Below are 65,459 nucleotides of genomic sequence, written 5' to 3'. Positions count from 1 at the left end.
TCAGCCATCGACACACGAGCAAACACGCTCACGAGAGCCCGTCGCTCTGATGATCACACGAGACTCCAGCCATCGTGATCACAAGTTTTTATGTTCGTGAGATTTAGCCCCCGGAAAGAGCAAAAATTGAATATAATTTTACATAATTACAAAAGGTCAAACAGCCTGAGAGGGAATGCAGGAAGTGGAGAGGAAGTAATCAGAGCAACAGTCTGGCATTAGGAAGACTGACAGAATATGTGCCAGCCAGTAACGAGACAGCAAACTGCAGAGCTCCTTGTGTTGCTGTGTGATGTCTCCAAGGCCTCGGGGTGCACTGACAACATTACCATACTTTTCACCTCCTATATACAATACTCGTGTCATTATCGCCTTGGTGTGGCGTCGCCCATTTGAGACTTGACACTGTTGCTGTTTTACAGTGTCACTTAAGGTTTCAGGCACGGGCTTATTAGTTCAATCAGACTCAGTGCGGCTGCTTAGTGTGTGCCAACTTAAAATCAAAAACCTGAGACTGTTTCACTTGAATGCCAACTTCTCCCCGCGCGGCTCCCCGATGGTTAAGCGCAAAATTAGATTTCTTCGGGTAGAAGGCACGGCAGTCACGGTGACGGATTCGAGGGGAGGCTTTTAATTTAATGTTGTTCGGAGGAAAGCTTTGCATTTTGAGGTACATTTTTACATCGCTGCAAGCAGGAGCTTTGGGGTAGTAGTTGTGTTACTGAGGCAAAAGTGTCTGTTGTCACGCAGTCTCTGTGTCCATTTTTATTTGTGTCTGCTTAGCGTGATTCCCCAGGGATTTCCTTTTTACGGTCACAATATTTCCCTTCATCCGCCCCATTTCTCACTTTCCACTTTTCTGCACTGTTGAGTCAGTCGCCACCACAATCACCACCTGGCGTTTGGTTCTCATGTGAATACCACGGAGCCCAACAACTGAGGTGAAAATAGATTTGTTTTGTGGCTGAGGCAATGAGCTCCAAACTGCAGGCACGGGATGCAATTTTGCTCGTACAAACTGAAAAGGGCTTTTTATTTTCTCTCAGGGATTCCCTGTGTTAAGTTTTTCTCTTTATTCTAACAGAATACCTGCGATGAGATTTGTATCATGCACCATCTACTTTAAGCATTTCAGTGTATTTAGTAAGTGGAACATAAACCACATCGTATCCCGATTACAGTAAATGGCTTTGCTTTAAAGCCATTTGCTGTAATCTACTGTAATTTTCGTTTTCATAGAAACCCTTTTTTTTTACAGACTTTATATAATTTCAAAACCAACCTCATTTTTCAGGACGCTAGAGGACTTTCTGTCCTTCTTGAAGAGCAGCCTGACATCTCACGAGGTCAAAATTGATGTGGCCGTGATAGAAGGAAGATTGAATACGCTTTCAGAGCAAAGTGCGGCCATGTACGTGTTCTAAAATACTCCCTGTAAAAGGGATTCGTTTTCCTTTAATCCTCAGGTTATTTCCTCAATCAAAAATAGCCCAGATGTAAGAAGAAGAATTTGTAATTAAGTTTGTTACGTTACATAGTGTTTGTTAATTAAGTTCAAGACGTGCTGAAAAACACACTCTAAACTTAAATGTAAAACTGTTGGTTGCAATGAGGTTTTTAAGTGAGTTATTCATAAATCCCGAAACGTATTTCTTCAGATGGCTGTTTGGATGATGGCTGCTCTTCATTTCCATTAACCACTCTTAAATATGCCAGCTAAGGTTTTAAACCTGGGCTGTTGATGCATGATGACACAGACGCGGTTGCTTCCATTATCCGGACTCCATTTTGAATTCACATTATTGGCAATGTCAGAAAAAGAGGCGCAAGCCAACAAGCCGATCAGCATTTGTCAACGGCAGAGCAGAAAGATCTTCTGCAGCCAACTTTAAATGTGTCTATTTCACTCTATCCGAGAAGTGAATATTTAAACAATCCATTATGCAGACAATTAAACCAAAAATGAACTTATTTTCATTCAAATTCCAGCACATTTAACATGCTAAATGATATTGCTGATTTAATGGATCACACTTTATGCTCCGATGGATCCTCTAGCTGTCAGAACAGAAAACTGTAAATATCTCTGCTTGTACGAGTAGAATGTGTTGGCATCAATCAAGCGACATATTCACATCCGTGACAACATGTTAAAGCATCTGGCATGTTGCTGATCAAGAAAACCAAAGTATCTGAATATACACACCCAAAAGAGTGAATACTGAAACAGGCATGTTGCTTTAAATGTCTGTATTGTATCGATTTTATTGGAGATTTTAGTTTTTTGTTTGCAGTACGGTGTCAGAGTTTATATTTATGTCAAAAAAGAGCAGCAACAGCTTCAGATTGGCCCTCACAAAAGCTTGTTGTTCTACCGATCACACAACATCCCCATGAACAGAGAATAACGCTGGAATCACCCTCCGAGGTGCTTTCCCCTTCGCCGACCTCTGATTCTCTCTCTCGCCCCCCCACCCTGCTGTGTGTGTGTATGTGTATGTGTGTGTGTGTGTGTGTGTGTGGTATCCATCTGTCAGTTGTCAGTGCCAGGGAGTGATACAGAGAGCTGTCACTTCTTGTCAGCCAGCATTGGTGAGGCCTTTTGCAGCTGCCCTGCCTGGTCCGGGGCCAGAGGAAGTGCGTGTGGAGAAGGGGGAGAGAGAGGGGAGGGAAGGTGAGCCAGGCAGAGATTGGAGCCAGTGCAGGACACACAACAGGACGTAAATATTAGATTATCTTATTACGCTGCGCACTGTATCACTATGTGCTCTACAGGACATTAAGACATCCATTATCTTTATCAACCTCTGTTGGTAACCAACGGGAACTACCACATTGTTCTGAAACCCTGAAATAAGACCAGAAGAACACTTCAGGGATATTTATAGTTCACAAACATAACATTTCTTAAGTGTAAAATGATTGAGTTTAATTTAAAATACACTGTTAGCTTATTGTTTCCTGGCATCCTTGTGATATAACAAGGGAGTCGTGTATGGACCAAAATAAATAAATAGATGGTAAACTGGATAAATGTTACACATGCACTGACTGAAATAATACAGAATTCCATTCAAATCTGATCCAAATAGTAACAGTAAGAGCTATTTTACCTGTTTTTTAGTAAATGCAAATTCATAGCTTTAAGAACGCGTATTATTGGACATTGCAAAATGAGCAAAAAGAACAGTAAATTTAGTGCAAATCATGATGTTCAAGTCTGTTGCATGACGAAGAGATAATGCAAGTGAGCCCTGAAACGAGCAAAAAAACAACTACAAAATATGAAACAAGACAAAGAATATTCATCATCCTGTTTTCTATATTTACCATTGCAACTGAAATTTGAGAAATGCATTCAAAGCCTGACATCTTTGCACTCACTATAAACTTTTTTTAGGGGAGAAAGCCCATTAAATAACATACACTAAAACATCTATATCTATCCTAAACCAGTGTATATACATGCAGGCAATATTGGTTGGGGAATGGCACGATTCCTGATGCTTTGAATAAGGAGCCATCCATGATTCTATCAGCAGCCCTCTGACTGTTCAGCACCAATTGTTGTTAACACCACTCTCTCTTAGAAACAGCCACATGATTCAGATGACATTTATACTCATGCTGAAGATCTTTATAAGTGGAAAATTAACAAAGTTGTTCTTTGTTCAACTTTTTTCAAACTTATTTTGCGCAAACATGGATCCAAATGGGACAATACTGACAACAAGTTTATTAGGTTTCGCATTCATCACTTTCTTTATTTAGAGTACTTCACAGTCTGCCATCTGTTGGGGGGGGGAAACAAAGCTGTTTTAATGTGCAACATGGGACCCAAGCTGTAAAATGACAAAGTAATATGAATATCTTTATTATGAGGATAGATGGTGGGAAACTGCCAATAAAAACCGTTTTGATGAAACTGTTCCTTTTATTACTTAACATGCCTGACACTAGATGAGTAAAATACTAGAAACTACTACTTGGCATTCAGTCTCACCTGATTAGATCTAATTGTATTTATACTGTTATGTTTCTCTGCTTGTAATAAGCAACAACGCATTCACCCTGGTTTTTGAACAAGCGTAGTCTGCTTAGGGTTTCGTTCCTTGCTTTATTGTAATAATATCTGGCACCCGGTCGCCATGTTTTATAAGAGGTTGCTGCCCAGAAACTTCACAAAAAATGCGAGAAGACCAGAAAAGAGGAAACATAGGCGCAGCGCTCTATGCACGGCCTGATGATCGAGAGGGATTCTTCTAGTAAGAGTTTATTGGTTTTATAGGAAAATCCTGCTTTGTGTCCCTTTTTCAAACTGTTTCCTAGCAGCCGTCTACTTGATTTGGCTGTAGGCTCACTGTTCTTTTCATTCACACCGTTCTCTCAGTAATTTCTTTTGCAAGGAAATCAAAATGGATTTGTCCCTTTTTTTTAAAGGAGCACAATATGGGAATGGCTTTATTTTACATACAAAGTGATTTATTTTTACGCTTTACCATCACTGAAGGTTTCTTTTCCCCCCCGCCGGCCTTTCAGTGGAAGCGACCTCCAGGGTCGTAAAAAAACGGCGAGCATGACGTGTGTGGTGTTGAGGGATCCGAGAGCGCAGCCTTTCTTTCACTTTATCTTTCATCTCTCAGTTGAGTCATTTCAAATAACTCAATAGACAAACAAAGATAAGCTGCAGCGGCTACAGCTTCAGTATTGATATGATAGTTTATAAACCCGTTGTATTGATCTGCACTGCGCAGTTCAGTGAGACAGAGAACTGTGCAGGGTTTCTGTGTGCAGACTAAATTTATGAAGCACTCTTTTCTGTTTAAAGACAGACCTTTGTTGTTGTTCTCTGTACTTCCTCCTCTTTTGTCAAATTAGGATGACTAATTTGGCAGCAAAATTGCCACCTTCAACGCTGTACACACACATTTCAGGAGAAGTGCAGACTCTGCAGAGTTTACGGCTCCTTTGGTTACGCTACAGGAACACACTGCAATTGGAGCGCCTACGTTTTACAGCCAAAACTCAGTGATGAATAACACATCTAAAGTGGATCTTTCATAGTGCAAGACCTGCAGCGGCTATTTTCAGTAGGGAGCGCGTACAGTTTGTCACTTTTGAGAAGTTGAGAACATTTTTTATTTTGTGGTTGTGTAACATGTGACACTGATATTTTCAGTGTAAATCATTGATTTAATTGATACGTTTCCTATGCTGCTTTCCAACCACGATGTCGTATCATGTGATCGTGGCTTTACTTGACTGTCAAGCGTTTTAGCAAGTAGTAGTCAGGGCAGAGCTGTGAAATTCTATTGCTAAAAGCTTCTGATTGGTGGGGCGATTTATACATACGTGTTTTTTTGAGCAATTGACAAAATCTATTCTTAAGTCACAGGATGATTCTGACCGAAAGCAATTTAACTCGCGTCTCCTTGGAAATTTCATTTTTTATCTGATTCATGGTTATTCCATAAGATCAGTCACAGCTCACTCAAAGGCGACTGCGTTGTCCCATCAACATCCACCAAAGTGCCCTTTTTTTTCCAAAGCCAAAAATACATGGAACTCCCTTCCTTCTGTATCAAAACTTCCCCAGATTCATTTTATTTTTCATTGATGTTACAACGGTGGTTAAAGGAGAATAAAGAATGCAACCTTTTTTGAATTATGACCCATTATTCAAAGAACGTTCTTCTATAAACTCCACATGCATCCCATCATGTACGTAATGAATTCTTTTTTTAAAACTTTTTGTATTTACTTCTATGATGTTTGATTGAAGTGTGTGCATATTGTGTGCTGCGGATTTGTGACGTTAGCAGGATAAATAAAAATCAAATAACATTGCACAGCTTTTAAGAAAACTCTTCAAAGCCAGACGTTTCTTCCTGAGGCATCAGTGAAATCAAAAACAACCAACATCGCACTAATGCTCCTGTTTAGTACCTCAAATATTGTTTTTTCCTCTTTAAAAGAAGCTGTGCTCAGACGCTATCAAAAGTTTCAAAGCACAGACGTCGTACCCCCCCCCCCCTTAAGTATGTGCCAGTTTTTGTCTTTCTATGCTCAAGGCAGCCGCATGCAGAGTTTTGTTTTTACTGACGTATGAATTTGTAACAAGAGGTTTTCAAATTGGGACAAATTCCTCTATCCTGAATTTACTTTGACATTTCAACTCAAAGAAATGAAAAAGTTTAGGGCAGTTTTGGCATCACCGTAGAATAGACGACATTAAAAATGCATATGGAATGAAGTTTCTCACGCAAAACAATATGGAGTTTGTTCTCGTGCTGAGGGAAATTGTTGTAACTGTGTTTTTTTGTTTTTTTCACATACTCATGGTGGTTGTTTGTCGATAGCGGAGGTTTTCAGAGCCAGTTTCAGGCGATGCCAACACACCACCCAGGAGAGAGAGACACACACACACACACACACACACAGGAAGAGACGCGAGGAGCTCTTGCCCTATATAGAAGTCCCCCAGGGAAGGCTTGAGAATCTTTGATTCTCTTTGAGTAGGCATTTTGTCATGTTTTATATCGTTCAACTAATAAAACACAAGTCCTTGACTAAAGACTGGGACTCCCTCTGGACGTCTGCTCTACATTGGCAGCAATTGTTTGCCTTGAACGCATTCCTCCATCCCTTCCTGGCAGCCTTCCTACTGAACGTGTTCATCTACCATTCGTTAGGAATGCTTGATACTGTGAATGAGCGAGGCCTCCATGTCCCTTTAGTTTTCTCATACAAGAAATGAGTCTAGTAATGCAATAGTAGTAATGTCAAGAAAAGAAAATAAGACATGTACATGGCCAGGTGTACTAGAACCAGCTTATCAGCTTCCTAAGGTCATATTACACCCCGTCCTGCAGTACTGTGAGCTACATGCTAATACAGGCATGCTAACAAGCTTTTAACACCTTTTTATCCAACTTTTGGAAAAACATTGATTTTTATAAGAGAAGCACACATAAATGTGTTTGAAGGACATTTCCAGGATGTCAAATTGTTTCAGTGGCAAAAGTGGCGTAGACAAATTAGGATATTGGCCGATGCCTACAGATCACAGCGAGAATGTCAACCACCACATGACTACAAGCGATGCAATAAATGCAACGCAATTCTCCTTTTTACTAATTTATGATGCATTTTAGGGGCAACAAATGCAAACGTGTTATCTCCAAGGCCAGTGAATCCGCAATCCCACCGCCAACAGATTTGCCCACAGCTGTCCTGCTATCTCTCAGACATTTTAAAAGGTGAGCGGCGGGGGGAGTTTTATTGTTAAGTGGGCTTGGACACAGTAAAGAGCCAAGAGCTGGTGTTTAACAGCACTATTAACAGCAAGATGGAAGATCGATACGGCGAGGTAGAGAGGAGGCGCATCTCTGTCACTGTGATGTGTTATTAGTGCTCGACAGAGGAGGGATCTGGCTTCTTTCCAGCCCCCGGGCCTTGTCGTGTACTTTGCTCCGCAGCAATTAAACCAAAACTCCTCTTTCCACTCTGTGCCGCAAAATCCAAAGCCTGTAAATGACCGTTTCATAAATTACAAAAGCATTAACAAGTGTTGGCCAGCGATGAGATCTTTGCCATAGCAAATAATACCTTTGGCCGGGTGATTTATTTTGGCACATTGAGGTAATATCCTCTGTCTTCACAACAACAACAACAACAACAACGACGTTATATGACTGGGATGCCTTGAAGGTCTTGGATAACACCGATTTTTATTTTGTCTCAAGCTGCTTTTTCTCCGCTTTTTATTAATGGAAAAAATGAAGTACAGCCTTTGCATTTCTGTGTTGTCAACTGAACATTGAGGGACTTTCAAATGTTTGTTAATATTGTCCAAAACACAGATGTTTTTTCAGGAAGCTGTATATTGAATGCAGATGTACACTTGTTTTTCTAGCAAAATAACAAATTCCTGTGTTTGCTCCACTCCTTAATGAAACTTTAAAACATGACAATCACTGAAGGATTTCTGTGTTGTTCAAATCTGTTTGAGAATTAATGTCAGAACGTCATCATTTTTTAGAATAGAGCTTCCAACGTAACAAAGGCACATATTTGCTTTGGCTGTTTTCTTAACAAAGATGCAGACGTAAGCCGTTTTTAAATACTGCCCCATCGGCCTTTCTGTGAATTTGTGTCCAAATTGAAATGTTTTTTTGGTAAAGATATTGTCCAACTCATTAAACCTTGTCTTCATTTATAGCTCTGGCATATGCGTTCTGAACTGTAGCCGCAAAAAAAAGTATTCTGCTTTGCTCAATGTCACGCTTGTTCAATTTTCTATTGTCTCTGACTTTAACAACTGGTATTGTCTTTCCTTTGCAAGAACTGCTGAAGAGAGCACAAATGTAATGTAAAGGAAGATGGTGAATTACACAACATCACAGTTCAAGTGCGAGATTAAATGAATTTCCACATGCGTTTATGCTGACCTCAGGTCGCTGAGACTCGCACGTCTTACCAGTCACATAAGCTAATTAATTCACTGTAGTTTCAGTGACCTCACATGCACATCCTCCAACAAAATATCTACTTGAGTCCCAAAATATAATCTACATGTAAACCTGAAAATAGTCCCCAATTAAGAATCCACTCACTCCTTTTTAGGCAACACTGAAAACTACAGTTCCCAGCTGCGTTTAGAAATGATTTAGCCTCTTTGAAACTATTCTGACAGATGTAGGTTCTTACTGGGAGGTTTGAGGCTGAGAGCCACAGACAGGGTAGGACAATTTGAAAGATTTCAAGCAGAGATTAATGCGATGAAATATTATGACTTTAAGCACTGCTAAGCTAAGCTAGCTGTTAAGCAGTGACGGCGGCACGGTGGGCACTGTCTACCTTAAATATATTTTATAAACTTGTAATTGTATTTTTACTTATATATGCAATGATATTCCAATTGTTTAGATGTTACGATGACGAATGTTAGTTAGGCATAATCAAATAGAAAAGAAACGGTAGAGCGCATTTACAGTCCGTTCATTGCAGACAAGCGAAAAAGGCCGCGTTGCGCATGTGCACTTCCATCCTGTATTCTTTAACACGTACGGCAAAAAGCACAACTCTGGTGCCTTTACACGTAAATATGTCATGCCAGTAATATGTGTGAAACATGGACCAATTAAAATCTAGATGTTACCGGACATTTGCGCAGCCGACGTCACTACACCACCTACGTCGTGAACTTAAAAATCCCTGCGAAATTCAAAGGTGTCTGCCGATATCACAGATCTGAGGCGAGTTCCACAACGCTGTGATTGGCGTCTTCACAAAGAAAGAGCAGATGGATTTCATGTATAAATGCTCTACCGATTGGTGAGTCAGAAACTATTTTGGGCTTAATATCTAATTGATAAGTGCGGTTGAATCCATGCCGACTAGAAGCTATTTGCCTTCATATTCAATTGAGCATGTGTGTTTTCATTGTCGCTGACTGACTTTCGCCGCTGTGCAATAACTAAGCAATAAGGTCCGACAGGCCGGACTTTGCCTTCAATCACGACACAATTGAAACCTTATCATAAGTCCTGCCTCAAGTATTATAATTAAGGATAAAGATGGTTTCGTTCTGATGCTGGACATTGACTGTGTGTGTGTGTGTGTGTGTGTGTGTGTGTGTGGTACACAATATGTCTTCCTGATTGGAAATTTCTAAATTTTTATCAACTGTGCGTGTGCGCCGCGCTTGTGCGTAACTTTTATTGTTTTGACATGCGGGCCTAAACAGATCAGGTAATCTGTCTTTCATAACTCAGTGCCTACCGTCATACTGACCTCGCCGCACGTCACTGCTGCCAGGCTACGTCCATCTCAACATCTACCCTGCATGGCACCCGGTCTGCAGAGGACTGCTATTGTCCCTGAACTGCTGCGGTCTGAAAACGTCCTGGCTGAATGTGGGGAGTTGGCACTTCAGACTGAGCCGTCAAATGATGGAGAGTTGAGAGCAAAGTGCACGAGCCGCTGGTTCAACACGTTTCACCCGGTGGAATTCTGCCTCAAAGGTGATCGCATGTGTGAACTTTTGTGCATAAAATACAATTAAATGACAATGACTAAAGATCACTCATTACTTGTAAGATTTAGTCTTTGGACTATCTATGACAGCCCTAGTGATTATCAATGTGACTTTCAAAGTAGCTGCAGAGATTCAACTTCATTTTATGCAACGTTGCCACCAAATTCCATGATATTGACTTTTGCCAACCGACTGTTTTCAACACGTGATGGATGTCTAGCATGAGCGTCTGGCCCTGACATCTTTTTGCGTGAGCCTCTTAGGACTATTTTTATGGATTGTGTGACTGTACGTGTTGTTGTGCCAACAATCTAGTTGATAAATCCATTTTACAACCTTACATTTTAACACCCATTAGCAATATGCAACAAATCACTGGATTTTGTCTTTCTGTTTTTTGTGTTTTACCTTTCTTAAAGCCACGTCCATTGATTCTTTTTTCCCTCCTCTCTGGAAGTGTGTTGTACCTGGCAGTGCAGTTACTGATGGAGTTTGTCCTCCAGATGTCTCTGTGAACTCCAGATGCTCTCGAACGCTGTCTCGTACAATCATCCTTCATTCCCACTAACAATTAGGTAATGAAATATTGATTTTTAGTTAGATTCATATTGATGCTATTAGCTTTGCATTGATAAATCACTGATCCTGAGCCAGACCAGGAGGACATTACTGCGTGTTAATCTGATGGATATCCCTCCTCCTTCCTGCACGTCTCTCTCTACCTGGAGTGTCACACTTCATCTTTACTGTGTTCAGTAATGATGCCCTCATGAATTTCCTTTGCTATTATATTTTACTTCATGGCTGTTAATTTTAGTATATAACTCTTGATGGAGATAACTATAAAAGCTATTTAAATGTCAATTGCAGTTGTTTGAAAAAGCGTAAACAAAGTTAATTGGAAGGAAATATTGGCATCGAGAAAACCACCACTTTTAAAGCTTGAGTTACCAATAACGTGGCATTTTCAAATACTCCTTACAGCAAATGAATAGTCCAATATTGCATTTAGTGGCCGCTTGTATTCAAAGCACCAAAAAGGAGTATAAATTACACAGGTACATGTTGGAATCACATCTTTTGACTCGGGTCATTTTAATGCCGTGGTCTAACAATTGAGCTTCACAGAATAACATTTCCAGTCACCTACTGAGAATGCTGAGAAATCTCCTTATCACCAGTGTCCACCTGTCTGGGGGCGTAACTCGGTATTTCAGCCTGCTGTCTGGTCATTACTGGCACAGCGGGACCTCAGTATCAAAAACCGAGCCCGAAATCCATGTTACGGATCGGAACAATTTAAATTAACTTATGTGTCGGTACAACATGCACAACAATGCTGGTATATGGTGGAATAAAAGTAATTGTAAATGCAATATGTCTGCCATTTGATGCATTATATAGATCATAATCTTGCCCGAATGGATCCAAACATATTCAGTGTTGTAAAGCCCTTTTTGAGGCGCATTTGATCTGATTGTGTGCTACTCAAACAAAATATTTTGGATTTTAACAGATTCCTGTTTTTTTCTTTAGTTTCTACACCGGGAATCATTTTGCAACCCAGCTCTCATTTTACATTGACTGCATTAGTTTTTCTCTTTAATCTGATCCATCGCCCCAAAGTACTTGCTTTTACTGTTAAATAATGTTTATTAACCTAAAACCAAAACCAATAATTAGAATTGTACTCTTCAAGCACTAAACCAAATTCTACATCTGTTTTCAATCTGCTGAACCTGATTCTGACCTTTTAACTTCCCTTGGATAGAAGATTCAGTCACTTTACAACACTGCATTCACATTCGAGGCTCAGATCTCAGGCTCGACATCATACTGAGGACGGCTGTCACTCCGATCGGCCAACCAGTCCGTCTCGCCTCTCTGCACGACAACAGCCAGGCGCTTCCCTGTCAGACAACATATGCCACTTCACTTCTCCTGCTCGCAGCCGCCCGACAGCATCTAGTCCCGGACCCCGCGGCCACCTCCATCTCTGCTGCTGGTGGCACTGCAAACATGATCTCTGATGTCTCTCGGGCAGCTAACTGATGCTGTCACTGCACCAAGATGTAACGCGGCCCACTGACTGACACGTTGTGACAAGGACACACACACACACACTCAGTGGAACAACATCCTTGTTGATGTGCTGGACAACAGTTGCTTCAAGTACCGCTCTGAATTTATTTTCTCCAACAGCGACACGTATGTTTACAGTCACACAATGTATGCAGTTAAAACATGTTTCTTTAATGTGTTTAAAGTTGCCTGTGGATTGTTTGGCCAGTTGGACTTTTCCCACCATTAGGAAGTTTAAATCTCGCTTGCGGGTAAAAGAGCCTCATTAAGTTGTAGTTCTTACAGTGATCAGCTGTATACAGTTCCAGCATATAGAGGTTTTGGTGCAGAAAGCTTGATTTGGTTTTACTGTCATAAAGACGTACAGTATACTGTGACAACAATTCCTCACAAATACAACGACACACAAAAGGGAAATTTGTAACAAAGCAGGATTTTATATCCTCTATTGTTGACATTTCCTACCATCTACTGGTAGAAGCTGTAAACTGCAGCGAGCATGAGACCTCATTGTTTAATCCCGGGTCAAAAGATCACCTGAACTGCAGCATGGATATGAAACAAAAACGATCCCCAACAGACCTACAATTAAAAGTTCATCAAGTATCAAAGTATCAAGGCCATTTAATACATTTACATTGTGTAAATTAATTGAAAATTGTCCTCAAAAGATCAGTATTTACGTCAGTTCTAAGGGCTGAATGTAGCTGTGATTTCTTTTAGTTTTGAACTGGTTTCAATAAAGCATCGGCACACAAGTTACTGTTGACATTTGGTCTGCACGGCTAACCTGCTCTGGTCAGACTAAATAATCCTGATTTATTAATAATAATGATTTTTATACTTATATGTTGTCAATGGGGCGGCGCGGTGGTTAGCACTGTTGCCTCACAGCAAGAAGGTCCTGGGTTCGATTCCGCCCAGTGGCCTTTCTGTGTGGAGTCTGCATGTTCTCCCCGTGTCTGCGTGGGTTCTCTCTGGGTTCTCCGGCTTCCTCCCACAGTCCAAAGACATGCTCTGGGGATCAGGTTAATTGGGGACTTTAAATTGCCTGTAGTTGTGTGAATGTGAGTGTGAATGGTTGTGTGTCTCTGTGTAGCCCTGCGATTGGCTGGCGACCAATCCAGGATGTACCCTGTCTATCGCCTGAAGTTGGCTGGGATGGACTCCAGCCCCCCCGCGACCCTTTGTGCAGGATAAGCGGTTTGACGATGGATGGATGGAACTGGATTCAGTACCGTTATTATTATAACATTGTGGTCATAATCAATCATTCAGGTCATTGTTAAGTTTGAATACTGCTATTGATATAGATAGAAGTTTGATGAATATACTATGACACAGATCATTATTACAAATACGTTTTAAAACGGCAAAGGTCCACTTAACTGGACCGATGGCTCACATATAATCTATTCATTCCGTATCAGGAACCTCACCCCAAAAGGTGGGATTTGTCGTCTCCAGAATATCCTGAATTGGAGAAAAAAAAAGTCCTGTTGCATTTTGTAGCCGCATTTAAGTGTCCCAGCCTTAAATGTGCATTAATTGTGCATGCTAGATTTGACCAGGCTGTATTTTATCCTTTTCGGCAAAGAAAGCAAACCTGGTTCATCAGTGATTTATTATCCCATCATTTTAGTGTCAGGGAATCTGTGATTGACCTCATGATTTGCAGCAGAAGGCTCTGAAAGTGCATATATTTGGATTACTGACACCTGTCTTTTACCTTGTGGCACCTCGTCGTCGTCCTCGATCAAAATTAGCGCATATAATCCTCTTTTGTTCTCTTTATAAAAGCTTTCAAATGTCTGGTTTCTACTCCAATCAGCAATGTGTGCAATGCCTCAAATGTTGATTCGACTCAAGTCTGCACTTTGAGAAGCAGTGTGTGAGAGACGAGGACAATCATAATATCAATCTACGTTGACCAACTTTATTTGTACATGTTAACAGTCAGACAATATGTGGAACTGGTGAAAATAGAAATTCTTTTACCAACATAATTTAACTATGTTTACATGGTCTCAAACATTAACCCAGTGAGAGCTCACGTTTAAGCTTTTGCATAAATGTTCAGGTTTGCATTAAAATCAAGCATTTTCCTGTCAACCTTCTCCTCACAGACAGCAGTTCGATCACTAACACCTGCTGACTGCACAAGTCACTGACTCTCCGGCCTCCTCCTGGTTTTTCTTCCCCCTGTTGTTACTACAAATACAAAGTACCTTGGAGTGAAAATCACACTCTTAGTAAACAAAAGAAATACCTTAAATAAAATGAACAGATACAATATTTATCAAAAAACTGTCTTCCACACAGAACAAAGTCAGTACTCCAACAATAAATTGCGTATCCTCAAGATCACCCGAGAATCCATGAGTTGATGGCTTTTTGTCAAGTGCATAGACCGTTTCTCTACGGGAGCTGGATACACTGAATTTGGACTTACTAACGAATCTGCAAACTTACAACAAACACATTTTAGAATGAGGTGAACTTCAAAAATTCAAACAAATATTTCTCTTTAGTTGCTTAGGCGGCAAGTCAGGAGCCACATCAGCAGAAATCATCATTGCTACATTTCTACTTCTAAAAATCACAGCATTAAATTGCTACATCAACCGCAACGTCATCTTTCTGAAAGAAAACAACAGGATCACTTCACATTTCAAACGTAGAATGATAAAGCAGGACGCCACTTTTCACTGTATTTGTACTTTTTCGCACACTAACGAGTGACAGACTGGCTACGGACGATGTCCACCCCTTTAGGTATTTTCACACATTGAATGATTCTGGATCTAAGAGATTGGCAGTAGCTATGAATTTGTCACGGGTTTATCTTGAGTTAATATGTCCGCAGTCCCGCTTCCTCTTTTTGACATGGATTCAAAACTGGTCAAAAAAAAACTAAATGCTAGAATAGTTGTAGAGTTACAGAAATCTGCTCCCGTAAACTGGAAGTGAGCAGTCTGTTGACTTTCCACAACATTGGTTCTACCAAAATGATGGCACGGTTTAGCAGTAGTTGGCCAAAAACCACATAAAAGGTCTTATGTGTTGCAGCTATAATGTTCGGGAGAATTATTTTCATCAAAATCAAAAGTTCACTGACAAGCTGAATGATGAGACAATCAAATATAGTAATAACCCTAAAACAAAAAAAATACCATTCTACACCCATAAAGCGCTGTGTAAAACATAAATAAACAGTGTATAGGGAGGTAATTGTCAAGTTTTTTTTAAGATTGAGGTTTGTTTTATTGTTTTTGCATTTACTACTTAACACCAGCTGATATATGCGCTCCTTTAGTTAATGAAGCATCACATTTCATTCAAACACCCCCGACAAAATTCCAAACAGTTCTACCTTATTTCCAGAAAAGCTAGTTGTGTTTTGGTAACTAACAAAAAAAACAAAGAAACATATAAAACACAAATTAAACAACCATATTACAAAATAAGGGTCCACCTCATTGCATTGCATACATGCTGCATTATCCGGTGCCTCAATCTGTTTAGGAGTTATGGCTGGTTCCTTCTCAGAGAACAGTGGGCCTTGTTCTCTCTCATGCAGGCTGGGAGCGAACAGCAACACGGTGTAACTTCACGTTCCTTTATGAAGAGACCCTGAGGAGGAAGTGGAGCGGCTGTTGACCTGGAGGAGACAAATATGAGGCACACGAGTTAGATTGGATCTGACAACACAGAGGGGATAGTGTATGGGCACACTGTTGTTGATAAATTACAAAAAGGTGCATAACCATGTACTTAAATGTGTACCAAAGGGCAACAATGCTCCAATGCATAAACTATAATATGTATAAACTCTTAAATGACTTTCAACCGGTGCAATCAATTTGTTACCTATCGTGTGATCATATGATCGGTTTTGTGATTTTACAGTGTGTTAATACATATGATGGAATGATGTCTACAGCAGACCTCGTGTATTAGTCTGCATACAAGGCATCTTTAATTGAGCCTAAAGCTGCACGCAAGACTGCTTCATGCTACGCATATCATTAACAGTGAAGTTTTTTATCTTAGACACGTAAGAAGAAATGCAATGTAACTGTCTATGCTATGATGGCACACATTATTTTGTAATACCACCACTGGGTTTTCCATTTTCCATTTATCTCATTGGTAATTCCTCACTCGTACGGATACCGCAATTGTCCATCTTTAGTGTATTAAAAAGTTGCCCACGTATTACTCTGGGGGGGGGGGGGGGAAGAGGCAAGAACAGTTGTAGGTAGCATCAGGGTAGGCCTGACTGACAGGCTGATGACGCATCGTATGGAGATGCTGGTAGAGTCCATCCCTGAGGGGGAAAACCATGTTTTTGCCTCATCCCTGTCTATCAAAAAGACCGCACGAGTTCTCAACCGCACACGCAAACAAAAACAGCGTGCATGCCCACACACACATACACACACAGTTGAATAAGCTTTACTGCACATACCTGTGAAGAATAAAGGGACCTTAATGTCGCTCTAAATTTAGGAAAATTAATTGAATCTTTAGTTTTAGGCAAAATCTCAGTTTTTTTTCCACCACCAACTAACTGGTAATTTCTTCCCAAAATGAACTTTTACTACATCACACAATTGAATAAATAAAGGAGTAAACATATATATTATATAACTTCTATATTTTCAATTCAAAGCAAAAATGGCATGATTGGGCCTTGAACTAAAGTCCGTTCCTTCACTTTTCCGTAGGCTGAAGACTACAGATAATTTCTACCAAAACTACAATATGCTGCAAAGAAAACATACTTGTTTGGAAGCTTCAGTGGTGGAGTGGACCTCTTTGCCAAAATGTCCATTTAACTGCAACATTGCTGTAACAGGAGTATAGAAAGAGCATGTAAACGAATATCATGGTGACGTCTCATTCTGATTTCCACAAGTTTTAGAATGAAGGCCTACTGCTGACCATCCGTGTAAAACATCATAACGTCAACCAGTCTGTTTGCGGTAAATAAAAGACAAAAGCAAAGCTCTTCCTCACCTTGTGGATCAATCCTGGGGTCAACAAACCCCCAGTGCTGGTAAACGGCGGCCAGATCATGTGGACTGTAGTTTTTCAGGAGACTCAAAATATCAATGTCCATTGGCACATCTCCTGTTGACTCGCTCTTTACCTGAGCAAAACGGACTGGCTCCATATACGCTTTGTGACCCCACATGTTCATGGCAGCCCACAGATCGGGACCCTTAGGGCCTGAGGACGAGTCACGCGACTGCCTTTGGGAATGGGGTCTTTCCGCAGAGACGTCCGATGAAGCGCCGCCGTGATTTCTGGCCAACATGAAACCCAAACCCTCCTGTGGGAAGTTTGCCTCCACCGGCGGCGCTCTGTGGCTTCTGTGTTTGGGGCCGTCCGCCGGCTGGAGACCGGAGGAGCTCTTGCTGTGCACAATGCTGCTTGATGAAGTGGCTCGAGCGCCGGAGCCTTTACTGCCCCCCTTCTGTGCTCTGTTGTGTTCGACGGACTTCTTTTGAGCCGGGGGTCCCGTCCTCCCGCTGGACTGTGTCCCATCTGAGGAGCGCGAGTCCTTAGGCTGAGGCTTGGACTTGGGGGCTCCTGGTTGGGTCTTGGGAGCTGAGTGCTTACTGCTGGTGCTGCTGGAGGTTGCCGACCCTGGAGGCTGTGTGCGCTGAGTTCTTGGAGCGGGTAAGGCAGGGCAGTCCTTGCCTTCGAGGAATGGTGGCGGCCCCGTGCGTCTCCACTGGGCACCGGCAGCCTTCAGACTCTTGTTGCTGTTAATGCAGGGGGCCCACTTTGGTGCCGCGGAGCTGCTGCCGTCCACCCTGTGCGCAACTCGCTGGTGGATCCACAGCACTTCTGGGTAGTTGGTAGTGTGGGAGCAGTATGGGCACTGATGTCTTACCAGACCCGCCGTCTTTTTTAGATGAGTGACGGAGGCCTCTCCTTCACTTACGGGTAGTGAAGACAGATTAAGAAGACTTCCGGCGTCAGTGGTGTGGCCTTTCACCTCTGTGCCATTTGTCTTCTCTGCCTTAACATGTGATGCTGCTGACCCCGGGCCAGGTGTGCATGTGTAAGGATTCCAATATGGCTGACTGAGCAACAAACTCCTGTTCCTGAGGTAGTCCATGTATCGTGAGGCTTTGGAGCCACTCTGGCTGCTGTTGTCCACAGTCATGCTGTGCTTGCTGTGGGGACCCAGGAAGTCTTGGTGCTGCTTTTGAAGGTGAGACTTGAGTAGCGAGGCGTCGACCGTGTGGAAATCACAGTGCTCGCAGAAGTGTGTTTTTTTATCTGTAGGTAAAAGCAGAAGTTATGAAACCCGATATATTAAAGTGTTTGTGTACAACTTGTCCAATAGCAGCGATTACATGAGCAAACCTGGAGTCTCATAATGCAACAAACATCTGCTATGAGTACATCACTGTATCATCATGTGGCAGGTTTTGACAGACCTGAATGAACCTTCGACAGACGTCTTACTCTTACAATGAATGTTTCAGTTACTTTAAAGATTCTCAAAAGTTAACTAAAGTGTGATTGTTAATTTAATCGTTTAGACAAATTGGTGAATGGTGGAGAACCGGACACTCTTCCTTCCAGGCGGACGCCGGTCTAATCCTAGTTGAACGAGGCAAGATTTCAGCCTTTTATTTAGCAGTAGAGTAGGTTTAAAATGAGTTACCTTCCACAAAAGCATACGATTGTTATTCATAACCGGCTACAAAGTTTTCTTCATTAGATACTGATTTCTAATCGCCAAAATAAAAAAATATATTCTTTTAAATAATTCTCTGCTCTCTAATAACGGCTCTTCCAATTGTTAAAACCACTCGCACTTTGTCCAGCGTACCAGGTAATTCATATTGATGCGTATCGTTGAGTAATAGCCAACAAAAGGTATCTTTTAGCTCGTAAAAATGTTTTCCAATAAATCGGTAATACGTCAAAAAACTCTTCTGAACCCTCGGGTAGAGAAAGCCTTCATTGGTTTGCATTTTCAAAATATTATAGTATTATCAAGTGCATTTCCAGCTGTAATTCAGTTATAAATTCACTAGATGTCTCCCCTTTCCACGGTATAATGATGCTGAACTTTCACACGGATGACTTCCCTTACAGCAGTGTCCGATATCTGATCTTCATCGGCCTATATTGAGGTCAGTATTTCACCAGAAGAAGACTGCGTTTCAACAAACATTACCATTAGATAGATCAATTCAAACAAGCGTGCATGCTTACCCTCCTGGTCTTGACTCCGGTTGCTGTTGCTGCGTCTGGGTGTGAGGGCGACATCTTTGACTTTCTTAGTCTGCAGCGCCTCATAAAACGCGTGTCCAAGTCCGTTTAACAAAATCCGGTCTTTCTGAGAAATCTTCTTGTCTCCCCCTTTAGTGTGAGCCAAGCCGTTTGGCGAGCGCTCGGGGCCCGTTTCGCCCTTGATCTTCTTGATGTTGGAGCTGGAGGTGTCCGCCGGCTTCCTCTTCTTCTCCTGCTTCAGCGGCACGTACTCGCCCTTTTCTGTGTCGAACGCCACCTCGGCATCCGCTAGCCTCTCCTCCCATCCCAGGCATTTCTCCGTGGCCTCCACCAGTCGCCCCCTGGTGGCCAACTGCCACGCTTGGTAACTGCAAATCGGATCCAGCTCTGGAATTCGCCTGCCAGCGCTCTTGTCCTCCGGCGTTTCCCTCGGCCCGGCGCGCGTGAGGCTCAGACTTTCCAAAAACCGCGTCTTGGCAGCGTGCGGCTCAGAGGGACCGGCCCCCTGCTGGGGTGTCGGCGTGCGGCCGTGGGTGGGTTTGTGGAGCTTTTCGTGCGCCCGTAAGGTCTTGCGGTCATCGAAGAAGTTCCCGCAGCCGGCGCAGAGCTCATACAGGCAAACCTCGTTGGCGAGCGCCGCCGGGTCCTGGGGAACCCCGTTGACGGTGGCGGGCGGCTCGTTGCTTTTGCCGCCGCTCAGCTGGGCTTTGACCCGGTGAATGCGCATGTGGCTCTGGAGGAACCACGCCTGGCGGAAGCGGCGTCCGCAGATCCGGCAGCCGTGGTCCTGTGCATTGCGGTGCCTTTTCATGTGGGATTTGAGGAGGAGTACCTGAGGGAAAGCCTGGCCACAGATGCTGCAGGTACAGGACCCATCGTCGCCCCCGTCGCCCAGCTCCATGGCGCCTTTGCCCTTAACCTTTTTCTTGGTTCCTTTCTTCTTCGCTTTCATGGGGACGTTTTGAGCTTTGTCGGGTGCGCCGACGCTCTCTGCAGGGTCGGGCGTCGCGGGGTCTCGAGCTCCGGCCCCTCCCTTGTCACCGAGGTCGCGGCTGAACAGGCCGAGCTTATGGCTGCGGATGTGGGCCTTCAGGCTGCCCTTCTGCGCCGCCCGGTGCTCGCAGTACGGACACTTGTAGGGCTTTTCCCGCGTGTGTCTCCTCATGTGCTGCGACAGAGAGCTGAGAAGAGGAAAGCTGCGGCCGCACACCCCACAGGTGTGGCCGGAGGTCTCGTCCACCGCCTCCGCCTTTGTATTTGCCGTGAGGTTTTGTGAGCCATCCTCCCGCTCTTCTGTCTCCATTACTTTTCCTGGAGCACCGGTCAAAAACCACAGCAGTGCAATGAATCTAAGTGTGCAAAGTTTATCTGTCAGTGAGTTCTCAGGGCACGCATGAAAAACTTGCAAAAGTTCCCGGCTTTAGTGTCCATCCTCACACTTGAAAAGATGTTCTTTGTTCACGTTGTTTACTGTTTGGCAACAATACCTTGGGAAAGACAAAAGAAATTTAAATTAGGCTTGTTATTGTTACACTTATGAATCATATTCACAAATGACATCAAAAAAGGTCAGTGAAAAAATAGTACTGCTTAAATAATTACATAATATAATCTGTCTTAAGTGGAGTTGATAATAGCATTCTAAGGCCTAATCACTTTCAATGATAATGAATTACCCCCAAAAAGTCATTCGTTTGGTATTTATTTTAAGTACACATCCAGATTTACTCAACAATATACATTGAAACCAAGAATAAACCACATTCATAAGAAAAGGAAATCTTCACATTAAACAGTAAAAACAAAAAGGCCAATAAAACTCAACATTTAACACATAAACATAGAATCCTGGAGGCGATAGTTGTTGAGGCTGGAGCACAGAGCACCAAGCTGTTAGGCTACTTCGAGATGAATCATATGAAGAGTAATGAAATATCTGTGGTGCTTTCAGCCGACAACAAGGTGACATCTCTTAAAGGTTTAAAGGGAAACTTTAGAAATCAGAAAACAAACTACTTGTATTTTAAAATGAAACCTGTAAATGATCAGTGTTTCTTTCTTTCAGGCATGCCGTCTTTTAACTCGCTACAGATTTCAAGAATCAAGGATTTACAATATTTGATAAAGTAGTTCCAATAATAATAATATAATAATAGTAATAATACTTCTACCTGGATAAAAGACTGGATGATAGTTGAATCATAAACTGGTGACATTTTTTACTCAAAGAACTACAAAAGGTTTCTCTTTCAAAGTTATTACTCTAGTTTGCTTTTAAGTAACGTATCAAAGGAATGTGGAGAGATGAACTGGAGTCACTGAACTAGGCAGCCTTACATTTCAGGTAGTTTCCCTCGTGTGTAAAAACAACAAACCAGAGAGCCCGCTGAGGCCATTTGCATCACACTGATTTTCAAATAACCTTTGTCCCTCTGTGGATGAACGACGCCTGTCTGTGCGCATTAGAGCGCGGGTCAGTGTCTCAACATGCGTGTGTGTCGTTCTTTGGTTTCCTGTGCCTAAATTGAGTGTGTGAGGTGAAGCATGAAGAGATGCATTCATTCCTGGCCAACAAGGCCAGGAATGAACAACCCTGAGGGGGCGGTCCACTCTAATTCACGATCAATAATCCATTATCACCCAACTTCATTTTACTAGCCAGCATACAGGCACAGGACCTAATTCTGGGGGGGGGGGGGTGTTTAAATAAAATGGTGGGTATCGGTAACTAGGTAAATATATTTCTAAATATTAGTTTAAATAATGATACATCGTAGCCCCTCGTCATGTCATGTGTCATCATTCCTCACCGACGTCGTCTTCATGTGAAAGGAAACCAGAAAACGTGATGCATAAAGCTACAGATACCTAAAGAAAATCAGAACAAATTCATCAAGGACCCGAACAGACCTTTCTTTTTTACTCCGTAGTGAAGCCGATGCCCGGTCCGGACCTGATGCGGTTGAACATGGTTCCTAAAGCAAACCTATTTGTTGCAGTGGCATCCAGCCAGCCAGGCAGTCAAAAGAAAAAACCTGCTATTGTGTTGGCCGCACCAGAACTGTCACATCGCCTCATGTCTGGCCCTCCACTCCTCTTTGGGGGGTCAAGAGAGTTATTGTTAAAGCAAAGAGGCCAGTGCCTACACGTCAGTGTCTTCCAACACATGTCTGAGCTACGAGGCGGGACAAAGGGCGACCCTTTGTTTGTCTCGTCTGTCTTTTGGGTGTAAAGGAAAAAACAAGGTTGCACATAACGCGAAAAAGAGACGTTGACTCCGGTCATCATTTTCCAGGTACGAGCTTGTCTAGCTGTCTGTATCTGGTTCCACAGTCGCATCTGCCTGCCCGCCTGCAGTCATGTGTGCTGATCCGCTCACACTGGAATGGGTGTTCTATCTGGAGTATGGGAGGGGTTTAGGAGGGTTTTTTTTCCCCCGCATATGGCAGGTGTTTGGTAGGCAGACGCCATCAGATTAGTGTATGGGTAATGTGGCACACTGTCTCCAAGAGGGGGGAGGATGTGCAGGGCAAACTGGAGGGTGGCAATTAAGGGGTTAAGGTTAAGGCGAACGTAATGAGTTGCCACAATGGGGATAAAGTCAGAGAGCTGAGGGCAACAGATGGGAATAAACGGGCCATCAGTGTGGGGCTAGCCGCTTCTACAGTATGAGCTTATGCCTTTATCAAAGCCTGTGTGCTTACTTAGCTCGTGCTACATTTGCATCTGCAGTATCCCACTTTTGCTAAATCATACCGAAAAAATGCTAATGTGCAGGGTTTGTATTGAGCAAGGAATTTGTTTATTCATTTCTAACAAACATTTGATCGCCCCAGTGATCGCCCTCCCTTTTCCACCTTTCTTGCCTTCATCCCATAACTACTGAAAAGCCCTTTGGAGGATGTGTAAGTAATGCAGATAGCCAAACATGTTGCTCCGGGGGGGCTTAACTCATTTCTTTTAGAATCCCTTGCTCCCTCTTTCTCTCTCTTTTCTTTGGCAGATGAATAGGCATGTCCAGTCAGCTGTCCTCGCATTGATTCATCCTGACGTCCCAACCAGCTCAGCACAAACTCCCTATGGTCAGGGCACTGATGCTGAGAGTCTCTAGTGTATGTGTGTGTGTGTGTGTGTGTGTGTGCTCGGTTGCTGTGGGTGTAATTTCCTGCCAGGATCTGCAAATAGAATTTCCCTTGAATTTACTTTGCGACACAGTTTATCATCCAATACAACAAAATACCTCACATGGCAACAAATGTCCTGTCTACAGTCAGCAACTTCAGAAGCAGTTGCATATAAACCCCCATAACTGTGCGAGTATATGTGCCTGCCCGTGTGTGTGTGCGTGCTTGTGCGCGTGCTTGTGCTTTAGTCATCCAAATATTCTCAACAACCAGCATCCAGCCCGTGCCAACATACCCCTGACTGGAGATAGCATGTGACCGTCCTTATGCTAGTGTTCAAAGCCATAGTCACTCGCTAAGCCTCAGCTCGCATCTACCGTTTTGTGTCCAATAATCCTGTCTGATTCACAACCACGGCATGAAACTAAATTGATGCAACAACCGACCATGTTTTATTTCCTGTACATGTCGGTTAAATGCAACGGGAGGGAGATTGCGGGAGGAGACATTTTTTGTTTTATCTTTAAGTCCTTCGGGCTCACCTAAGAATCCGAGACCTGTCTGCTGTGGGCAGTTTTAATGTGAAAAATAAAAAATAATTAAACATAATATCAAGTTCCTGGAGGCTTTGTGTCTGTGGAAAACCATTTGACGTCTAGTTTCATGCATATGTGCATACAAACTGTCCACACTCCCTTATTGGAGGTCTACTATCACGCACTCCAACATTTGGGGGGTATAAGCATCAGTTGTGTGATAAAGCGCTCTACTGTGTAGTATTTAAAATGGCCTTAATTTGGCAAAATAATTGGCCTTTTCATGTAAATGTTTGATGTTTTGTATGTGAAATGCCTTTGGTGACCTCTAGCAGCTTAAACCAGAAACGACTAAGTCATATTTGAAAATGGGCATAAATTCTTTATTAAGCCATGCTGGAACAAGTCGTTCTCCTAGTGTAATAACCATAATGAACAACTGTGCAGTACGACGCTCCAGCAAAGGACAAACATATAAATCTGTTCCGGGGCAAGTATGCAGAAAATGTAATCTCTGCTGATGCGGTTGAAGACTTCTCCTTCCAGATGTAGGGGGGTCGGCACACACTCCCAGGTGCTTGCATGAGATGACGTGTTTTTAATGCCCCACATTCAGGTCTGTGAGATAAATAAGCTTCCGTTGCAAGTTCATAAAAAGGACTCCTCGTGACTCCTTCCGAATCCCACGGCTACAGAGTCCTTCACAACACCAATGTGACCACAGGGGAAAAACCCTTTTTAGTGCAGGATTAAAGATTATCGATTTTGATTCTTATAGCACTTTGCTCCATTTCCCAAGCGCAAGACAGGCCGCGTCGCGTTGACCACGCCGACCTCATGATGCCTCAGCGCGACCCGGTAACCTCCTGCATGGCTCCTAATTCAAGAACCGAAGGCGTTCCTAGAGCGAGGCGATCGTGTGACCAACGCTGGTCGCGCAGCGCAGCGATGTGGGCAAACAGCCTAATGTACCTACGAGATTAGAAAGCCATGAGCTCAACGGCCACGAGCACGGGCAAAGTTGCACACAATCGAGCCCATCCCCCTCCTCCTCCTCCTCCTCCTCCTCGTCCAACTCCGCACTCGGTTACACAACATATACGGGGATTACTCTTCATAGCACGAGATGAGCTGCTCAATGAGTGGCCTTTTATCACGGATGCCCGTTAGTGCTACAAAGCGAGAGATCGGACCCTGACAAAGAGGAGAGGGAACCGTGGCGGTGCTTTTAACCGGTTGTTGTGGAAATATGAACAGTTGCTTTAAAAAAGCGAGAGCCGTCTAGTGCAAGCCCCCAAAATCCAGACGTTAGAGAAAGATGACCCGGACAATGGGACTGGGGGAAAAAAAAAGAAAAACGAGGCCACGGTGAAGAGACGTGATCCGCGGGGACATTTTGAAATGACTGTTATTGACGTTAATTGACGTTGTGGTGGGTCTGAGAATCCACGGCGGACATACCCTCTTTTCGGTGTGGATTGGCCAGTGTGGGAGACACTGGAGTATAATCTGCCGGCATTAACTTGCTCTCTAAAAAAAGCACTCTCGACAGGGATTAGATTATCATGGCAAGGTCAGCTCAGACTCGCTCCGACAGTCTCCCTCTATGTCTCTCCATCTATCGCTCTGCAACCCCCGTCTTCCACTCGGTCAGTTTTGTCCGTCATCCCTCTCCGCCCCGCGGCGTCGCTCAGGTGCCGCCGTTCACAGAGCCACTCATTGCGGCCTTACATATGTAAAGATTAAGCTGCCGAGGCAAAAGAAAACGTAACAGATTAACACGGATTAAATAAGCGGGCGGTACAGTGTCCTCCTCCAAAGCTTGAGGCCACAGAAAAAACGCAAACTTCAAAATACCCCCACCATGTTTGTTGATTAAAATCAGATTAGATTACAGGAGGAAAATATCTTGCTCTTGCAGTTTGACCTGGAAAAGAAGACCGTTAAAAGTCACACTCGATTTATTCTCTGTGGAGAAATCTCCACATCGAAAACCCTGGCGACACCTTCAGTTACAAATTAGTGATCTACAAAGTCTATCAGGTCTGTCTGATAATGGAGCCGCAGTAGTTTCTCACTAATATGCTGATTATTTTTTCAGATACATACTGTACATTTTGTTATATTATAAAATAGCAAGAGGGCCGTAACAGTTCCCCAGAGCCCAATTTGACGGTTAAATTGCTTTTATTTTTGTTACATTAGTCCAGCAACCAACACAAATTTAAGCATTTAGAAGGACTGAAGGAAGCGACTTTTTGCTTAATTTAATAAATATTTTGATCAACTAATCTCTGCGATTTGAATCAGTATCTGGTATTGATTTTAGCCCCAGTTCAAAACTTAATTTTTGGGGAAAATCCAATACTACAGTAAAATTTCCTTTTGCCTAAGGGGGTGTGCTTTTGCGATATGTGAAATCTTTGATCAAACGTATCCCATTACAAAGCAGATGGGGAGTTCTAGTGCAGAACATTGTGTGTAATTTCCTATTTCCTGCTATCATTAAGGTAAGGATGGAAGAGTAAGGCGATACCTGCGATTTTACCCTGGAGCCAAAGAATGACAGCTGGCGGCGAGGTCTGGATTATGTTTCCCATCGGGGGCGTTGCATCTTTTACACCACGGCTTCTTTGGAGTAGAAAGGGCCGATAAGTAACCCGACTCCCTCCGACCCATCCAGTCTCCTCTGTCTCAACGGGGATCTGTGAGCGCCTTACTCATCCCTCCCGTCCTCCATCTGGACATTTTGCCAGTGTTTGCACTCCAGTTCCTACACTGGGGATTTTTACTGGGCAGGTTGTTTTCTTCCGATTCATCACAAGACTCACTCAATTCTTTCTTGCACTAATATTTTGTTTTGGTGGGTGAGATGTTGACAAAGCAACGTTGCTTATAGTGCCCTAAAGAGGAATCCGCACTGGGTCGGGACCTTGTCTAGTCTGCAATAACCTTCAGAAGAAAACCGTATTATTTTAATCTGCAAATGGCAGGGACGTTGACACGGATCCAATGGACCAGGGCCTATTAACAAATCCAATTTCTACGAGTCCGGTACGCTGTCGATCTGTATGCTCTGCTGTCAGGTTGTAACATCACAAAAGGGGATGCACACTCAGCAGGATGTGCACGCGTGTACAAGCAGATCCACATAAGCATTGTATATTAGTGTGTTCAGTATGCAAGCGTATCATTTATGGACCTGCTCATAGTGTAGATGTAATAACGACAGTTGGTACTTAATAGTTACGGCGGGATTTCTTTGGTTTTGAAATACTGGCAGCAGGTCATCTGATGAGGTACTGTAGCTTTTGAAGAGGTATCGATTTGGATCGACACACGCTGTGTGTTAACAATGCGTTCACAAAAACAACAGCTTAATGACCTGTTTAGAACACCCATCTCTTTTACAGTGACGGGATCAGTCGTCTCCACAGGTTCTTCTGGCTATTTTAATGGATGATTTGTTTTGTTTCATTGAATGCTGCTTTGGTTTTTGGATAAATGCAAGCATTTTTTTTTTGTAGTTATTATAATATTTATTCCAGAATGTTTCCTCATCACACTAATACTAATGTGGTTTGGCCCCTGTCCATTTTGAAGCTGTGTTTTTGTCGTTCATTCACTCCAGATTAAGGAAAAACAAATGTCTAAACCCATTGTCACACAAGGGAGCTGCCCAAAGTGGCGATGGCCTTACCCCTGACATCTTCCTGTCTGCACCCCTCCCCCCGTTCAGCGACAAGCCCCTGTCCAGACCTCAGCCTCCTGACCTAATCTAGATGATTAAATCATTTTTTTTTTCTTTAGCACAAATTTTGTCCCCCTGTTACTCTTGTCTAGTAGTCGTCGCACACCATCCCCTATTGATCGTCATGCTGAGGAGATTACCCTAATAGCTGGGATTACCTCCCCACATGTTGGTTGGCCACATACAAGGGGGGAGGAGAGCTGGGGATGGTGCATGTTGTGCAAGTGTATGGAAGGAGGGGTGGATGAGTAAGAAATGGAATAATCTGGGTTTGTTTATTCTCCAGTGCATTAACATAAAGGCGATGTAACGTCTGCCGTGTGGCCTGTGGGACGTAATTAGGCTTTACACACAACTAACACGTCTCCGTCCCAGGTTTTAAACGCCTGCTTGCAATGCTGTTTATAAGGAATCAAACACATTCATTCAACCATTGACAGGAACAGGTGTATTTGATTGGTTAATGTTTTCAGTTATTGCGTAGAAAAACGCCACACTGTTGGTCAGACATGAAGCAGGTACTCTGCATAGTTAAAAACAATACAAACATTTGAATGACCGAACTATTTATCAACAACAAAAACTGTCTGTCAGTTGCAGCCCTGCCACACACTAATCACACAACCCCTAATAACAAAAACCACACGAACTGGGCAGCTCCATCCCATCCACATGTTTCACCACGGCTGCGTGGGAACATCTCCGGCCTGCTGACAAGTTCACCGCTTGTAACGCGCACCAGAGGGGGAAGAAGCTACAAATCAAGATGTTTGTACCCATGCATGCATGCAGGCAGAGGGGGAGAGAGGGAGGGAGGCTGGAGGGAGACTGGAGGGAGACTGGAGGCCATTGAGACAGTGCAGAGAAAAGGAATTCCGTTAATCCGCCGCTGATCTGGTACAATGGCAGCCTTGTTGTCTGTCCCGCTCGCGCTCACTTACCACAAGTTGTGCGTCGTGCGTCGACAATGTCCGCCGATGGCCGCCGCCTCCCAGCTGCGCCGGACCCGCGGGAGCGACGCGGAACGTCCCGCCGGTGATCGCGCGCGGCGCGGAGGGGGAAGTTCTCGCTGCTCGCGACACGCGATCCACAGGACACTTGTGCCGCGATGCCGACTCACCGACAGACGGGCTGTTGTTGCAGCCTAGTTAACTTTGCACCCCCCCCCCCCCCCTACTCCCAACACACACACACACACACTCCCACCAAACACACACACAAACTCCACCAAATAAAAAGCGAGCGGGCGGACTGAGACTCGCAGCATCACCGGCGTTTGGCTTCTTACCGTGGGGGGGTGAGGGGGGTTACTGGGCGGCAGGTCGCTCCTGCAGGAATCCCATTAGTGATTTAAAAATAATAACAAAAGAAACGAGCTGCGTTTGATGGATTAACGCGTCAACAAATCACGCACGGCCATCCGTGCGCTGTGCGCGGGGGTTTTTCTATCCTCCGCAGCGCTAAAACTTCTCCGTCTTTCAATCACAGCGGAGCACCTGGAGGGCAGCGCGGTCCTCCTCCTCCTCCTCCTCTTCCTCCTCCTCCTCCTGCGCAGCGGCAGTGGTTGTTATTGGTTTACGTTATTAACGTTAAAACAAAAAAAGCAAACACGCGGCGGCGGATCTTTGCGTGCGCGCGGCCCCTGTCCGCTGCGTGCGCGTCGCGAGGCGGCGACCTCCTCACGCGCATCTCGTTACCCGGAGAGTAAAGAGTAATATGACGTCAGCTGGAGGCGCGCTGACGGGGTCGGTCAGCTGGAGGGAAACAAACTTCAGTCCAGCATGTTGTTGTTTTTTTGGGGTGGTTTAAAAAAAATAATAATAATAATAATAATAAAAAATAATTTGTTTCAGTCACAACACGCCAATTGCTTAAATGGTGAAATAAGCAGTGATGGGATGTATCTTGTATTATTATGAGGCTTTAAACTTTTACTTTACCACATTCTGGCAGCCAACGTTGCTTTTTTTTTAATAACAATTGTTATCAACTTCGCTGATTCATAAAATTGATGAAATACTTCAGACGTCACTAACACGCATTGATTCATTCCGCTTGGGGGAGGCTCGGTGTCTCTTTCCTTCACTGTCCAACTTGTCCCGAGTGAACGGACCCGGGCTGCGTGCTGCTGTGTCGGAACATCGCCACTAGGGGGCGCTGTCACTGCGGCCCTCCTCCTGCCGACACCGGGACGTGTTGGATTCTCATCCGTACAATGGATGGCGACAAAGCCGCACCGCGTTGGTCCCCGCGCAGAATGCTCAGCACAGCAGCACGACCAGCTTGGTTTTATGACACAACTGACCAAATAGTTTTAATCACATACTATATTTGTCTGTGTTTGACGTTTTGGATTTGTACTTTTGATATGCTGTTGTATACGCATATCGTTGTGAGAGGGTCGTAGGGCTCAGCTTCTCAAACCAGAAGAAGAAAGAAAAAGCAAATGTTTGTAACCACAAGTTGTCATTTTAACGCTTCTGATTGTAAGAGAAACATGACGTTTTTGTTAAACGCTGTCATATCCTGGCATCTGTGTCGGTGCGTGAAGTTGGATGCTGAGTTTTTGGCCTATAGTTGCAGTGCGGTGTACTGTGAGAATAACCGCGTGTGTTCATGTGTGGCGATAATTAATCTGCCAGATCGCAGATGCTACAAGGACCTAAATAAAGCTGCGTGGTGGAAGAAAACGTTGAGGTTGACCTTGTGGCACATTGTTGCCAATGAAAAAATGAAAAGCTTGCATGGTTTGTTCAGCTCGGTCAAGAAAATGGCTCAGATTTGACAGACCAGCATTAATCAACTTCCCCGCTCTTCCGCCAATTCCAATCTAATTTAATTTAGTAATTTACTGCTGATGTTCTTTCCCCTATCAACGAAGTATAATTAAGACTCATCTCTGCTGCTCAATCTAATCTTGAAGCAACGCCCCAGATATAAATAGAAAAGAACAAAGTGGCTTTGATGGATTTTCTTTCTTTTAAAATCTTTTTTTTTTCAAACAAATAATTAAGGTCCAAGCACCTTCAACATTTCCACATTGTTACCATGCGGCCTAATTGTGCAAAGACTTCCTTATTAACTCTTTGATGTTAAGTGTTTAATCTGGATAAAGAATTGTTGCATGTGCTCTATTCTATTAATGCAAAGAGTAGTAAGCAAGACGTGTAAATGTTGCCATTGTATTAATGCCATTCATCCACCTTTCCTGACAGATCCTGAAGTTGATTTGCACCAAAATTGGTGAAGCTATTCAACAGAAAACTGATTTTCAGTTGAAAAGTTACACACTGACCCAACTGACCTATTATATATTTTGTCATGGAGCACTTTTCCAATGCAATGTTAGCGTGTTTTACAAAAACGTCATAGCAGTTATTGTTCGGATAGCTGGAATATAAAGATTTGTAACCCAGTTGCATAAAACGTATGCATCTCTTAATCCAACAACTTTGATGACAATATGATGTGGAAAAGATCAATAATCAAGGAATCCCCACCAAATTGTCTGGAGTCCAGATAGAGACAGCAGTTCTTTCTCTTCTGGGTATTTTGCTCTTTGTTCTGGGTTGTTTTGTTTTTTTCATCGACTTCAATATCTGTTTTGTAGAGTTTTTTTTTCCATTGCAGACCAATTCTGATCTGAAAAAGCGGGGAGGAAAATATGATTGGGTGGAGCAGGAATTTTCAGGGCGGTGTACATGCACAATGTTGTTGCTGTCTCGCTTGGAGATAATCCGATGTTGTGCAGCAGAGCTCGTGACTTCAACGCGACAAATGGTTGCAACCTGACAGTTTCCCTCTTTCATTATATCCAGGTAAGATTCATTTTTTCTATATAGCTTAAAATATATGTGAATAGAAATATGACAAAGTACTGTGGTTGGTTTTAGTTCACACTTACTATATATTTACTTGTTGTTTAATTTATATGTGACACTTCTTATTTTAACCGTTCAATATTACAAAAAGAAAGCTGTCTATTTCTATCTAACTTTAGATTTGGTTGTTTATAACCTTTTACCAATTACAATTAAGTTATAAATGAAAAGATTTGTGCATTAGAGAAACGTATGCCTTAGCTAGCTATCTCTAGCCCATCTAGCTGTAAAATGTCTTCAGAGTCAACGGGGTCAAAGCGAACTTTTAATTAAAACGTACTGACTATAATGTGAGAGGATTATTCAGTTTAAACCATGTTTCGATAAATTAACTAAAGTAAATCTACCGTATCCTTAAAAAAATCCTGTAACATTTTAGTAAGTGAAGACTGCAAAGAGTATTGCTACATATCATTTATGAAACTTTAATATCCTTTACGTCTAAATCTGTCATATAAGTTTGAATAATTTCTTGATTCGTATTGCATGTAAAACTAACATTTATAAAGTTTCAGTTAAATAACTGGCACCTGTTAAGTCTTTATATAATATTCTTATGTTTGGCAAATCACTTTCCCAGATTACTATGTTGTTTAATATGTATCTGCTATTCCATGATCATAACAGTCCATAACATGCTTTTTCACATCAAAGGGATAAATACATTTATCACTATAATTGTATTTATGTTGATACAAATTGAATTCTATAACTGTGGGTAACACTTAAGTGTAATTTGTTTATCTGACAAGGCTAATGTAGTTATTCACTCACAAACTGCAGCGCCTATTATGTAATAATCATTTCCTCTTTCCTTGCAGAGATAGATGTCTCCCGTCTAACAGACGACCAGAACGTACTTTTTGGGGGGACCGGCACAAGGAGGACAAACACTAAACGAGGTCGCCCCCCCCCCCCCCCCCCCCTTTGCAACATGTCCAACACTGACTTCAAGAGGCTTGAGCTCTTCATCAGCATCCTGAACGGCTGCAGGGGCAGCCCGCTCTGTAACGGCTCCCATCTGACCCTCCACAACACCAGCGCCGGGCTGGAGACCCTCAGTGACGACGAGCCCCTCTGGCTGCGAGTGGTCATCGCTCTGGTGTACCTTGTCGTGGCTACGGGCGGGGTGGTGGGCAACCTGCTGGTGATGTTCCTGCTGTATTCCACTCACACCATCGCCACCGGCACGATCAACTTCTTTGTGTTCAACTTGGCCTTTTCCCACCTGGTGTTCTCCCTGGTCTTGCCCTTTTGGGCCGTGGACATTGCGATGGACTACAGCTGGCCTTTCGGCCTGGCGACGTGCAAGGCCGTGTCCCTGCTCACCGGTCTCAACGTCTTTGCCAGCTGCTTTTTCCTGACGGCCATGAGTCTGACCCGGTACTGCTACGTGGCCACCGCTCTCCGACCCGACGCCTCCCGCTGCAGCAGATCTTGCACTTCTCCAGTGGCCACAGCTTTCATCTGGGCTCTGGCCCTGGTCGCGGCGGCACCGCGGGCCGTGTTTGCGGACCTGAGTCGCGTGGGCAGCGGCAACGACACGGCGTGCCTGCTCCGCTTCCCGGCCGGCACGGCCTGGCTGGGAGTAAACCAGCTTCTGCGAGTGGTGCTGGGGTTCCTGCTGCCGTACGCCACCATCATCCTCTCCTACCTGCTGCTGCTGCGCTTCCTCTGCCGGCACACGTTGCAGGGCAGCGGCTCTCTGCGGAGGGCCGACATTTCCAAGTCCGTGGCGGTGGTGGTGCTTTCGTTCTGCGCGTGCTGGTTCCCCTACAACATCCTCACACTTTGGGGTGCCCTGATCCAGCTGGACTTCGTGGAGATCAGCTCCTCGTACTACTTGGCTCAGACGTACTTTTTCCCCCTGGCCAACTGTTTAGCGTTCACCAGCAGCTGCTTCAATCCGGTCATCTACTGCCTGGTGAGGAAGGAGTACCGCGTGGCTCTCCACAACGTGCTCTTCAAGCTGAGCCTGGCCATCATGTCGAAGATGCCCTACGGCGTGGCTTCTGAGGAGGCGTCCGGACAAACGGGGCACCTGGCTATTCCGCTCAATAACATCTACAGCGAGACAATCCAGACCGACACCAGGCGGTACGTGCCGCTGACGGCAATTCCAACTGCGTGAAACCCCAACACGATGGCACCGTTCTTCTCTACAAAATAACTACACTAACCTTTTTTAGTCAAAGTCAGAGTTTTGATTGTGTAAGTCTGGTATTTTGTGAATAAGCTGGATCTTAAACGCGATATACAGCCTTTCCTTCATGAATGGGCTGCACAACTCGTATCTTATACAATGGAGGCATAATACAAGTCTTAACTTAGGAAAATGTATGCACCGATCCAGTACAAATTTATTAAGACGTCCTTCTTATTCGCTTTCTTCTCCACTTCTTGCTATTGTTATGGGAAAAACTCACGTACTCATGTAATATAAACACATTTGTGTCATTTAATTGAAATCAAAATGAATAAAATTGTATTAACCTGCACGTTGTGCACTTGTGTTTTTGCACGTCACCAAGATGCCCCAACATGTACAGTAAAGCTTATACAATCCGTCTACATGTGTGGGTGTGCGTTTGTGTTCATGTATTTTTAGCCTTTTTCAAGGTCCTGTCGTGACTACATTTCTATTTTTCCCAGCCACAATGTTGAAGCGTTGTACTTCGTGTGCACAGCTGCAGCTACATTTTTAGTACATATGATTTTTTAAACGGGACACATTTAAAAAAAAAAAATCATATCATAGTTTGTCATAAAGCATCTCATAAATAAAGTTAAAGCTGACTTTGTTTGCTCATATGCAGTAATGTATTCGTACCATTTCTAAAATTTCTAAAAAGTTGCTCAAAAAGATTTCCTTTCGGGATTTATTAGTTTATTTAAATACCTCAGAAAAATCACCTGAAAATGAATACATTCCCTTAGTTCACACAAAACAAATAATATTAATAAAGTGTACTTACACTAATAATAATTACAAGCGCAATCATACCTACAGAACTACCATTATAAATAAAACCACCAACATTAAACATCCACCATACAACATTAGGGGACTGGAGAGTATGGCTTATCTATGGGACATGGCTTATTTCAAAGAAATGTCAAGTAAATTAAGGTATTACATCCAACAGGCCCAATTCAAGTCAGGAATCCCACCAACTATATATTTGTGACACAGTAGATTAATTGTGCAGAGTAATAGCTGCCGAGAAAAATACCTATTTCATTCCATTATGATATACATCTATTTTAGAAACTAAATGCGTTGATGTGTGTTAAATACCCTTATTGAAAATATACAAGATATATCATTTATTAGGTCCTGCTTTAGCTGCAGCAAAGCGGAGGTCACATCTCCCCTGGGTCAACTAAGGGTCATACACGTTCTAAAATCTCATTATGTAAACAAAGCACTTATTCACCAGTAACTTCAATAATAATCCTCCCCGAGCTTAACGCTGGATCATGTCGTGTTTCTCATTTGGGCAAAGAATCGTAACTCTCCTCCCCTTAGAAAGAGGTGGTGCACATTAAGCCATTGATATGGATAAGATGTTGACCAGGAACCGACCAAAATAAACGCACTGTTGTTGGCTCGGTACTTAAAACATTTTTTTTTTTTTAAGTGGCCAATTGCAAAAGATCGGCTTTCAATATTTTTGTGCATTTGGCAACGAAGATGTCAAAAGTTCTTGCTATATCTCTGTGTTCTTGAGAGTTTGACGAATTACTGGAACACAAATAATCTCACCCTATAATTACATTCACGTGTGCTTAAATATAATGACAGAACAAATGTTAGAAATGGTTCTGTGATGGCAAACATTATACATAGGGAATCCTACAATATTAATGAACCAGCAACCAGAAACAAAATTATATTGTAATAACTTTTGTTTGCATTGTCTATGAAATAAAGGGAGACTTTCTGGTCACAAAAGCGTCCTCTCAGCATGTGGAATACAGATTTCAGAGGTAGCAGACTGTACCGCTGCAGCTAACGCATGGGAAGTTTCAAGCAAACATGGGCATATAATAGATTTGTATGTCTTTATAAACATCTGCCAGTTTATGGATTGCAACTTCTCATAAAATAAAAACCAATTTGCAGTATAACATTTCAAAAGACTGCATTGCAATGCAGGCCAAATAAGTAAAATGCACATTTAAAAAGATAACTTAAAACTGCAATCGAGTATTGAAAGCACCGCTGCTATTTTGGTTACACAAACATAGGCGAGATACTTTCAAAACACCTGTTTTTCCACAGGACAGAAATGTATTCAGCTCTGATCCCAGTAATGCAGACTCACCGTTGCACTGTAGCTCTGGATTGCAGCATTAAGAGTTAATATAATATCTTTTTTACCACAAGTTAAACATGCCTGAAGGCCTACCCTTGATTTGAATACATGTGACATATAAGAATAGATATACATTAAGCTATTTTATACAACATAAACCTTTTGTATCTTTTAAAGGCAAGAGGTTAAGATAAATTATATTAAACATGAAATTTGTAATATAAATTATTCTGAGCAACAGTAAACCAACACACTGCTTATTATTTCATCACCGGACTACAAAATAGGACATTTAATATACAAAGTTTACAAGGTTTTTTTTGTATTGGCGTTGATATTTTGTGTGGCACAGACTGTGAGGCAGTCAAATTGTATGCACATATACTACATGTCCCTGCTTGGACAGGACTTTGTTGTTTTTGTTTTCAGTCGCTCCTCCTTTTAGTTTTACAGTCTTTTCTCGCAGTAGTTTGATGTTATATAATGCAAAAGGTTCAACACTGGTCTCTTTTTGAAAAAAAAGCAGGTTTGATATAAAAAGATGCCTCCCAATAAGAAATCCATGTAAAAGGTTCTCTTTTTTTTGTACACTATAATAATGACCACAAATCAACTGACTCTTCCTGGCATTTAAAAAGCACATGCAGAACCATTGCACATCTACGCTTCAGAAACATTAAACACAACCAATGAGTAATTCACAACTTGCTATAATATGATTTGTTTCCAGCTGCACGTAATGTTTATATTCATAGTTATTAAAAAAATATTCAAACAGGCAAGGCAATGTTACAAAGTGCTGTACATGAAGAGGCTGAAAAGATTAATAGTGAAAATGGCAGACATGATTTCTTTCTCGGGTTGTTATTTTACTTTTGAGGCTTTACAGATCAAATAGAGGCCTTCTATCGCTGCTTGAGAAACTGCCACTGTCAATATGATCAGAGTTTTAACAAATCTTCTCTAAAGACAATGTTAAATAGATGATGTATAGGTTTTCTCTAAAAGTGGGAGGGACGACTCCAGTGAAGTAGTATTGAACATCCCTTTAGTGAAAGGACCTCTATTTCCCATAATAGCACTTGTAGCGTCAATGCACATAAACCTCAGTTTGTACATTTTTAACCTAATAATGTTGTGTCTCTTATGTGTCCAAGCTCAAGCTGAGAGTCTTATGCTGCATTCAAACTAAAAGCGAAGCAAATTCTTCCAATGAGTAGATTTCATGCAAGATGCGAAGACATGAATGGTTGCCAAGGCGCCGCTTTTCAACGCGGCCTGAATGATGCGGCACGAACAATTCGCGTCATTTGCACAAGTTTTTTTTTTTTTTTTGCACGAAATTTGCCACTTTCCAATTAATGCTGCGATGCTCCGCACCGCCGTTGGTTCACCGCCGCAAATTTACCACCAATAGTAAACTCATGCAGGTAAAAATTTGCTTCGCTTTTGCTGTGAACGCAGCATCAGAGTTGACAAAGCTCCTCCAGAGACACATTAGATATTATAAAACTACTAAACTAAAATTGGTCGAGACTTCTAAAATCAGTGAATTTATACATTTTCAGTCTATTTTTCTTTCATGTCAGATCTTTTGTGAAGCACTTTGTATCACTTTTTTGTGATGTCATGTATAGTCTTTAGTCTTTATAGTGCCAAAGGAAAATGTTACCAACAAGAAGGTTTAGATTGTATTTAAAGCAGTCAGTTGATTGTAAGATACATTTAGCATCTATTCATATCCATTGCTGTACTAGAAAGAATGCAAAATCATAATGAGAAGCACCGTGTCAGGGAAAAGTTTTGTATTGAGAATGTTACTAAGTGATTTTGATTGGCTGGGCCCTTCCTCTGAGGATCGCAGATGGCGTCTGATCCACTGATTTTAACAACAAGCTTGTCGCCCGTCACCACGATGGGATATTGTGCTTTTTAAAGCAGCGTCAAAATTTTGTCTGCAGCCACTGAGGTGAGAAGCAAGTGTGCTGCTCGTGCCGGGGACAATCCTCCATATTCATCCCCACCGCTTTACATTTTCTCTCTGCTTTTTCCTATCACATAAAGAAACGCATTAGGTAGAGTATTGCCATTGTTGTGGCACTGGCTTATATTTCAGTCATTTTGTGCTGGCAACTCACTGCACACGTTGGTCCTCGCGCTAAACTGATTGTCAAGTTCTGGTACAGGCAAAGTTTGTTTGAAGGAGGCTGTGAGATGAAGCCTCCGGTGGTTCTGGTAGATCCACTGCAGAGCTTCTCTTTAGGTGTTTTTGTAGCCTCTGAATCTTCTTACACTTGAGTGACCTTCATGAGCTCTGGTCACTTTGGTATTGGCAGTCAGGATCCTGGATGGCCATAACCCTGGTTAATGGACTGAAGGGAGAGAAAACAGATGAAATAATTACTTACTCAGTTTACATTTTAATTGTTTCTAGGAATAGTTTGACATTCTGGTAAATTACTTTTATTTCACATCGTCTACAAGAGTTAGAGACATTAGTATCTTGGAGAACAGACTTCTCTAACGACTCGAAACAGCTAGTAGATTTGTTCTCTTTATCCCTTAATTATTGTGCACTTTGAGGGAATATTGTCACTAAGCAATATGGCTGTAATTTTGTATCTTGAGGACAATCCAGACATGGTTTAAATATTGTGTCTTATTGGGTGACAGGTCTGTCAATCACTCGCTAGTGGAGGCCGGTAAAAGGAGGCGAAGCTGATGAGCCAGTTTGGGTTACATGAACATATAAGAAGGGCAAGAGTGATATTACACCTAACAAGTGACACAAGGCAACGTTACCTTCAACAGACTGTCGTATAACTACAACAGTTGTAAAGTGTAACAACTCACAGAACTGCATTTTTCTCGTGACATTGACGCTTTGGTCTTTAATATTTATCCCAAACACATCAAATCGGCTCCTTAGTAACACCGAATGTTAACCAAATAAAGAGTACCAATTATACAGAGAATTCCTAACTGATGTGCAGGTTTCCATTTTGAATAAAGCCGTTGTCTTAAAATGAAATGCAATTGCAGTAGTCCTATAATATAGTTTAGAATTGACTGCTTCTGTGCCCAGTTTTTGTGATGGCTGCATATTCAACGGACACAAGATTGATCTTCTCATTTCAGGTCTGGACAAGAGCGGCAGTTACATATTTAGCTAAAATGCTGAACTGTTCCTTCAAATCTTAATTCTGTTTTTCTGAGCATAAAGAACAAAATCCAAAAGGGAAAAGCGTTTCACATGCACTTACGTTACTGTAGCTGAAACATTCATTACCGTTAGTGTTGCTATGACAAGAGTTTGAGACAGAATCTCAACTCCAAATTGGGCTGCAGAGTTCAGACGTCTGTTCTCATTCCACGCTCCTATTTGTTTTAGAGATCTGTTGTAAAAAAAAATAACTACGATCTCACAGTCCCAGTGGAGAAACTATTCCATTTCCTGCAAGGCAACAATTTTGCTCCTTTGCGTTTGATGATGAGCACAGTATTGACAGCGTTTTTCAACGACAGCCAACGTGGTCCCTCCTGAGATATTGCGGCTTAAAAAGCGACCGACACAGACACACACACACAGCCTCTTCACCTGCGTCACAATCCATCCCACACGGCGCATTCACGACACTGAGCCATGCAGAATCACGATGACGCGCTGGGTCAGAGTCAAGGCTCTCTGACGATGGAAGCATTCTGTGGTAAAATAAATGAGCTTTTTGGTGGTGAATAATATTCAGCGTTGAAGACGTGCTACTTCTTCACAGAACTAGATTAACCTCTGCACATAAAGCATGGGATTTTTAGGATGAGCACTGTACTTTCCGTGCAGCATAAGTGGTGAAATGTTTTTTTTCCCCCCGATGTGACAAACGTACTTAGGAAGGATGGCAATAGCTGAAGTGTATGACAGCTGGAAACCTTTTTCCTGCACTGGCTTTGGCGAATGCGTTGAATGCGATGTAAGAATGATGCAAGCGGTTTTAGGACACGACTGGTTTAGCAAATAAGGATGATAAAAGATGTAGACACAGGCACAAACCTGGTCTGTGAGGATTCGGGGCTTAATATCAGGAATGGCACCCACTCTCAGCTCATCTTCCACAGCCATGAGTCTGACAAGGAAATAGAAACAAACATACCGGATGACAAAAATGAAATTAAAAAGCCGGTGTTCTTTAAATTTACTGTTTGATTAATTGGCCATATAATGATATTAAGGGCTTGACATTTTTGTGGGTGTATTCAGCTATCCTCAGAGCTTCCTGAAGCTGAATCAGAACTGCGGTCAGAATAATTCAGGCCGTTCAAATTCAGCTGTTCAGATACACAACTTGTGAAATGAGTTCTGCGGGCTAGTTCAGTGTGCACCCATCTGCTGTATCCCACACTAAAAGTAATTAAACTCTAGGGGGGTTTCTACCAAATGAGATGAGAGTGAGCGCTGTACACTCATATTATACAAACTGGCTTTAAGAAGTACATTTAATAGGGTGCTTGAAGTAACTCATTGGACTCCCGTCTTGATCCATGAAACATTTCTTGTAGCTACAGTTAGAATAATTTAGGAATTTGTCTAAAGGTTATGGTTTTGGGCATCAGTTATTTAAATGGCATTTAAAGGAATAGTTACATTTTGGCATATTCACATGTTTGCTTGTGTTTGAATACCACTCGTCTGTGCATTAAATCTGCCCTGTGTAGTTTTTAGACCAGTACGAGGGGAAAAAATGGTTGAGTCCTTAAAGCTCTTGAAAAACATGTAGAATTTTCTTTATTGCTGTTTCATGTGTACATTTGAGGTAGGTTACTTACTCATTTAGCCTGTCGCTATTTTTCATCTCTTCAGTGGGCGCTTAAAGTCGCAAGTCTTAAGTCTGTTTCCAGACTCACATAAATGCAGAAACTCATGAACGTAACTAGAGGCGAGGCGTTGTATGGATATATCCTCCACTTGTTGATGAAGACACTCCAGGGGGTGCCCTTGAAGTCTGGAGCCCAAATCAGGAGGGGCCGGGATGGCGGTTTGCTCCGGCTTCCAATCTTAATGTCGAGCTATGCGTTTTCCTTTGAGCACAGATATTCGAGCGGTAGCTTACGCAAACAAGCATAGAGCCCAAAATCTCAAACTATGTCTTTAAGAATGGATACATATAACATCATGCAAGTTATATTTCGATTTTATTTTTTACCTTCAAGGAAAATGAATAGGATTTTTATTAAAAAAAACAATGTATGGCCCTAGAAAAGTAAACCATGTCAATCATCATGTGTGTGGGAGTCTGTATCTGCAGAGGACACGCCTCCACTCCCTGTATTTCCTTTTAGTTTGCTGTATTTGGGGCGTTTCTTGCCTCTGGTAACGGCGACCACGCGGCTCAGGGGAGGAGGGCTGAACCCCATAAGAACAACCAGGTGTCAAATTGTAAGCACCAACCAAGAGGAAGCTTCACAGATGATGGCCCACGCGCCAAAGAAATGCAAGTATGCCGAGTGAAAACGCCAAGCGGACAATTCTCAACGTCCGGTACGCCGATCGCTGCAGGTGATACGCTGGGCTGCGCTCTGCTGAGCATGAGCTCATGTTGTGTTTGTAAACTGCAACAAATCAAATCCTCCTCATTCTGCCATTAATTGCATTTTGTGTAGATCTTAAATTGAAGACTAAATTGGCATTTGCTTACACTAAGCACTGTGTTTGTCTGAGTACTTATAGACCAAAAACATTTCTTCAAAATGGTAGATAAATCCAGTTCACCACATTTAACCAGCTTTTGCTTTCTTTTCATTTTCCCTTGATGGTTTTATTGTAGAATTTAAATATTTGCATTTAAAGCTGCAATCCCTAACTTGCTACACTTCATTCTTTTCACCTGAAGTATGTATATATATATATATATATATCTTTTTTTTTTTTAATTGAATGCGGTAGACCATTTTAAGTGGTAATTGGCGCAGCCGTGTTCCTGCCAGCTGCAGTTCAACCTGAAAGCTAATCACCTGTTGATGATGCCTTTGATTTGAGAGTCCTTCTCCACTTGCTGCTGCTTCAGGCGGCGCTCACTGTCCTCCAGGCGGTTCTGGTACTGCATCAGGATCTTGCTTGTCTGCTGTTCTTGCGACACCATTCTGTGCTCGTATTCTTCAAGCTTGCGATGAGACATCTTCAGACGCTCCTTTAATAAATGGATCTCATCTTCGTACTCTTTCACCTGAAATAAATGTAAAGGAACTTCACCTGTGTTGACTCTTGTTTTTAGAAATCTTCCAGAATATAGTTTTATATTATCTTCTAAAGAAAGATCTTGTCTGAGCTCCTTGAAGGCCTCACAATATATTTGTTTAGTTTAACCATATTTTAAACTTCTTTCTTGGCATGGCAACTTTCTTCATAACTGAAAAATACATTTTAGGATTATTAAATGATGTAATCATTCATGCTGATATTCTAGAATGTTGGTGGTATGATGTACTGTCTCCCTGTAAAGTAACTTGATAAGAGTCTTTCTACTAAAACATGTTCACTAAATATCTATAAATACGTGAATAAGTGAAGAAAATTTTTTTAGGCCAACTGACGACCTTTTTATATAGTATTTATAGGAGCAAGGGTTAGAGTTAATATCATTGAAAAAGAGAAATTTCTGACCCTCTCTAGTCGCGACTCATCCATGCTCTTGGAGTACTCTTTCAGCTGACCCTCACGGTCTGGCCTCAGGCTCTCGATGTCAGCAGAGAGATGTGGCATGTTGGACACCCAAGCGACCGTACGTTCATTGAGGGCCGGGGTGTTCAAGGTTGACTGAGAACCCTGAAACGACAACACACGTCAGGCATGCTTTAAAAACCCATCTCTTTGTCCAAGAAATTCCTCAAAAACGTGCCAATATAACGGCACACTGTGTAAAGGGAGACGTGCCGTCAAGCTTTAGGCGAGACGTTTTTGTTTTTTTTAAATCAAGAGGCCATAGACTGACCTGTTTATTGCCTGGTTTGAGCAGATGCTGCTGTGGCGGCTGCAGTTGTGTCTGTAGAGACTTCTTGTTGCTTTTTGTGGGTGTGTCAGTTGACTCCTCTGCGGCTGCTGGAGGGCCCTGGTTCTCTTTGGCGGAGCTCGTCTGGTACGGGAGTCCGGGAGCCGGACTGTCTGTCACCGACAGCTGCGCTTCTTGTTGTTGCTGCGGAAGTTGCGGTTGATGCTGCGGATGTTGCTGTTGTGGATGTTGCTGCGGAAGTTGCTGTTGATGCTGCGGATGTTGCTGTTGTGAATGTTGCTGCGTAAGTTGTTGTTGATGCTGCGGATGTTGCTGTTGTGAATGTTGCTGCGTAAGTTGCTGTTGATGCTGCGGATGTTGCTGTTGCGAATGTTGCTGCGTAAGTTGCTGTTGATGCTGCGGATGTTGCTGTTGCGAATGTTGCTGCGAATGTTGCTGATGCAGATGTTGCTGCTGATGCTGAGAATGGCGCGATTTTGGCTGACTGCCGCTGAAGTTTGTGTCAGAGTCAAGGAGGAGGTTCCTGCTTTGCGGGCGAACTTTTGGAGGTGTGCCAGTGGCTGGAATGTTAATAGACCGTTGTGACTTCAAGTGCTGGGGCTGAGCCATGGACGACTGGCGTACATGGTGAACTGTAGTGGGTGGTGTGGCCAAGGAGGCGGGGGTGCCCGTCCCAGTGCCTGACTGAGACACAATTCCCATCAGGTGCTGTTGCTGAAGAGATTCCTGAAAGGAGACAAAACATTGACAAAAGATGTCAGGAAAATCTAAATGTTTGATGCCCCCCCCATTGATCCAATAACACACAAAGAAAACAACAGTGCTCATGTCCACACAAGACAGCCCATTATGAAAAGACCTTTCAAAGTACGAAACCTGAAAGGCATCAAAATAATTTTCTTAAAGATTCCCCATTGAATGTACGGCAGAAAGGCTTTGATAACTTTTTGATAAATTGGAGGAGACATCAAGTGTTCTGGGTTTGTTCCGGAAATGTGGTGCACAGAAACTGAATACTGATGTTTTGTTCTGACTCTGCAGAACGAAGCAGGCCTGAGGTCTGGATAGTCAGAAAAATAGGATGGTAAGTAGGTAGGTGGATGGATGGATGGATTGATGAGTCCTTGGTAAAACACACAGTCTGTATAAATAAACAGGAAGCCTGGGATGTTTGTTCCATTAAGGCCCACGCAGATGGACAGAAATAGCTTAAGACCACATTACCATATCAATAAACAGTATAATTTTGCACAAACCATCAAGTCACAACCAAAAGGGTCAGTTTAAATTAATTAAAAGCTTTTGCAAAAATCCATCGGAATTTTGGTTCATGCTTCAAATACCTATAATATAGCATACTGTGAAAATGTAATGTATATCATATATTGAATGTAGAATATAATAATGTATGTACTGTATGGGAAAAGTGTTTGCCAATTGGGCAAAGTAGTTTCCTGGCTGAAGCCGTCCTTCTAACAACATTTTAGATCCAGTAGTGATAATGATACATGCGTAATCAAACTGAGAAATTGCTAAAATGAAGGACGTAAACCGTAAAGATTCACAAAACTAGAGGTAATCCCAAAAATGTGTCAGATTTGCAATGATATTGTATGATATGTTATTGTTGTTGCTCAAAAGAAGTGGCTTATGGTTTTAAAACCAGTGACGTAATTCATTTGTCAGCTCGGATACTGAGGGTTTACTTCATTTAAAAAGTCACATTACAAAAGAAAAAAAGTGCACATTGAATTCCTAATTCTAAAATAAAAAGTGATTCTTAGTGATGAGACAAGTTCAATAAATGACTACCATACCTTCCAAGTACCTTATTATATACAGAGCTGCTACTATTATTATATAGACTACCCTCATTGATATAAATGTGGGAAGACAATAACAGCCTGTCTATATAATGCACCACAAGTGGCACCATCAAGTGCCAAGTTTGAAGATTTAAAATATGATCTGAATGTTTTCCTACATCAAGTGGATAGAGGGGTAGTTAGAGATTAAGAGACACTTAAATAGTTTCAAGTGAACAGCGCATGTGACTTTATGGAAGAGCTATCACACGCTTTCAAACACCATTCTGCATATTGAGCTTCACTTGTTCATAAGTATGGAGACCCCTTTCCATCCCGATGAAAGTCCTCTTTTCCAGGCTCATTAATAGGCACGGGACGTTCCAGTTATACAAATGTAACTTTACAAACTGACTGTTTCAAAATGAGGAGTTATGCAAGTTGTTTTTTGTAATTAACAAAATACTGTATAAATATACATTTTAGAACACAGAAACAGTTTTTATATACTTATTATATTTCTATATTTATTGCTCGAGATTCACATTTGTGAATAATAAGTAAACCTTGTTTAAACAAAACATTAAACACTAATCTTTCTACTAAGATGTGAAGTGCATGAAGATAAGTGAGACTCTCCTACCTGCACCTGCAGGGACAGCTGGTGCCAGGCGAAGTCGTTGCTCTGGTTCTGCCGGGTGAAATCATCACTGTAACTGTGTGAGTGGACAATGCTGGGCTGCACCAGGCTGCTTTGCGACCGCAGGGCGGACAAGTCCTCGCTGCGGGAGAAAGCGCTGTTGCCAAAGGTCGGTGCATAGTCGTGGTGGCCATTCTCTGGCTCTGGGGCGAGGAGGAGAGGGGGGGGGTGGGGGTGAGGCTGAGCCGGGGAGTTCTGGGCAGCCAGATGGAATAGCGGGTTCTGGAATGACAGGGGGAAGTGCATGGCGGCTGCCGCCTGCTGCTGCTGTTGAGAGATGGATTCGGTGGGCCCCCCTATGTGGCCCATCTGGCTCAGCCTCAAACCAGACCCAGAAGAGCCCGCTGGCATATGGCCCCCCACGCGAAGAGGACCACAGAGGTTTCCGAAGCTGTGGCCCAGGCCGGCGATGGAGGCTTGAGAGGAGGTGAGCATGTCGCCCACAGAGTTGAGGTTGGAGATGCTGTTCATGCGGGAGTCCTGAAGGTCCATCATGGACACACTTTTATTCACACTGTGGACCTGAAAGCACCGTAAAAATAATCATTGTAACATGACAAGACTCAACTCATTTGTAAATGCGTATATTTTCAGCTTTAAATTGAATTTAAGAGAATGTTCACAGCTAATTTACATACTTGTATGAAAAGGTTTTACTGTCCGGTTTTTCCCCATTTAAGCCTGCATTTATTTGAAATGCAAATATAGGCTTGTTTCTCTTATATAGGCTTGTTATGTTATTGACATAGGCTTTTTCAACAACACGTCTTTCTATGATCTTGAATTTGTAAAAATTTACGCACAAAGAGGCGACACTTAATGTACTGTAATGTTTAGCCTTTAAATATTACTTCATAAAATCGGACATTGCAAGCCAATTCTGTTATCAAATCGAAAGTCTTGAGATTTGAAAATGTCTGTTGATGAAATAATACAATGCTAAAAACCTGTTATAATCTGAAACTCAATTAATCCACCTGCAAATGTATGCTTTTGGGTGAAAATTGTCGCTGATAAACAAAAGAAAGCAATCAAGCCTCAGTGCTCAACAGAATTCAATAACAGTGCAATAGCACACAGTGCTACAGCGTGACCTTGACACCGTACCTTTGGATCAGGTTCAGTGATGTCGGAGCTGCTTGTGCAGTACGCGGGGCTGGAACGAGCCAGCGGCGGGCGAGTTACGTAGAACACTTCCCTCGACGAGCGCAGGTCTCGTTCTGCATGACGCCTCATGTTCAGGTTGGATGAGAGGGATTCTACAGCGGAGACTCCCGTCGTAGGGGATGGCAGGCGAGAGATGTCTATTGAACTGCAGACATCCAACAGAGACATATATGTTACAAATGGATCTAGCAGGTTTATTAAAAACGATTGTGCAACCTACTAGAAATCAATCTCGCTACACCCTGTAAGGGTCTGACCCGCTTTACATGAATATTAGCTGGTCATAGATAAGGCTCGTTGGCTGTAACTATAGCGTGTTCATTTTTTGAAGCTGTTGTACAAGAAACAGCTGCTGTAACGAGAGAACCTGTCTCCTGACAATAGTGGAGTACCGACGTGACTTAAAACTCAAGAGGAAACAGGTTTGGGTAACAGATGGTGCTGGAAACTGCTGATTGATAAACTACTTTAAAAGCCTGAAGAGCATTAGCATTATGTGCTTTTAGTAATAAGCCAGTGTTTCGTTTTGAGCTACTAATTCCTCATATATTTCAGTTTTCTTTTCCTTTTTACTTGCGACTGCAAATTACACCCATACACAGTAATTATCCTGTTTGTGTGCAGTAGGCGCCCATTTGTAACCATGACATTCACATTGTCTTGACAAAGTCCCTGCAGCGATCAGGGATCATTTGCAGTCTTGGTCCCTTTGAAGACATGCTAATCCAAACTGTAGAAGTGATAAAACCCCAAATAGTGTACACGAGAAAAGAAACCACGGGTGAATACCTGTTTAAGTCACGCATCATAAGGCTTTGGAAGTCAGAGGACATGAGACGATTGAAAGATGGGCGCGAGAAGAGTCGGTCCTTCGGTCGGTCCGGCTGGTGATTTGTAGGCATGTGGAGCTGCGGGTTCCTCAGGGCGACGCTGATGTCATTCAGAAGCCTTGGCAGGGGTCCCAGTTTTAGAATGGCGTCCTTCAACATAGAAAGTTTTTTTTAAATTCAAGAAAATCTGACGCTCACACCAGGCGTTATGATGTAGGTAAAAGTGATATCCTCGTGTACAGATTAAACCACTTTAGTTTAGTCATTACCATGTTAACAAATGTGTTCTAAATATTGATTTTGGGATTAAGAAAGCGTGGTGTTCATTAAGAGCAGACAAACGCATTTTAGGTATTGTTCTTTATCTAAACGGGCGTCAGGAGGAAGACTAGATTATTCAGCCTTGTATACGGCACAGTACCGGCCCCAGGGGTCGGAAACCTCCGCTGCATACAGTGTAATTATACTGGTTCATTCAGAAAACTCTCTTTCATGGAACACTTCAAAATGTAAATTTTAAAGTGCACATACTTTTAAAACAGTTCAGCATAAAATATGCATGAATTTCATTAGGTTACAAATATAGTACAATTTCAATAAATTAACAGTGCAAGCACTGTAATTAAATATTAAAGTACTAATTCTACCTCAGTTTTAATGGAGTTCAAATAATATTAATCCTGTCTGACAGTGAACTACAGACAATCATTTTCCAAGTCTACCCTTTAAGTTAGAGAAAGAAGTCCTTAAACTGTTTAATTTCATGTTCCAGCAGGTTATTCTACCTACCTTGCTAAGCTGGCCCATGACTTCCCAAAGCAGGCTGTGTAGCATGGACAACTCTCTACCGAGGTCAATGTAGCCCTCAAAGCCTCCAGCGTTTCCTCCGGCTTCCATGTTGGAAATCTCATAGAGAAACTGCTGCATGGAGCCCCACTCCATTTCCAGAAACTCGTTCATGAAATACATGTATTCCTCCTTGGGTCCAAATCTGCAGAGAAAAATGACAGGATGCATCAAAACGGAGGAAGGGGGAAATAAACTGTGGGAGGGTCTAATATTTACACTGAAGGGGTGTGTAAGAGTTTTGTTGACACTTTGTCATATATTTTGACTTAGACCATAGACCACCATTACATTGTTTATACTCTTTTTTTTGCGCTAGTTGAACTATAACATTTTTTTAGCAAGATTGAAGGGAGTGTCTCATGAATTGGACATTATAATCTGCATTCGCTGCCACTTGTTTTTTTACTTTTAACAGGCTTCTGGTGACAAGAAGTAATTATGGGTTGTAGTCATTCAATCGCACAATGTAACAGTAGCCAAGCAGACACAGTTGGGAGAGATCTGCTCGCTATGCAGTGTTCCCTTTTAGCTTTATTAGCAAAGCCTAGTAAATGAGTTGCTCAATTAATTTGATACCTTTTCCTATAATGTATTATGTGCATTTCTTTTGGGAAACTATTTACTGGAATAAATTACTACCACAACTGGATGAGATTATTTTAACATGTCTGATTATTTGTCTTCGATGTTCCCGAAATAAAGAGTTTGTTAAATTACCACTAAATCTTTGACGTCTTGATTGCACAGTAAGTGGACCTGCATATTTAAGCTGGAATAATAGTTTTAATATTCAAAAGAACTGAAGGTAGGCAGGTAGGAGCACATGTGTATGAGCTGAAAGCTTTGGAGCTGGTGGGTGAGTCATAGTTTGTACCCTCCCAGTCAAAACTGGGGCTTTGTGTTGTGACACGTATCCCATCTCGCACAGGGGAGGACCGCAATAACAACAGGGACTCACTTGCTGAAGCTGGCCAGGTTCTGCATCACCTTAGCGATGAGCGTGAGTGTGCGGGACGTGCGCTCAGCGGGGTACTCCTGCATTAGGTTGAACAGGGAGGGGGACATGATGGCCGGGCACATGAAGCGAAGGAATAGGGAGGAGCTGATGAGGCTGTCGGCAAGATCCTCTCTTCCGCGCTCGGCACATCTGGCTCTCCAAGAGGCAAAAACCTCCTTCAGCTCTCTGGGAAATATGCTGAAATAAAAAGATTATTTCATTGCCCAATAGTGAAATCAAAGTCAAATCCAGCAGCTACTCCAAAGCCTTCAGGTATTCAGCAAAAAATTTTGGAAAATCAATACTACAATACAAATGCTTTGGCTTTGAGAATGTGTTTCTGAACATAACGTTAATACATATTTTATCAAATTGATGAGGATAGACCAAAATGGACAGAGTTTCTTTTAGCAGAACAAAACCAGTAGATACAGAACAGATGTGTGTGTACAGTCTTCTGAGGGATGATTATGGGGGGGACCAACCAGAGAGAGTTGATGATCTTGCAGAGTAGCAGCTCACAACACATTCGAAGGTTAGCTTGATGGTCGGCGAGGACTGACGGCGGGACCCGCATGGGATCCACCTCACAGTTCTCCTCGGACTCGTATAAGGCTCGAATGAAGTCACCTGTAGGTGATGGATCCAACCGTCATTATGTTTCTAAAAGGTTATGCCATAAACTACTCTGACAGACGGATGAGGAAGACAATTGCACATATGTTGTACTTCTCAGTCACTGACAATGTTTGACTGTCCGATTGTGACAGTACACGAGATGATTAATAAACGTGTGAATTACCAATGTGTGTGTTAAACAAGGCTGTTTGCAGGAAGCTCATATTTGAACTTCGAGCCTCACCTATAGCATCCTTGAGGTATCTGTGACCGATCAGTTTGAGGTACTCTTCCACAGCCTTTGTAGCCAGCGTGTTCTCGCGAAAGATCAAGTGTTCGCGGTCCATGAACCGATCCACCTCACACATCGCCATGTCCGACAGGAACTCCTGAGAAAACGTTCATTAGAAAAGGAACCGACAAATCATACAGAAAACAGGTTTATGTAAAAGATCCAGTGGAATACGGTTACATGTGTTTACCTTTGTCTTTCCTGTGCTTTGCAAGATGTGCACCAGAGCGAACGCCACCTCCTCCTTGCTTTTCACGCTCAACAGCGGCTCCAGAACGGCACACAGTGTTCTATAGTTGTTGGTAATGTACTCGGCAAACTCCTTGTACAGCTCCATGGGAAGGATGTTCATGGTCTGGTAACGGGACTTGATCCGCAGTGAGGCGTTGATCACTTTGGTACTTCCAACACCGCCGCTTTTGGCCAAGACACTGGACTGAATCACCGGGTACCACTGCTCTACAAATTGCCGGCCCGTGATGCTTGAGATGGGGATGCTGACAAGGCCAAGGTATGTGCTTTTCTCCTAGATTACCAAGGAAAACACCATTTTTTTCTAAATATTTTGAGCACAATGAAATGTATTTTGGACTTTCTTTTCGTCTTTACCTTTCGTCTTTTTTTGTCAGTTTCCTTGTAGAGGTGCAAACGAAGGCTACGAATGGTAGGCAAGTTGTTGAATTCAAAATGCTCGCCCCAGAACACTGTGTCGGTCCGGGGTTTGCTGGTGGTGCGCGCGTACAGCATGTCGTCCAGACACAGTTCACAATAATAGCGTTTCTTAGCCGGTAGGTCTCGAGCTTCAATGATCCACAACTTGAGCACATTGTCCACCCGTCTGCTGTTGTCCTGGGAGGGAAACGAGGGGTTCTGTTACTGCATTATAACAGTCCTCATTAACATATGACCTTAATATTACAACTTTGATCTTATCATTTTTACTACAATATAAAGTGATCTACCTCTACCTTGTTAGGTTTGACAGCTCGTTGTAGGTTTTCAATCCACTTGTCTCTTTCAGAAGCAGAACGGCAGGCAAAACATTTTGTCCCTGAATTGGTGGTCACCTTCAGACAGAGAAAAAATTCTCAATATTCATTATTTTGAAATATCTCATTATGGCTTCAAAGTGTAAGTTTTCACTTGACCTGATTTGACATGTTTACGTAGAGAAGTAAAGATACTAAGAACTTGTTCTTTTTATATATTAAATTCAGTCCATTAGCAGGGAGGTACAGTAAATTCAGGAATGAGGGAAATGGTGCTACATCACACCTCAAAGCAGTACTCTTGTCCTAAAATGCTCGAGTGGACAGGTTTGATTATCGCATCTTCGTCCAAAACCAGGTCCAAAGCCTCCGCAGCACTGCTGGGAGAAAGTAGGGATTCGTGGGAGTGGGATTCCTTGAAGCTCTGCATCAAGCGGGTCCTGGTGAGAGAAGAAATCAGAGTTGAGAATGTATCATCGTTGTTTATTTAATAATCTTTCAATTAACAATCCAGAAAGAAAAATTAAAATAAGAAAAAGGTACTATATCACAAAAATGAGTGACTGAAGCTCATAAATCCTCCTCCTGCAATTTCAATGTGATTTTTGAGATCTGATCCTTTTAAAATTAGTTTATGGAAAAGCAAAGTCTACCAGGTTTTCTATTTCGGTTTGTCTTCTATTGACTCAACTCGAGTGACTCACACTGCATGTTAGAAAAATTGGCCCATGTCATGTCGGTTTGTGGTTTTGTCTGGAAATAGTGAAACTTACATTTACTACAAATTCACAATTAAAAAAAAAATCATTTAAATTAATTCGAGTATAGACTACTGTGCAAATGGGGACATATACAAGCTGTTTTTTGCGGCTCGGTCTGCAGAAACGCTGTAATGGTGGACAGTGTATTGGACCTGATCGTTTTGGTAACCTTTAGAAGACGGCGGCTCTTTCAGGAAAAATAGAAAAGTGTTGGTGGAAGCTATACGGTGAGTGAACGGTGTCTCAGGCTAAGCAGGGTTAGTGGATCCCACTGATGGCATAAAAGGCTAGAAACCTTTTCTTTTTACATTTTCTGAAACTAGCTTTGAAGGATAATTAACAGAAAACATGGTGTTTATCGACACTGAAAAGCTGGAGCTAGTAAAAAAAGTGATTCAACAATTTAGGAAATACCCTTTTTGATTTTTTTAAGTTTGACTAGAGGATCGATAACACAAATTTTTCCACTACAAAAAGCAACTACTTGGCTTAGAAGGAATACTGGACACTTATTTTAATCAAATATGTCCACAAACACCTCTAATGCTAATGTAAACATGTTTTTAAATCCACACAAACACCTTTGGCCATTTTATTACTCAAAGAAGTCTGACAGACCTTTTTCTCTGGACAGAGCCGGGCCGGTTGAGGTATTACTCCATCGTGGAGTTGAAGCTGCAGCCAGCGTGCTGCATTATTAACACCGGCTTTGAACGCGGAGTGAAACGAGAAGCAGAGCGGCTTCAAAGAAACACCTGGTTATTATGCAGCAAACGAGGAGCACTAATTTGAGGCCAGATTTAATGCTGGTCAGAGGTGGAGTAAATCGTCTTGTTGGAGGAGCAGTGCCATTTGCAGAATGCAGTATATGAGAAAGGCTTTTCTTAAACCAACTTTGGCAGCAGCGTTTGAGCAGCTGCGTCGTAAAGCTAGTGTGTGAAGTTGGACGCCGAGGGTAGATTGCAAAGTCTATTTAACACTAGGAGTGGATTAACAGTGTGGGCAGAACTCAAACCAGGCTGTGAAGGCAGCTGTCTGAGGCAGTGGTTAATGGACGAGGTTAGAGGGGGAAAAGTCATTTTATCCCAGACACCATTCAGATAAACCAAACACCTTTTTAAGTGCTGCCTTCCCAGAATACATTTCTAATAATGTGACTCATCTTAAACATTTGGACTGGTGTGTACCAGTTCATTTTACTATAAAAGGATCTTTACATCCTGTGCGAAACAACACATTGGAATTGACTTCCACACCTGCCAGGTAAATGTCGCTTGTGCATCTCCTGTGGTGGGAGGGAACTGTGCTGTCAGCATTATGGGTTGACATTTTGTCTCTCCCACTCTACATCTTTACATTTCCCATATTATACGTCGAGAGCGGATTGTCGGAGTTGCATATCATTCTGGTCACAGCACACACCCTGTGGGGATTTGACCCCAAGCCAGAAGTCAAGAAAAAGCTGTCATGAGAGCCTCCTGGATGCAAAAGCCACCGCATCCTGATAACTGGAAAACAGAAATCCTACTGATAAATGCAGACCTGATGGAGTTCTAACAGTTTCAAATGTTTTTAAATGATCATAATTTCCATTTCCGTGTATATACAGTCAGCACTACAATCAGTTACACAAACTACAGCATACACTATGATTATATCCCACAATCAGCTTGTCCTCTAATAACAAACAACTGCAAAGCTTAAAGAGGTTAGTAATATTGTAGCTGCAGCTGAAAAATAAATGCAGTCTTTAGCAGCTTAAGTGAGAGATTTCAATGCAGAAGCAATTCTAGTAGGTAGTCACACCTAACCCAACAAAATCACACTCATTACACAACGCAGCACCTCAACCATCCGAGAAAGAACAGCTTTGATTTTTGATGGTTATGTAGCATCCAAAGCGTGGAGCTTTGCTTAATCCAAGTGCATAAAGAGCGATTTAAGTTACACGGCGTGCCTTCTTAAAGTAAAAAAATAGACATGGTAGGGTTACATGCAGAGCCACGGTATTCCTCCGTGTCATATACTTATTTCTCTCCCCGTGATTCATGCGAGGCTCTACAGTATCAACGATCAAATAAAGGTGAATACAGAAAAAGGCCTGCGCTCCTCTCTGCATGGCGTCAGAGTACGCTCCGTGGCTTTGCGTGGGTTTTCGCTGGGTGCTCCAGCCTCCTCCCACAGTCCAAGAATATGATTCTGAGCAACACAGTACCCATGCTGCTAGAATTTTTAGGTTGCTTTTTTAATTATCACATTCTTGCACGATCGTGATTGAACACAAAAGGTGACATATACGTTTACAGTCATGCATTAAGTCTACCAGTTATGGGTAATGGACTCATCAGAAAGCTACATATAGTCGACATATCTTGCTAATGACATGATGCTTTGGTAAAGAGAATAATTAATTCACAATAACCCGTAACACACGTAATGGTAACCCAACAGCACATGACATGTACATCAAGTGAACTGTGAACAGTAAATCACTCAAACATAGCAATATATTTCTTTGACTTGTTGGACCCATATGACACGCAGTTAACAGTTACATTTCACCTTGGATCATACAGAAACGGTATCTTACCTCTCTTGGTCAGCACTTCGAAACCGGGGCAAAATCATTTGCCTGAAGCTGCTGGTCCGGTCCAGTTTGGGCTGACTTTTGGCCCTCTTGATGGAGCCCTTCAGCCGTCGATTGAGAAAACTCTGAAGTTTCAACAAGGTTAAATAGGAAAAGATATAGTGTAAAAACGCTGTTGGAATAAACTGTACAATGCAATAAAATATCCGTAATTGAACAGTGCGTTTTCTATTTGAGCGGAAAGCTCACGTGTGTGTCAGGTGAGTTGCTGTACTCACCGGCTGTCTGAAGGGCTGCGGAGTGGCATTGGGAGGAGTCTCCATGCTCGACTGTCTTACAGAGGCAAAACTTGCCCTGCGGGATTGGTCTTTGAGAAAAGAAAAAAAATAGATAAATAAGAACATGGATATGAAATATTTATACTCACTCAGTTAACAAATGCATGAGCTCCAGACAAGTTCCTAAATGTCGATATTTAGAATTGTTGAAGAAAGGATAAAATATGTAGAAGTTAGCCATAGAAAAACATTGCCGTGCAAAAGCTTAATAATGTCATTATAATAATCAATAATAATGATATAATAATTTACATTTTTATATTCTTTACCTCAAAAACTAATAGTTATTGATAGCACATGAATAAAAGCATTGAACCCAAACAGGAAGATAAGCAGCATTGGAAAAAAACAAAAAAAAAAAAAAAGACAAACACATAAGCGATCACACCAAAAATGCAGTCAAAGAAGTGTGAGTGAAGCTGACTAACAAGGACCGACAGCTACAGTCTCCAAAAGAAATCAACACTGGGACAGCTACAGTGGAGAAAGAGGCCAAATACAATGTGAGAAGAATATTGGACACTTATCTGGTGGGAAAAAGTAACGATGAGTCAGAAGAAACTTTATAGTCTTCGTCTGACTTGTGTAAGTCAGGATGATGGATCTATAAAAGTGTAGACAGCTGACTTTCGGGAATACGAGCTGATGATTTCTCTACATTGCAGTGTGTTGGCTAAGAAAGAAGAGGCCAATGCACAAAACATCCCCGGGAATTCAAAATCGTCTTCTCTCCATATGAACAACGGGAACACAATGACTGTGGCTTTATATTTATATTTCCCAGCTCGGTTCCAGACCTCTGAATCACCACCCACATATTCAATTTGTTCAGGTCTGGTTTTATAACCAGTGATGTCATATTGCTTATTTTCTACATGTTGAAAAATAGTGACATGCGTGGATGAGACGTACGCCGCAGGACAGAAGCAGCTACAGAAATAACTTTTGAATTGCCGTATTTCTTTTAGTCTTTCAGTTAAGTTAAAATTATATACGTTTCAAGTTACGGGATAGTTACAGGATGTCAATACAAAAGGTTTATTGCAAAACATTGAAGCAATAACCTCAAAATTCAGTCTGCACTTTGCAACTGAACACAGTTAGCGGTGTCTCAGGTGTAAATGAGCATTTTTATTGCCTTTTGGCGGTTTTCAACATGGCAAATTAAAGCAAAAGTGCTGACAGAGCAAACACTGCTACACGTAGTTTACGGCTCTACGACGACGACGTGGCCCGGGACGGTGTAGCGGCCATGCGACCCGGATGCAGAGGGGAATGCATGAGCTCGCCAGATGGGCAAGAATTGATGTTCATTTTGCTCTGCGATTAGTCTTCAGTAAGTGAGCAATTGGAGAAATATATATATATATATATATATATATATATATAAAAAAAAAACATTTTTAAATCTTCACTCCCCAAGGGAGCGATTTGCAGCAGAGGAACAAGATACTCTTTCATTCTATGATTTCCATGCTCCCAAAACCTCTAAATAGGTGGCTCTCCAGGTTCCATTCTCAATCAAATCTAATTGTTTGGTATCCATGGAAACGACTTCAAGGGCGACTACTTGAACTGGGGAAGATATTTGCACAAAACTGCACAATAAAGATGATAAAAGACAGAAAGTAGCATGCAGCATCACACTGCGTTTCTGGTAACAATGAGGTGAGCGACCTGATCAGACCTGATCTGCTTTGATTTCTAATAGCATTACCACTAAAACGGTCAGCTGCTACATGTGGGGATTTAAGTAGCCAACATATTATGACACACGGATGTGTTGACATGGGCTATTCTGAATGTAAATTGCTGTCAGAATGGAGTGTGTGGGTGGCAACAGCCTCTAGCGAACTGTGATACAGAGAGGGGAAGGCTGGGAGTGGGTAATGGAAAAACATATTCAACCTTTAGTATACATCGTTCTATTAATACACATTTGGAAATGTTGTTCTACTTAAAAAGTTGAAAAGAAATCATTACCCTTTTCGCAGGTTACATTTCTTGCCATCTCTGCTAAGTGATCATTGCATAAGTGATCATTGCATAAGTGATCATTGCATAAGCAGCCTCGAGAAAAACTAACAATTCAGTGTATGTGCTATCAATTACATTAATTCAGTCCAAGAAGGCCGCTACCGTAACCATCCCTGGCATCACGTTACCTTACATTAAACAAAACAAAAAAAGCAGTCAGTGGACAGCAAAGGTCATTCTCACGCTCTAGTTTATCTTGTGATGTTAAACTGCCAAGTAACTGCTACAACAGTCAAATATCAGGGGTCACTAACATGACGCAAACCATCGGGATGGCAAACTAGATAATGTCAACCAAAGGAATGCATTGCATCTTATTTAGAAGTGATACCTGGGTCATTCGAAGGACAAGTGGCTGGTAGAGGCCTGACCCACGGGGGGAATACTACAGGGACAATTATACTGCAGTAGATGGCAAGTTGTTCTTTGCAGAGAAGGGACTTTTAAATTGCAGCTGGATAGAAACACATGTAATATTTATTCAAACACTAATAATCAACTCATAACATGAGTAAAATGCCTATATCTTTGGTTTGAACATGATTATGAATGCTTTGACAACATCTCAAAACACATTTAATCAGAAAGATAAATATCAGCATTTGCAAATTTACTCATGACATAAAATCTGCCTTGTTTACGCCATCGAATGAGGTGCTCTGAGACAGGTTTTTTTTTGCATGTTTTACATCATCTTATGATTTAGGTCTCACCATTCACTGCGTTTAGGGGGAAGCTCAGCCCTTGGAGAAAAGTGAGCAAGCTTCATTTTGTACAGACTGTCCGCAGTGTGGCTGGTGCAGGGGTCCACTTTGTCCTGGTGGGACAGTGTGTCCAGTTACAGATAACACACACACACACACACACATTCTCTCACACGCGCACACACTGGTCTGGAGCATCTGACAACGAGGAGCCTCTGGTGACTCACAGGCGGGCCTGTCGGGGCAGATGTCACATTTATGTCATATGGAAGCCTCCCTAATTGCCATATTCCGACTAGTAAATACTGTTCATGTCAATAACAACATGGTAATTACGGCTTTGAATTTGTTATTCTTCCAGCTCCAATACGTCCATGTGCCATGGTATCCTGACTAAATCTTATTCTAATGTGGTTGTGATGAAAAAAAGGTTGTTAAAAAGTCAAATAAATGCCAGGTTTGTTATATTTGGACACTTAATTGACAACCATATATGCCAGAAATTCAGCTTCATGTCCAACAAAGAAATGACTTTAAAATCCCACTGAATGGTTCAGGGCCAAAACACTCTAACCAACACAACACCTCAGGTCGTCTCTGGACAGGTCTGCTTTTAAAACTCTCAGAAGAAGCGTTCACTTTTTCTGCTCCACATATCTGAAACAAACGGACAGACTCTCGGCTGCCACAAATTAAGACTTTTTTGTTTGCTGCTGCCTTTATTTGAACCAGATTCAAGGACGATGCCTTTTCAAAACCTTTTAATTCAGGGACCTAAATAATGATCAAGATAGAACCTTGGAACCTAAACAACGACCAGTGAAGACTTAAAACATTTTACTTCTGTTAATTTGGAAGAGGATCAGGCAGCAACAAAGTCAATTTCCGTAATTGTTGACCCTGTTGGTAAATTGTCTTTTTGAAATGTGTTACAACTGAAAGGGTCTTATAGTACAATTTTTGTAAAGTGATTTTGGATGTGATTGATTAAGTCCCTAGAAAATATTGTCCCAAACAATTTCAGAAGTCTGCATGAAAAATGTAAACGCATTATCCATAGTCCATGTTAAAGAAGCCAACTGGAAGTACAATTTATCAGCAAAATAAATGCATCATAGCATCACAGACACTGCAAGTGTTTGCAGACAGCAAAGGCCATAAATTAATAGCAAGCTGTCCAAAAAAAATCGGACTACATGACAGACAGTTGTGCGATGTTGCTGTATCAACCCTTGACAGGCTGGAGGCGTCGCCCCGGGAGGTTTTGACTCGGTTCAAGTGCGAGCAGAGATTTCCAAAACACAGGATGACATTGGAGATGCCGCGCGCACACGCACGCACACACGCACACGCGCACACACACACACACACAAAGGGCTGCTTAAAGTTTACGCATGCTGTAGTGAAGGTGGCGCACGCACAGAAAATAACATAATTCGGATAATATCGGCAACTCAGAATCCTTTTAAACAGATGGGATGACAAAATACATTGTTGAAGGCAAAAGCTAAACTAGCACATAAATTTAAAATAACACTGCAGTAAAAAAAGAAAAAAGGGATGCTGTCAAGGGTCATAAAGGGTTTGTTGGATTTGTGTTATGAACAGTGGAGAATAAAATACATGTTACAAGTGACACTCCTGACGGTGTTCAGAGCCACTCTGGAGCTCCGTTTAGAAACAGCAGTGTAATCAAGACAACGTTAAAACGCACAGAAGAGGAATAGCAGCAGGATTTCAAAGCAGTGGTGGGTGGAGGGGTAGAGGAAGCTGGGCTGTGTGGGCGTGAGGGAGCCACGGGAAAGAAACCTTATACCGGCTCGATATTTTCGGCAGAACAGAAAGAAAGACTCCCGACATCCTTCGATGTGCTAAATGCAAAAACCCATCAAGCGCATGAAGGCATAAGAACATTGCTCTGAAGGAAAAAACAATATCAAGCTGCCCTCCATCACGAGTGTTTTCAGCATTCCCGTCTTTCTCCTGCTTGTCCCTCTGCCTGTGTGAGAGCCAGCCAAGGGGAGTGTGGCCTAGTTACCATAGGAACATGTTCGCAGCTTGTGCACAGCTCTCCATCAAGCTACCTTCATTTTTACTACTGTATTTAGAAGCATTTGTGCCGGGGTTGTATACGAGCAGAGACTATTTAAATCAGCTGAAAATTGTGAAAAGGAAAAAGGAGACGAAGCAGTAATTTGGAGTTCTCAAGACCGCACTGAGTTGCTTCTGTAGCATCTCATCGCTGTTAAAACAAAAGGTGATTTTCAGCTAAGAATCCCTGTGCAAACTGAAGTGACGTTTTTGTTCCTTATTGCCAACACATTACCGCGTAGGTCTTAATGTTTGAAATGAAACAACAGCTTTAAACGCTTTGCTAACAGCAAATTATTTCTCTTCCTGTCCCCTGAGGGAGCTGCGATGGCCGCTTTCATCTGGAGAAGTACAGAGCGCATGGAGAGGAGGAAGACTGCAGTCTATCAAAGCCAGAGTAAAAGGCAAACGGCGCGATCAAACAAAGAGAATGTCAAAATAAATCTCTGGCACTGTAACAAAGCAGGGCTCAGAGGGTCAGTGATGCTCCGGTGGAGGGTTGAGCAATAAAAAAAAATAAAATCTTCAATATATTAAGGATTTTTTGTAAAGCTTTACAAAGACTGCGGCTTCAGTCCTTTCCAGGCTGAAAAGGACTGGAAAGTAATAGCGGAGGGAAAGGAGCGGAGTGCCGGGGTTGAAGCTGGAGTCTGTGTTTGACCTTCCATTCAGCATCGGCAACAGTCGTGTCGAATTATATGTCGAAAAAAAAAAAACAGCGTGCTGAAGGGGAACATATAAAAACGTACAGAGGAAGATCTCTTTGGACCATGACAGACAGGGAAAGAGGCTGCAAAAGTTCGGTACAGTTGACAGAGAAAAGTAGACTTCTAAACTGACTCACTTGGGGTTAAAACTCCAGGTCCGCCGCAGCAAACCTCCGCTTGACCAACCAACCCAAACTGACTGTGATGCGGCAGCCACGTCTTTGAAGATGTGTCCATGCAGCTATATCGCATAGACAAGGTGTTTTTTAGTTTAAGATCCACACACACAGTCACTTTAAACATTGGCAAGAAAAATAATGTTATTGTGCAAAGAAATTCAAGATGAAGGAAAGAAACGTTAATGCAAAAAAACATGATAATTTTAGTTTAAATGTAAATGATATACTTGTGTTAATTACAAGCAAAGTTCAACTTATAATAGCTGCCCTTTATAGCAGTGTATTATAAATGTCATGATGCAGCTTAACCACAAGCTGTTTCTATGATTAATTGATAAGCACTCCTACCAACACATCAGTGTTTAATGTGCCCTGTTCTCCGATTGGAATTCAAGGAACTACCAATATGTACGTTTTTTAACGGGTGCATTTGGAAAATCTGAGGTGGCTAACTAGTGGCAATGTAGGAAGACACAGGCGAATAAAAAAAAAGGGTTGTTAGGCAGTTCTGCTAGAAAAAAAAAAGATTATAAAGTGTCAATGACTGTTGAGTTAGAACGGAGGCTCAGGGTGGAGAAAAATTACTAGAAGTGTAAAGTATCTTTTGTTTTCTCCATTGGGCATCTCAAAAAAAAATGACGATGACAATGAAAACAATTTGAGAAGATTGCAGGAACGAGAGCTCGCTGACAGCAGAACCCACTTTTATTTAGAGAACATTCTGACAAACAGGCTGACAAAGCCGCTCTGTCCTTGGCAGCGTGAGGAAGCCCCCCTCCACGCGTTGCATTGAAGATGGCTCAAGAGCTGCAGAATTACGACGGAAACTTGGTGTTGGAGTGGATTCAGATCTTTGCTGGCTGTCAGGCTCCCGGCTGACAACTGTGGCAGAGAGGCAAGGAGTCCAGATGCTCAACGGTTCACGAGGAACACAGAAAGATTGATAGATGTCCGTGACTCTCACCTGTGTATTTCAGCTGAACTAAGACAATAATTCCACAAATAGATGTATGAGATAGATACATCATACGGAGGAGGATGAGGAAACCCTGCGAGGGGAAGTGAGTCAGAGTGAGCCGGACTTCTCGTTCTATCGAGTGTTAAGCCTCAGACATTTCATTAACTGAAGCTGCCCCCTCGCGCTCTACTGCATTATGGGGTTTTTTAGCTACATATGTAACCGCATTGCAAAACAATGTACTGTAAAGGAGAGGGCCCTCCAACCATACTTCTACTACATTACGCTGTCCAAACACAAAATACCTGCGGCACAGGAAAACGGTCACAGCAAAACTCCCACAAGCGTGTCCTATCGCTTCATCTCACACACACACACACACACACACACACACCTGTGCAATGTCCAGTGAAAAGAGGCAAATGGGAGTCAGAGTAAACTCATTTGAGGGAGGAATAAACCTGCATAATCCCATTTGATCATTTCAACGTTGTCCCTACTTAAAGAGGACATGAAACACATATTTGGCACTGGTTGTGCCCAAATATATTTGGAAAAACACCTTGCGTAAAATCAGATTCAGAAAGCTACAATAAATGTCTCTTTAACTTGTAACTTCGACAAGGACATCTAGCCAGCGAGCCGCCATGTTGGAGTGATGTTGTTGCATTTATGTTTGAAATCGTCGCTTAACATGACAAATACTTGGCAATTGACAGAAATCCAGAGACGAAACAAACCACGAAACAAGACGCATAGAAAGAAATGTGTTAAAAAGAAAAAATCTGAGATCCTAAAACCAGGACAACAGGAAAAGTTACCAGACACTAGAGAAAGGGTCCCGGGGATCTCTGGTGGGAGGTCGGCTCTGTTTGGGGGAATAAACGGTGTCTGGGTAAGCTTGGTGTGTCAGAGGGAAAGACAGAGGTGTCCCTCGTTATTGTTTTGGTATAATTGGTGGAACGGAAAGTTCTTTTGTGGCAGTGGTTTTGGTTTGCTAATGTTGAGCTGCTAACTAGCCAGCGGAAGATCCCAGCAAAGTTCCATGTCAGATGGGGAGACCCTGTTAAAACTATGCGTGGCGCCTCGGAGCCTTAGAATAGCAGCCTCCCTTTAGTCATCGGTCTTGTCCCGTACGAGGTTTATGTCGACTCAGCCAAGACAACCAACCTTGCGTCATAGCAGGAGCACTGCGACATGGTGGCTTTTCCAAAGTTACAAAGCTTCATTTATCTTTTAAATGCTTACCTTAGTATCAGGAGTTATAGTTATTGGAAATCTATTTGCGCTATCAGCTTACCTGGTTGACTGCGTATCTAATTTGCATAAACTAAGCTTTAAGGACCTCCAGTCTGTTCAGGTGCTTAATGTAAGACACCTAGAGATAACTCATTAGCACAATACACGTCAGTGAAACCAGTCTGAAACGGTAAGAAAGTAACTGCCAATCCGGTCCTTAAACTGACTTCATATTGGAAAGGGGAATTTCTAACTTTTATAAAATACAACACTTAAATGAAAATGAATCAAACGTATGTGGTTTTATATGCATGCATAAACATTCATTGACAAAAACATATGTAGTACATACAATGTCAATTTAGCATGTGATACTTAGGGCCTCATATTGTGCGAAGAACATGGTGCATATTCCTGAGTCTATATGTTGAAACCCTCCATCAACTGCCATATCAAACATTCATCTGGACATTGCTAAAGGAGAGGAGTCTTGCCGTGCAGCAAACCAATCACAACAGCGGCCCATTTCGCCTTTGTGACAAATTCACCAAACCTACACATATTTAGAAAAATGTCTACAATATAAACTGGTAAATTTAACAGATGACCGACATGTTTCACAAGGACCCGGCGTCTATATACAATTAGGCAAAACCTTACGGTCATCAGGGGTCATCTCTGATACCTTTTTATCAAAAAGGTGAAGACCCAGCTACTGCCCCACTTGCACACCTGAGCAACGTTGGTGGTGGCTGATACAGAAACTCCCGCTGGTAGTTGCAGAAAAATATCCAAAAGCTGTGAGGTGGACGAGCAGCTTCTGAAGCGTGATGAGAGCGAGCCTCTCCAGGCCAGATGCCACCAATGTTCAGTGACCACTTTGCTGTGAGATGGGTAGGTATTTGGACTATATCACTTTATTTCCCGCCCACACAAGCATCACTTACCCAAAAAAACAGGACTTCCAGGAGAAGAAATCTTGACAGCTTAGTTACATCTGAGGTTGCAGACACAATCCGGCGTGTTTCCAGGGCACTTGGGAAGGGGCTGAGGTTCCAGATCTACTTGGTAGAGTCAGTTGGTGCAGGCCTGAGACACAAAAGAGCACAGTTGTCCACTTTGAGAAATTGTTGCATTTCAATCTCGAGGCCAATTGTGCTCAATGTGAGCAGCTCCTCCCGTTCGTCACCTACGCTGCGGTCTGTCCATACGTGCCTTTTGTGAAGTGCGAACGCCGTGGAGGGGAACCGTGAAGCTGTCACAGTGATGTGGGGAGAGGGGGGGGGAGGCGGGGAGTCCGGAGGAGGAGGAGGAGGAGGAGGGGGGAGGTCCCGTCAACCTCCAGCTCAGTCCATCACGGAAGCCAAAGCTCGCCGATCAGCGGGGGGCCCCGTTGTGCAGCTCGGCGGCGCTGCTCTGCTCGTCCTCTCCTGCAGCTCGGTCGCAATCCAGGAACTGAGACGTGGTCTCAGTGCGGCTTCCTCGGCAATGAAGAGAATCGCCTCTGAAGGCGGTTTTTGTCATCTTAGTTGTTTGTTCTGGGCACGTGGGAATTCAAACAGCGCCCCCCCCCCCCCCTCTCCCCCCCGCGTTGCTGTATGGTGCGGCGATGATAAGGACTCTTATTAGCGCGTTTAGATCCACGGAGCCAATTAGTTCTTCATTTACCACTTAGCCTATATTAACAATTCAAAACACAGCGGGGATTGACGACCAAACACAGGTTATGCATGGTTACGACCACTGCACATAAATCCCCGCAGGTTACCGATGTCAATATGATGATGGTGATGATGATGATGATGATGATGATGATGATGATCAAAGCGATGCTGTGCGCCAACTCAGAGGAGCGTACAAACCAATACTGCAAAAAAAAAATGAGCGCACTAAAGACAAAACCCTAACCGCAAAAACATCCGAGAGGTATTTACAGTCGGTATTCCGACGGCATCGGATTCGTGCACGTTTTTTTTTGACGTGCTCGCTTCTTCGCCGGAGCTCTTGATCTTGGAGAGCTGGTGTACTTCACCCCGCGCGGCGCAACGACGTCCCCGTAATCCACACCTTCACTACGGGGGGGTCCGGTGCTACATTAACGCGGTGTCCTTTGCGCTCTTTTGTTTTTAGTCCGTCGCACCTGTTTTGACTTGACGGCTAATGCGTGAGAAAAAAAAGGTGGTCGGTAAACGTGGAAGTGTGTCCCGGGAGGGCGGAGATAGCGCGTGAGATACAGAAACCAACGCCTCCGAATGCGGCTCGAGTCCGCCCTGCGCTGCAGTTCGTTACACCCGGATATCAGAATAAATAATTACGATAGCAGTGTGAAAAAGTTCATCCAAGTTACTTCTGCAACATGCGTAGTGGGGGTCTCCCACAGTCACATGGGGAGGTTGCACCCTAAAAGCTTCAAGCTTGCACGTCGAAATAACATTTAACGTGATCATTTTTATCATTCTTAGTATGTAAGCAAGGGCCCAGATTCAGAGTTTAGCAATAGTTTTATTTAACATTATGTGCACAGCATGATTGGAGACATTTTGTTAATTCCAATCAGCCACAGAGACCAATTGGACATGTCAATAGACTACTAATACTCACAGGCCTGTGTAACA

At 42.6% G+C, this 65,459-nt stretch overlaps 3 protein-coding genes across 10 annotated transcripts; 1 reads left to right on the top strand and 2 right to left on the bottom strand.

The window, feature by feature from the left end:
• Positions 1 to 14,041: 14,041 nt before the first annotated feature.
• On the bottom strand, positions 14,042 to 29,505 carry LOC120826718 (zinc finger protein 516). 2 transcript variants are annotated; one of them, XM_040189222.2, is made up of 5 exons: positions 28,737 to 29,505; positions 19,367 to 20,871; positions 17,144 to 18,418; positions 16,909 to 16,973; positions 14,042 to 15,782 (listed from the first exon to the last, which is right to left on the bottom strand). In XM_040189222.2, the coding sequence occupies exons 2-5, from the start codon at positions 20,685 to 20,687 to the stop codon at positions 15,732 to 15,734; spliced, it is 2,712 nt and encodes a 903-aa protein (XP_040045156.2). In that variant the 5' UTR covers positions 20,688 to 20,871; positions 28,737 to 29,505; the 3' UTR covers positions 14,042 to 15,731. The 2 variants fall into 2 exon arrangements, with proteins under 2 accessions (XP_040045156.2, XP_040045157.2); XM_040189223.2 differs by lacking the exon at positions 28,737 to 29,505 and adding an exon at positions 26,581 to 26,740.
• A 3,105-nt stretch (positions 29,506 to 32,610) lies between these two features.
• LOC120826596 (relaxin-3 receptor 1-like) lies at positions 32,611 to 34,245 on the top strand. The gene has a single exon (XM_040189030.2). It carries the CDS (start codon positions 32,611 to 32,613, stop codon positions 33,805 to 33,807), a length of 1,197 nt encoding a protein of 398 aa, XP_040044964.2. The 3' UTR covers positions 33,808 to 34,245.
• A 301-nt stretch (positions 34,246 to 34,546) lies between these two features.
• On the bottom strand, positions 34,547 to 65,117 carry LOC120826592 (ras/Rap GTPase-activating protein SynGAP). Of its 7 annotated transcripts, none has more exons than XM_078081414.1 (21): positions 64,038 to 65,117; positions 63,792 to 63,933; positions 60,606 to 60,709; positions 54,870 to 54,958; positions 54,595 to 54,716; positions 51,530 to 51,683; positions 51,217 to 51,321; positions 50,864 to 51,103; positions 50,445 to 50,780; positions 50,207 to 50,351; positions 49,830 to 49,974; positions 49,306 to 49,542; positions 48,288 to 48,489; positions 47,458 to 47,648; positions 46,609 to 46,813; positions 45,445 to 46,023; positions 42,979 to 43,722; positions 42,651 to 42,812; positions 42,002 to 42,213; positions 40,044 to 40,116; positions 34,547 to 38,367 (listed from the first exon to the last, which is right to left on the bottom strand). In XM_078081414.1, the coding sequence occupies exons 3-21, from the start codon at positions 60,703 to 60,705 to the stop codon at positions 38,332 to 38,334; spliced, it is 4,077 nt and encodes a 1,358-aa protein (XP_077937540.1). In that variant the 5' UTR covers positions 60,706 to 60,709; positions 63,792 to 63,933; positions 64,038 to 65,117; the 3' UTR covers positions 34,547 to 38,331. The 7 variants fall into 7 exon arrangements, with proteins under 7 accessions (XP_077937540.1, XP_077937539.1, XP_077937541.1 ...); XM_078081413.1 differs by having other exon boundaries at positions 64,060 to 65,117; XM_078081415.1 differs by having other exon boundaries at positions 51,223 to 51,321; positions 64,060 to 65,116.
• Between the last annotated feature and the right edge of the window lie 342 nt (positions 65,118 to 65,459).

This window comes from Gasterosteus aculeatus, chromosome 10, assembly GCF_964276395.1.
Source record: "Gasterosteus aculeatus chromosome 10, fGasAcu3.hap1.1, whole genome shotgun sequence".
Lineage (NCBI taxonomy): Eukaryota > Metazoa > Chordata > Actinopteri > Perciformes > Gasterosteidae > Gasterosteus > Gasterosteus aculeatus.
Note: the sequence above shows the minus strand (reverse complement) of the source record. Positions and strands in the feature narration are given on the sequence as shown.

Bases quoted from the DNA above. Each gene is read 5' to 3' on its own strand.
- LOC120826718 (XM_040189222.2), bottom strand. From the start codon at position 20,687: ATGGAGACAGAAGAGCGGGAGGATGGCTCACAAAACCTCACGGCAAAT. The intron at 18,419-19,366 runs GTAAGCATGCAC...TTTTACCTACAG, and splicing joins CCGGAGTCAAGACCAGGAGG to ATAAAAAAACACACTTCTGC. The intron at 16,974-17,143 runs GTGAGGAAGAGC...CTCCTGTTACAG, and splicing joins CCCCAGGATTGATCCACAAG to CAATGTTGCAGTTAAATGGA.
- LOC120826596 (XM_040189030.2), top strand. From the start codon at position 32,611: ATGTCCAACACTGACTTCAAGAGGCTTGAGCTCTTCATCAGCATCCTG.
- LOC120826592 (XM_078081414.1), bottom strand. From the start codon at position 60,705: ATGGACACATCTTCAAAGACGTGGCTGCCGCATCACAGTCAGTTTGGG. The intron at 46,024-46,608 runs GTACGGTGTCAA...CGGTGCTTTCAG, and splicing joins TCACTGAACCTGATCCAAAG to GTCCACAGTGTGAATAAAAG. The intron at 42,214-42,650 runs GTCAGAAATTTC...CATTTATTTCAG, and splicing joins ATGAGTCGCGACTAGAGAGG to GTGAAAGAGTACGAAGATGA.